The sequence below is a fragment of the Drosophila eugracilis genome, unplaced genomic scaffold (assembly GCF_018153835.1).
Source record: "Drosophila eugracilis isolate 14026-0451.02 unplaced genomic scaffold, ASM1815383v1 contig_1828, whole genome shotgun sequence".
NCBI lineage: Eukaryota > Metazoa > Arthropoda > Insecta > Diptera > Drosophilidae > Drosophila > Drosophila eugracilis.
Window position 1 is genome coordinate 314095 of NW_024572675.1, and position 57562 is coordinate 371656.

General features: G+C 41.8%; 3 protein-coding genes and 1 long non-coding RNA gene across 8 annotated transcripts; 1 reads left to right on the top strand and 3 right to left on the bottom strand.

Annotated features, from left to right (window-relative positions):
* Positions 1–21568: 21568 nt before the first annotated feature.
* Positions 21569–22591, bottom strand: LOC108113421. 5 transcript variants are annotated; one of them, XM_017223976.1, is made up of 2 exons: positions 21834–22591; positions 21569–21752 (listed from the first exon to the last, which is right to left on the bottom strand). In XM_017223976.1, the coding sequence occupies exons 1-2, from the start codon at positions 22391–22393 to the stop codon at positions 21737–21739; spliced, it is 576 nt and encodes a 191-aa protein (XP_017079465.1). In that variant the 5' UTR covers positions 22394–22591; the 3' UTR covers positions 21569–21736. The 5 variants fall into 5 exon arrangements, with proteins under 5 accessions (XP_017079465.1, XP_017079464.1, XP_017079467.1 ...); XM_017223975.1 differs by having other exon boundaries at positions 21569–21771; XM_017223978.1 differs by having other exon boundaries at positions 21569–21781.
* An 8293-nt stretch (positions 22592–30884) lies between these two features.
* LOC108113414 lies at positions 30885–32167 on the top strand. The gene is made up of 3 exons (XR_001772705.2): positions 30885–31069; positions 31127–31383; positions 32036–32167. It is a non-coding gene; the product is annotated as an uncharacterized LOC108113414 (long non-coding RNA).
* Positions 32168–32867: 700 nt separating this feature from the next.
* Positions 32868–35066, bottom strand: LOC108113413 (mucin-5AC). Its single transcript, XM_017223967.2, is given in 5 exon segments — positions 32868–33439; positions 33442–33816; positions 33819–33917; positions 33920–34912; positions 34980–35066. Coding segments are annotated over 5 exon segments (1932 nt in total). The 5' UTR covers positions 34996–35066; the 3' UTR covers positions 32868–32990.
* An 8417-nt stretch (positions 35067–43483) lies between these two features.
* On the bottom strand, positions 43484–49018 carry LOC108113406. The gene is made up of 2 exons (XM_017223961.2): positions 47132–49018; positions 43484–46994 (listed from the first exon to the last, which is right to left on the bottom strand). Exons 1-2 carry the CDS (start codon positions 49013–49015, stop codon positions 43641–43643), a joined length of 5238 nt encoding a protein of 1745 aa, XP_017079450.2. The 5' UTR covers positions 49016–49018; the 3' UTR covers positions 43484–43640.
* Between the last annotated feature and the right edge of the window lie 8544 nt (positions 49019–57562).

Here is a 57562-nt window from a genome sequence, read left to right on the forward strand (position 1 = left end):
GGACTCAACATTTATATAACTCCTGAATGATTTGAACATATGAGCTGTTGTGTTTTGCTTCTATTTGGTTTTCCCGAAATATGTAGTCCCCACATAGTGTTTCCGAATGATATCCCGCCTATACCTAACGAATTTTCCAGCTCTCTTCCTCTTTGCTTGTCACTTTTACCTGATTTTACCTTCCCAGGCACTGGCTCTCCACCTGTGCTCTCTCAATCCATTCTAACACAGCAGATGAGAGCACACACTTCGTGCTCTCTTCCGATTCGTATAAGAGTATAAGAGTACTCATTGCCACTCGTTCCGCTGGACATGATTGTGGAACCTGAGCGGAAAAAAACCAGAGCGAATTTGAACTGTTGATTTGTTTTTACACTCCCCGACTTTTCCTTTCGCCCGGTTTTCCCGGCGAATCCGTTTTGCAGTCGATATTGGAAATGGCGGACGCCCGCCAATCGCGGACTGTGATGGAATTCCAATAATTGTGCCCGTCGTTTCAATACCGCACATACAACTCACTTCAGCGTGGCCTTATGGTCGGGCTAAGTCCTATTAAGACTAAGATTTCATCGCGACAAACTTAGATCTGGCCAGATACATACATTACCGCATGCTATATATCATATTCTACGGGCGTATATATATGATTTACGGACCCTTGGCTTGTTGAAGCAATGGTGCGAGGGGCATGGGGCAGGGCACTTTTAGATTGTATCGCAAAAGTTGTGAGCTCGTGGTTCCGCGGCTCACATTTGATTGATTGGTCGCACCGCTTGATCTGGCCCTTTGTTCTCTGCCACTTTCGAATGTTTGACTCGGTGACACAATTTCGAGGGTCTACATCGAATTGCCCGAGTTGTTCGGTGATTCCGGCTAATCAACTAATATCGCTCCGAGCCAGATCGCCTATCAAGAAAGGTTTTGATAAAACGAACAGCAGGTGGCTGTAGTGTTGGGCAATATATATTCTGTTCTGGAAGAACTTTCCGTGCTTTTTAATTCAAAAACAGTTTTTGAACAAATGGATTATGAAAATCTGCAGATTTGCTTTCATTCATGAAACGTTTCTGTATCTGTTTAACGAGAATTAGTTTCGATTTTCCAAATAATTTGTATAAAATGCATTTAGGCGACGTTACATTTCTAGTCTGCAAACGAAATCTGAATTATTAAACTTGCAACACAGTGCAGAAGAAGTCTTTTCCGATCCTACATTGTTGATCATTATCACTAAGTCTGATCAGGAGACTAAAAAATATAATAACAAAAAAAACTGCCCTTTATGGTTAGACTTGTAAGCTCGCTACTTGAGCACATTAGGAGCTGTTCCCATGTAGCATCTGCAGTTATATTGGTTCACGAGCCTTCAGGGATCCCCAATACATTCTTAATAATCAGGTAACTAGCTTACTTTGTTCCCTGAAAACGCAATTAAATGTTTAAGCTGTTGCTGGTCCAATACCTACCAATGCTAATGCTAATGCGTAACCAAAAGCGGAACTTAAAGAAATAAATATGAAAAGTTTATTATCAACAAACCAAAATCAATTATCATAAGTTGCAGCCCTGAACAAGTTAATTAAATAGATATTGATAGGATTTCGTTGTGGTTTTATAAATATTCTCTTACGGTTAATAACAAAACATCCTTTTATAACTTAAAAACAACAACATTTTCCCAGCGTAGTAATTTGACTCGATTTGTTTAAATGGATTTAAATTGAATGCACGATCTACCTAGGTCACTTCTGTAAGGTTAGCACTAAGACAACAAATGTTCTGACCTCTGTCCTTTTTTTTATCTGAGTGAAAGGCAGCGTTATCTCAGTATTAGCCTGATAATTTCCTTGGGTTCTCGCAAACGCAATGTAAATATTTACTTGCGATAACGAGGCAGTTGAAGGCGACAGACCCTTAGCATTCTGCTCAGAGATCTTCGCCAGATATTTAGAAAATTTATCTGTCGAGCTGATAGCAGTTTTGTGTAAATTCTTGTCCGTGACCATTTGGCAGACAGTCGAACACGACAGACAAACAGACGTACGGCGCATGCCCAACGGCTTGGAGAAGAGTGAGTTATGGCTTGAAGGCGGTAATGCTCCGGCTGTCGGCCGTTTGTTTGCATACTCGGAAATGACTAATTGGGAAAAAGTGCACGGACTGCAAATACTGACTACACTAGGCTACAAAATCAAACAAAACTAGTAACAAACTAGTTTCGACCATCGCGCAATCTAGAGTTCTTGTGTTCATTTTCGATTCATTTTCTCCCTCTACTCATGTCGCACCGACTCATTTTTCCATAAAAAATATGTGTTCTTAAACAGGATAATCTAGCCATAGTGTGAATATATTTACTGATCCTGTATAAATAACACAATACTTTAGGAATGTATCCATCTTTAATATATTTTTAACACAGATCATATATTCAGAAGTATAATTTCTTACTTTAGAAATTCAACAAGAATATTTCGAGTTTTAACACTATTAATGCGGCTTAACGATCGTTGTCAATTTGGAAACCATATAGGCGCAGGATAATATAAGTATAGAGGTATATAAATATGGTCTATGTTATATAAAGTATAAATTACGCAACGTATCAAGTTTAAGGTAAACATTTTGACAAAGCTGATAAATATAAGATTCTGTTACCGAACTTCAAAATATGCCATGTTAACAAGTATAAACCGGGTTGGAACTCTCCTCCAAATGTATTAAACTGGTCTCGAATCTATCGTGAAAAATTCCTTTAATAAGAACTTCTGAGAAATGTCACACAAAAGGCATCATACTTGTCTTAAATAATAATTCCCTTACAATAACAAGTCTTGTATTTCGATTTTGCTAAAAATTTAAAATTAGTTCATTGCTTGGCTTTTTTAAGATACCTGGTACCGGCAATCTCAGGACGCTGATGGCATGATCATTTGCCACCCAGGTCAAGAGTAACCAACTCCGACGTGACCGCTGAGCTACTAAGCGCGAATAAACGTTTTTGAGGAGTATTTCAAAAACTCATTGAGTCCTCCTACGGAAAATGTAAATATTTGATCATCAGCGCCAGATGTAGCCGACAGGTTCTTAGCATTACACGCCGTGTTCCCCGCCAGAAATTAGTAAAGTTATCTGGTTAGCCGATTGCATTTTTTTATAAGTGCATGTCCATGACCACTCTGCCCTCCGCACCTCCCCCAATCGTCTGACATACAGACAGCGCATGACCAGCGGCTTGAAGCGGACTGAGTTATGGAATGAAGTTGGCAATGCTCCGGCTGTCGGCCGTTTGTTTGCATATTCGGATACGACAAATGGCTAATTGATAAGAATAGACATGGGCGACACATTTGGCGTTTCCTGCAGGAAATCGTGCCCACGCCCCCACCTTGCACTCTAGAAGTGCCATCAGCAGAAGTTTTCCATTCTGCCTGATACACTTTAAGGCTCACATCTCGAGCTCGCCAACTTCCAAAGTTTGTACTGACTTGGCCTGCAAGTTTGCCTCAATCTCTCCCGCTCGTCCCCCTCCCTCACCCTCTTCCACGCCCCGAGCATCTGCCGCCTTCCGCTTACATCAAATCAATTGCCCCTCCGTCGAGGGAGCTCGGCATTCAGCTCACGTACACGCATATCAATTGTTACTGCTTCGAGGCTTTGGCAAATGATGGGCCGGGAATGGGTGAATGAGTGAATGGGTGAATGAGTGAATAAGCGAATGGTGGGTGAGTGACGGGTTGCCTGTTACAGCTATTGGCCCCAACTCCGGCATCCGATGCCAGCCATGTACAGATTCTATATTCAAACTGTATACACTTACAAATAATCAAAATAATTCAAATTAATATATTTAATGATTATAAAGTTGGTGGTGCGAAGTAAATGTGAGATAGATAAGCGCCAATGATAGGTTAATATCAAGACGAAAAAAAGTATCAATTTACCTTGCGAGTATCTAGATTCTTCCATGCGAATCTGGCCAGGCCAACTTGCTTCTCACTTGCAAGAGTACTAAATCGATTTCATTGAGGAAGGTAAACATTCTTACAATATTACTCCAAGATACTCTACCTCTGAGCATTTGGTTCATGAATGTGGTTAAAAGACAGTCCAGAAAGGGACTCCTCGCTGAAAAGCCCTTCTTTAAGGTTCTGCAACACAAGGTTATCCAAGCACTTTCCAGGAGGTATCTCAAAAATTAGAAATAAATTCTGAGAGCATGAAGTATACTTAGTTACTGGCATGAAGGTAACTCCAGGCTGAGTTATTCTGGTTGCCTTTTTCTGGTGTTGGGCACATCCCAAATGGCCGAAATCAAAAGGAGTTTCAGATTCAACCAATAACTGACCACTGCTCAATATGCATGCACTGACAGTCTTTAAACGATTCCCAAAGTACGCTGCTGAACAGATTTTAATAACTTACTTTGCTCTCATCTGGTGAGGAGAACGCCGCACCCCTGGACTAGATGGCGCCCAGCCATCTCCTCCTTTCATGACGGAGTTCTTCCGACTACTCCCTAATCCCTGAAGCGGATCAACAGCAGCAATTGCAAAGGCAACGACTACGGCAAAATGTTCTGACTGGTAAGTGGAACTCCCCATTTCATTGGCTAGTTCCCGGTTCTGTTCTGACTGGGCCGGACTTTTGCTCCTAACTCGTTGATGTGTTAATTGACCAAAAGTTCGTACACACTAGCTGCAGGCGAGTGGAGGAAGAGCGAGCTGTAATGGAATCTGCAGATAGTCGATATTAAATCCCTGTAAAACTTAATTAGAAATTCCATTTTTGGCTTTTGAGAGCATTACACGTGACGCGTTACCAATTATCGACTATACCGGGGCTGGTCCGCTTTGGATATTCTCGGCCGGCCCCGTTTCGATTCGATGGGGAAACTATTGCTACATGGCGTCGGCCCGCCCTCTGCTCCGAGGAATGCGGACTGAGGACTGTGGACTGTGGACTGCGACTGGTATCGATTGCGTTAAGCTGCCCTATACATCTCCAATTAAAAATGCCTTTGAATGGCCGATGGCAAAAATGATAGCAGCAGCAAAAATAGAGCACTTATAACATCTGGCCAACTCCTGCCGAAACAGAGTTGGTTCATGGCGTGGATGCACCCGTGAGTCACGCGAATGGAAACCCATTCGTTGCCGTTTTGCCTCTCCTTAGATCAGTAGATAATTGTTTGATTTAGCAGGTTTTTAGTATTTTAATGGGAAATATAGGAGATTTGTGGTCCTCAGAGCAGGCATCTGATTAGTTCTTCATAGAAATTTGTCAATTCCGAATTTGGGTTTGGCCATCTCCAGTCCGGATTCCTAAGGGTAAGAGGCGTTTGAGCCGCACGTGCGGCTGCACCGGAAATGCGTTCGCAAAATGGCGCCGACGTGCGTGCTAATGAACGCCATCACGTCAGCCGGCAGGTAAGCAACAAACAAAATGAAAGCTTTGCCCGGCACGGCATCAATGTTAATTCGACAAAGGAGATGCCGATACCAATGCCGGATGACCCAAACCGCCCGAATCCAGAGAGGTCAGCAGCGCCCAGTTGTCTATTGAAAAATCACAGGCCTGAAATTGAACACATTTTGTCCATTTTGCGGTTTGTGCTGCAGCAACAGAGCAGCGGAGAAACGGAGCAGCTGATGCAGTGGCAACAGTTTAAGCTACCCAGCACGGCTCTGGCCGGGATTGGAGGGTTCGTTTAGTATGCAAGGCAGAGAAATGTTAACGTAAAACGCAAACGCATTGCGAAATTTCACTAGATTGCGATGGCCGGACAAGGATTTGGTTTTTAGCTTGGGTTGGAGTAATGACAGTCAACTGTCAAAACTTCAAATGCATGAGCAGCATGATGAACAGCAGAGCAGCGGCATTCGGCGCTCAGTTTGAAATTTTGAACAGAATTAGCAACATCAGAGGGCTGATGGCGTCCCAATTTAAGGGGACGTGTGAGGGAAGGCAATGCAAGGGGAGCTGGCTTACTAGTTCACAAGCCCCCTACAGATTATCTTTTCGAAAGTCATGATTCCGCTGACCAAAGAGTCGGCTTCTTCTGGAAAGCGGAAACTTCCGAATTTAAATATTATTACAGTAAAGCCAGTAATGTTACGACTTGGCTGACACTTTGCGCAACAACTTTAGTCCAAATGGTCGACAGCTGTCATAAAAGGCCGTGGATCCCGGCTTGGAGCACTAATGCTTACTTCTGCAATTAAATAAAAAAGCCGTAAAACGGTTCAAGTCTTTACGACTTGTCGTGGTCTTACCCCTTCGAGAGGTGTCAGAAATGTCTGTTGGAAATTGTCTAATTAGGAATTCATAAACAAAAACGGAAGAGCAGAAGCGGCATGGAAACCGGCCAGTCCTCCTAGCTTCGGACGTGACTCAGTAAAACTCAAATAAAATGATTAAAATATTTAGCCATAATCTATAATCGAAGGCGTAAACTGTTGCTGCACGTCTTGATCGTAACACGATATTTACGAATGACGACGCTCCGTGGTTGAAATCGTCAATCTTGCGTCGATTAATGGAAGGATCTTGTCTGCATCTTGTTCATGTTTTACTGCATTAAAATGTCTCATTTATTTATTGAAACTTGGAACCAAAACCAAATACGTGTTCAACGCGGTAAGTAATTTGAATATAATATAATTCCGACAAATTTAGTCACCAGCTATGACTGTTTATCTCGCCGACATCTAGAGTTGAGCCTGTTAAATCCAATTTCTTCAGGCGAAGTTATCTTTAAAGTTGCAAAAGAGTCTCCGGTGTCAAGGGCAACTCAGCATATTCTAAATTTGACCGATCTAAGGTATGTTGTCAAACTAAGCCGCGTCTTAACGAGATAGGAAACTAGAAAGCACAGGCTCTTCTGCATGCAACATTTCTGACACCTAAATAACTTTCTAAGTTTCCACGGCCTAGTCAACACGTCATAAGAATGGGTACATGCGAATGTATGGTGTTCCCTCTATCTATTACCAAAGTAATAAAATGTTGCTGTTGTCCGAGGGTTAAAGTCAGGTTGCGCTTGAAATATTATCGTCGTATAATTCTATATGCAACTATTGCAAATAAAAGCATGGCGAAGTTACGCTCCCTTTGGGCGTGGGCCTTTGTGTCAGCAAATATGTGCACCATCAGCGTTTTTCATCGCCAGCATTTCCTATTGTAAACTGCTCTCAGTGGCGTGTCGAATAAATTTCATTTAAATAAATAAATTTTCCATTAACCGCAAACATGGATTTTGGTGCAATTGCATAAATGGAATGTAATAAATGAAGTACAGTTCGCCGGGGATGGAGGACTGGGGCAGGCTCCAATCCTTTATTGTTGTTTTCTGCGGTCGATGGCGTGTCGACGTGGTCGCTTTTCGGATTCTGATTTCCAGGTGGCACGGTCCGGAACCGTTTCTACACCCACTTCTCGAGACCCAAAAGGGTATGTTCTACTAATTGAAAGGTTCATAGAGCATTGTCTAAAATGTATGTATTACTTTGTTAAATTTTTGTTTAAACTTAAACATTTTTCATGCTCTTGTAAAACTGTCAGTTTCGCCTTCGTTTAATTCCATTTTTCCCTTATTTCAAATGTACTTTCACATCTAATTAGAAATGGTTTTTGTGTTTCTTATAAAAGCTGTAGGCAGCCTGCATTAGTGGCAGGATAATGGCTAATAGAGTAACGGGTACCTGTAAGTCGAAGTATACGACCGTAGCTTTCCGCCCCTTTAGTTCTGGTGACCTACGATCCATTTTATCTCGAACTGGAATTAGTATGTAATTTGTTTAGTTTACATTGAAAATCGCCGCACAATGCATTTACATTCGGGCTATTATGTTTTGCGGTTGCATTGTGTTCGTCGCTCTAAAAGTCGTCCGCGTGGCAGCTGGCTCTGCTGCGAGTTTTAGCCAAACAGATTGGTAGCAGTGTGCCGAAAGCGATCAGGTATTAACAGTGCCTTTTGTGAAAGCTTTTGTGTTGGCCACATCTTATGCGGGGCTGCTGTATGGCTTAAACAACTCATCTTTAAAAACCATTTAAGTCCGATACTTCTTAAAATTTTTGGTTTGTTAACGTAGAGTGAAACCCTTAAGGCATTCATTAAAAAGTACGTAACAGGCAGAAGGAAGCGCTTCCGTGACAGTTTTATATTCGCTGGAACGAAAGTTGGGAACTAGGGTGCAAGAGGAGCTCAAAGTTGTTTTCTTATAAGGGCACGTCAAACGACTAAAAAACTTCATAAAGAGTAAGCTATTTCCCCGCTAACTCGCTTTTTGCCCAAATGGCCAAAATGGGCCACGCCCGAAACATGCACGTGCTTGGTGTCGGTGAGCCTCTTTACTGTACTGCTTATAGTCCATCGACGTTCAACAATAAACTTGGTTATTTGAAATAAATAAGTGGGATCATTCGGTGAAAAGTATATTTGCCTTGATCAACAGCTAAGTCAGTCCAGACATTTTAAAAACAGACTTTTAGTTCACAATTTCTAGCAATAAATCGTTTTTAGGGTGCATATTTGCAAATATTCGATCGGCGAAGAACTACCGATAAAAAGTTTAATATGCTGGAATATAACACATGAAAGGCATAAACGGAGTATAAAAACATAAAGCTTATAAGGAATAAAAGTGGCAAATCAAGTTAGCATGAGCAATTATTTATTGTTGTTAAATATCTTTGACTTAAATATAAAATATCGGCTGGATATTAGATTTTCGGCTGGTTGATGCTTACATATTCCGGCCACAACTCCAGTTAACGTAGTTTTCACTCTGATACTTAAACCGAAATCTATTTAAGCAAATAATTAAAGTGTTTTTTATTGTTATTAGTTAAAGAAGATGAGATACAGTAAATCATTTTCTTAATCCACAACACCAAAGGACATTTTAGAGTCCGAATGGAGTGATAGCTTAGATTTAATCAAGTTTCCTTTCCTTCCACCACAAACGAACAGCTTCCTTTCCAATTTGTACTTACATCTCCACATAACAAAATTTAAATAGGGCGGGAGAGGCACAACAAAGTTCAACGTGCCACAAGGCACCCGGTACGTAGTCAACGCCTCAAAATGCGGCCCGAAAAAGGAATATCAAGCAGGATGGTAAGTCACAGAGCATCAGGTCCGGATCAGGCCTCGGAGCGCAATGGTATATCCGTTCATTGGCATTGGCCTCTGTTTATTTGCATATTTTTTAGGAATTTGAATTGGTGCATTCGAGAAATGGAAGCCGATATGCCAACCTGTTTAGCTATGTGCAAAAATTGCAGTAAAGAAGGTTCAACTTTGGATTTTATTCAAATAACTCTGCTCTGAATAACGAATTCAGCTTAGCTTTAGCCGTAATTAAATTATTTGTAACTTTCCTGGACTCAAGCTCATCGGTATACTTTATTGGCTTTTACATTTGGAATTGCAAATGAATGAACAGTGATCCGGAGTAGGAGAATGCGTGATGTTAATGACGTTGAGTCATCCCCACAATATTGCCAGCTGATGTCAGGATCAAGTGTTAAAGCGGCTTCCCTCTGGCGACGGGACAACAATTTACTCCTATCGCGCGGACCGTGCATCCACACAAAAGCAGACGTTTGCGCATAAATATTTAAGCCCAATGCGTTTTCATTCCACAGTCGGCAAATAAAACAAGCTGCCAATGAATATTCCTCCAAGGAAAGTCCTCTCAGGTGAAACTGTGTATGTGCAAAACTGAAAAAATGCGACGAAGCGTCTGTTGCCATTTTCGCTCGGCACACGTTGCGTATGAATAATTTATTTAATGAACTTGTAGCTGGAGCTCGCAATGACTTCTGCTGCTGGCTATTGTACCGAACTGCCAGATACCTGCCTGGTCGGGTGTGTGTCCTTGTCTCTGCTGCAGACATGTTGTACGGTTCCTTTTGTTTTTCTTTTGTTTCCGGCGATTTGTTGCCTGCGAACGTTATGTACCGCCTCGCTCTGTTTCGATAGTTTTCTTTCCCATCCCCAGCCCATCCGCCCTCTTTGTTTTCTTTTTCTGACATCCCGAAAAATAAGAGTACTTTTTTGGAAGCGTGTGGGGACGGAGGGTAGCTTAGAAAGTTTGGCTTGGGATTTGAATATTTACGATGCTTTAAACTGACATTCGAAAAACTCATTTCTATACTTCGGGAAGGCGGAAGAGGTCCTTGCAACTCTGTTTTTTCTACAAAATAAAGTGAAATCTTCGATGCAGAGGCTGAATCTTTCGAGCCAACCCTCGGCCTCCTTGTTCCCAATGACCCCTGAACCCCGACGTTCGTCCGTCTTGCGAGTGAAATTATTTATTTATAGTTCATTTGCGAGTTGGCATTCAAAGTTGTAATGTGCAACGAGAGCTGAGCCCAGGAGTACGTGGGGCAGGAGCGGATGGCGTCGAGTCAGTACTCCGGCCAGGACCTGGGGAATTTATGTGTGCGGCTAAGGACAACGACAAATTGACTTTGGGAGAGGGTCAAGTTATCGGCAGACGGGCAAGACGAACAGGGCACAGTTCCCTTATCTAAAGATTCCCTTATTTTAGGAGGGCAGCCTAGGTGGGGCGGAGGAATCTCTCAATTAGCACGGCCATTTAGGGGGCAACCGAGCATTAAACAATAAGCCTTAACAAATTGGTAAATTGCGGAGCTGCTCTTGCTCCCGGGCTGCCGGGTTCAGCGGGCATTAAAATTGCATTCCCCTGACAAGAGCGATTATGCAAGTAAACCGCAGGATGCAAAAGGACCTAGCTCAAAGCAGGCTACTTAATTTAAAATTTTAAAATCCTCTTAGGCAAATTCCATTGACCACACTAAAACACACAGAAGCCGCAAGAGTCTGCCGGCATCGCCGAAATGTCTAAGGCAAGGAAGGCCAGGCACTTGATGTGACATCCAAGGATACATTTGTTTCCTATTCCTATTCCTATACTCACACACATCGACAGCGCCAGCTTGTTGTCACATTTACAATATCCTTCAGAGTTTATTCAAGCACACACAGAGTCGACAGGAGCTATTAGATTTCTAATGTCTTTTGTCCCAGCTTATTTGTTTTCAAGTTTTCTCCTGTCAAATGTTTCTGTATCCACAGCTGCAGCACTTCATTATCCGCACACGCACAGATGAGAGCTAGAGCTGCCCTGCCCTGCCCTGGTCCTGACAGCCTCAAGTGAACTGGCCATATATTAGCATATTGAATTTGCTTTCCAGCCGCACGAAGTCAAGTATCTATCAGAAACTTTGAAGCCCGCACAATTAATCAAGTGTATATATTTCCTCTTTCGTGCAAGTCAATGAACCCGGCCAGCTATCGGGCAACCTGGATGGGGACAGCTTTGAAGAGCACAACTCTGTATAGATCACTGGCTCCGGTTGGCTCTGACTCAAAGGAGCTCACTACCCGAGATACTTTTGCTATGACTATTCTCTGTTCATTCTAGTGCTTTGGCTTGGCCAATGCAACAAATGCGATAATCATTACCTACTCACAGAATACAGTTTTCCTCGTTCGGCAGGTCAATGAACTGCGTCCATCCGAAATCCAGTATTTCTGGCCAGCTCAAAGCACCAAGCTCAGCAGCAAATCATTAAAAATGTATTTTCAATTTTGTCGCAACTGTGAGTGGCAACGCTGGAGGTTCGGGAACAGCAAACCAAAAACAAAAGCCGGGAACTGCTGGCTGCAAAAGCAGTTTCGGTTGCATCCCTATATCCCCATATGCTCGCTGCTGGCTGGCGCTGTCTTCAGCTAAGCAAAAAATTGTGACAAACAACTCCCACCTTCCGGATACTATCACAGAATGATGGACTTCGGATTGGAGTGGGACCGGGAACCTAGAAAAGGTCACTTTGAAAACTCGAAGGAAAGGCTTACCTCCTCCATCGTGTTACATGATTACCACGAAAACCCAGATTTCAACTGAGGACCCACGCCCACCTGCCAGCGAAACTCCGGCAAGTGCAGTTAATTAACCGCTGTAGTAGAGCGCATCATCAACAAGTCGAGGCCGAGTGTCTTTCGCTATGCAATCTTGATGAGGATCTCTCTGCCCCTCCGCGGAGTAAATTGCGTGCACGCCTTTTTAACCCAAATACGACGACCCCTCCTCCGTTCAGCCGATTGCCGCTGGTTGATAAGCAAAGTCGCGTGCTTTTATTATGAAGCAGGCTGCAGCCGGTAGAGAAGGGACCGTGAACACTTTGCGACTAACGACGAATGGAGGAATGCACGTACTGACGGAACTTGGTATTCTTCCTTAGATTCAAGGACGGCCTTATGTCCGTTTTAAGCAAGATGAAGTTGAACTATGTTTAGTATCGATTTCCATTGTGTGAAAATAAAACATTGAAAGCCTATACTTGACTGGCTGCTGTCTACACTGAGTCTCCTATATATCAAAGCTCTTCAACTTTTTAAGCCATTCGGATGACGACACGATCTGGCCGCACTGCCATCACTGTGGAGTCAACGATTCGCCAGCGTCCGCTTGGATTAATGAGTCGCGATCAGCGATCTGAGAGAACGGCGGCTGGAAAGCCTTACGTGACTGAATTTTCAATTATTTTTTATTGCACTTGAGTGCGGAGGAGATCGGACCAGGAGAACGGCGGGGCAGCAGTCGGTCCACTTGGCCTTTAATTGCAGGAAGTTGCATTTTGAGTGTGCAATTTATTATGAAATTATTTATTGTAAAGCAAAATTGATTTTGAAAGTCGTGTGACTGCCTCAGAGTGAGTACTCGGTGTGTGGCAGGGTTTCCGCGTAATTAGGATACGATTCTAACACCTTGCCCCAGTGTTCCGCTCGCCGCCGAGCAACAGCTGGGCTCGATTTGCACGATCTGCTCTTTGATTTCCTGCCACACCCACCCAGCGGAGTGCTTCTGCAATTAATTTGAACTGCAGGAGGGACACGGGGAGCTCTTCCCGATGCGGCTCTCTAGCTCATTGCCAACTTTGGAGGAGTGCATGGCAAGCTGGCGTTGAGTAATTGGACTTGCTTTGATCTCCTATAAATAGCAGTTGGCACTTTGAAGTACATTGGAGTCAGTTTAATTAAAAACTGCGCCTATGAAAATAAACAGACGACCAAGTGCAATAGCACTCCATTCTCCTTTACCTCTCCAGGTTTCTACAAATTTAGGAAAGTCTGTGCACGGTGCTTCCTCAGATGTTTTGTTTCGTCTTGTTTCGTTCTTGCCCAGCTTGACTCCCGGGGAGCCATTAAAGTTCAATTCGATTTTAAGAGCATGCCTGTCGCCTCGTCGCCTGTCGATATCTCGCCCATTGCGCCTCATTAAGCAAATTAAATTGTCTTTGGGTCAGTGGCATGCCGATTGCCAGAGTCGATGGCGGTATGTGCCACCATGAGACCTTAAGGGTGGCGCAGCAATCCAATCCAGTCAGCCGCAAAGATTTCCTCGTGACAAGCATAGTATTTGGGGAGCTTCGGTTGTTATACCTGACACATTGATACTCCTCCTCCGCTCCTTCTGGCACATATTAGGTATTACTTTTCCCTGTGATAAACAAAGAGTTGCGAAATTATGCAATTATAGAATTCTAAAGTCTAGAGATTTCTAGAATCAGGAATTCCAAGCCAATCGTGGATTCATGCTCTTATCATCAGAGTTCACTGGGCGTTTCGGAGACAAGTCTGAACCTAACATAACCCATTATTGCACAAGCGATGCAGCACAGCCTATTATTAATGCAATCAATTTGAAGCGCCGCGCAAACTTGAGACAGCAGGAGCCAGAACGGCTGACAGGTGGCGCCAGTAGCTCACATATTGTCCTGACTTTTTCGCTCAATTACGCGGCGTAGTACACTTTTCTCGCGCCCTCGCCATCAACTCGATTGTCTTTTGCGTGGCGTACTGACGGCGTGTGGTTTCCTGCACCACCTTGGCGGTTTCAAGAGCTGCTCAGCCACCAGCTCTTAAGACACGCGCGCCCCGCATCGATTACGCAGACTGCCAGCATCCCGGCATCTTGCCACCTTGGCATCTTGTTGTGCTTTCCATGTAAATACTTGTAATTTGTCATTTAACGCAACCTGTCATGCCCCTCTTATGCTGAACCTCCAGACCGCTCCTCTTAAACGCGTTGGCAATCTTCTTCGCAATGGGTCATTGAGTTAGACCGATGGAAGGACTGAGTACGCTGAGCCAATATTTTCCATTAATCTTCCAAAAGTAATTATTATCTCCGAGAAAAGCTAACGTGAAATTGGGTGAGCAGTTCGTTATTAAGTCGATTAATTTAAAATAGGAAATATGAAAATTAAAATGTATTCGGTCTTAGGATCACTACGATCCCTAATGGGCTGCAGACACACATTGCGTTTTGGACATGCCGGAATCATTGGGACCTGTCTGGTGAGTACAATACTCACTCACGCCAACCTTTGACGCCACGCAACGCCACCATCTCACGAAAGGCTCTAAACTCCCGACCAAGACCCATTCACGACATTGGCATCTGAAGATCGCACGCCGTTGAGTGTGAACAGCAGGGACTCCCCTTATTCCGTCTTGGCCTGCAGTGTCAAAACATGCCAAAAAGATGGTGGGGGAGACACTGGAAGGGATCTGAAACCACATGCTGACAATCGCATGAGCCCCATAAATTGCCCGTATCTTGGGGCATTGTATCTGTTTCGCATTGCTTTTGTATCTCGGCAGCAAAATATGCTGCTAATTGAATTGAATTTAACTTTCGGCTTTTTCGGCTGGGGCGGATGGGGCGAATGCTCTTTCTACTTGAGCAGACAATGACGGAGGCAGCGTAGAATGACCCTTCTTGCGAATCCCCCAAATCGGATCCACGCCTCTTTCAGTTCTCAGCTAATTACATACTTCCGTCAAAGTGTGGAATTCTTACCAAAAAATTAAATTGAAAGGAAGGGGAACAAGAAGATTACGACACCACAACTTATAAACAAAGAAGATACAATAAATTATTTGGCTGGCAGAAATCGACGCTGTGAACCATTTTTAAAGAGCCTCTTACTGCCAGAACCATAAGAAGAGTTTTTATTCACAGGTCATGTGGGGAATATATTGCAAAATTATGTTCCGATTTGGAAATTTGTTGGTAAATCGATAGGTTTAGACAGGAAAGTTAGGAACGCCAAAGTTATTCCAGGCGTCCCAAATCGCTTCCCTTATTTTGTCACATTTTTGACTTTTCAACGAATACATTACCCCAAGAACAGTAGGTAAGAATATTCGAGAATGGTAAGCAGCAGGTGTAACTACGTCGTTTGTTAATCAAAACCACTTCTACTGTATACATAAAAATCTAAAAGTAAACTATAATCTGGACTACTCTGCCCTGCTGCCATAGGAGGATGAAAACAAAAGCATTAAAATATACAAGGCCTGCCTCACGGATTAGAAATGATACAAAATATTGTTGCTCGGCAGCTGTTTTTGTGCAAGTTATAAACTAAAGTTAATAAAAATGTGTATTTAATCGCCTTTGGCGTTTATGAAGGTCGCATTGTTGAATGAGAAAGCCTGTGGCCTTTATATATGTTGAGAGTTTAAGGTCATAAACTGGAGCTCTAAGGCGAGACTTCACATCTGCGCGAAACATTCAACTTACTGAGAATTTAAGTGAATAATTGAAATTTATTGCAATTGGAGCCGGGATCTCTTATAAAATGGATCCAATGGAATTTTATCAGTGATTTTAGGAAGTGGCGGGTCAGGAAGGGGAAATTTTCAGATTTCGGAGCTACGACTTAAGATAATGTGAATTTATTAATGCTTGCATTAAAAGGGGGTTGGGTTTCTCCCAATGTACACCTGGTGTCTGCAGCTGATACAAGAAATAAGCCAATAAACCATTGTCAAAGAGTTATAAAGGTTTATATGGCAAAAGGTCTCTATCTCGGGTGTGCGCTTGTATCTTCTTCTGGCAGAGCTTTTAATCTCACGCGGGACGGCTTAAGCATGCAAGACTGCTGGATGGGCGGCGATGCATGTGATAGGAAAATGTGCTCGCATCAAGTGCAGATTTTTGTGTGTGGACCTAAACTAATCAGGAGTTTTGGAGCTCAGCCCACAGGCGGTGAATGCGGCTCCGGGAACCTTACTTTCCGCCCGGCCAATTATCATGCGCCCAAATTAGCAGACCGCCCCACCGGGTATCAAAGCAAAGTTTTCTTATGCGAAAAAACATCGAAACTTAACAGAAGCAAATTACGCACACGAATTGCCCTGAACAATAAAAAAACCAAAAAAGAATAGCGAATAAATTATGAACAAGGGGAGCACGAGTTCGGGGTGGTTTAACATCTACTTGCGCGTCTAATTTGTTGGAAAATTAGTTTTGTATGTTTTGTGCGTGTAATTTTCATGCAAGCCGAACTCAGCCCTGATGGAGATCTGCACTTGATTTTGATTGAAATACGCCGAGAACGGAGCGGCGAAGGAATACTTAATGAGGGGTAAGTCGCTACTTGGCTACCTTTCCCTGCCGGCCGTTTTGATATAAAATGCTCGGAGACTGGTTATCAATGTGTAACTTTGTTACTGTTGCTTCACAGGACCGTTAGAAAATCGATAACCGCAATGTTTTCGCCTTACGCTTATTATCACATTTTTTTAGAAAAAATCCTTAAATTCTGTAGTTGGGGTTAGGATGACCTTCTGATGACTTCTAGAGTAACAGGGGATGCCCGCGCAACGCAAGTTTGCTTTATTTTGTCAATACCCACACACCTACCAAAGATTTTTTAAATCAGACAATTCAGTAGATAGATCGACAACCGAAAGTTTTCGTTAGTTTCGGAAAACTGTTTCCTATTGCTATCTAGTTGCTAATTCGAAGTTGGTTCATGAAAACATTTCTTGTTGTGGGCATTATGGCTGATTTGGATTTCATCTTCTTTGTGGCAAGCCATTTAGACGTCGCTCGTAGATTCGCTTTTGTCTGTCGTCTGCTCTGCGCTGTCTGCCCTTAAGTAGACATTCGCACGTTTTCTTTTTCATTTCATTTAAGTGCCTCTGCCATTGCCGCGTTTTTCATCCTCGATTTCAGTTTCCAGTTGATGGAGATGACTGCGAGTGCGCAGGCGACTTGTCTTGAGATTCTTGCGGGGTCGAGGTAGTGTTCTTGATTAAGAAGGCGTCACTGATGGAAGCGGCGCGGCTTGCATTCTGCCATTCGAATACCCTTTAAGTTGTGAAGTAAAAGTGTTCCAATATTAAAAGTCATTAGGTCATAGCGGTTAGCGTTTGTAGAACTTTACATACATACATTAATAATTACATTACATTGTACGCAGACCTCTGCAATCAACATATTCATTTTACAATTAATGTTCTGAGTAACTCGACTTTACCGTTCAAAATTAAGCCCCTCTTTATACAAAGATTCCAGAAACATTCTTGGTTGCTATCAGGGTCCGATTCCAATTATGTACGCTGAGACCTCGGGAACTATAAGAGATAGAATAGAGCTTGCATATTCTAGAGATGTCAGAGAGATGTTGATTCGCCCACTAACCGCCAAAAACTGGGGCGTCAAGAAAACATATTTAGATTTACGTTTCACCTTCTATAATATGTATCAGTAAAATTATTCCGATTACAAAAAAACACAATTGGGCGATTGCCCTGACAATAAGTGGTGCAAGTAAAATTTAAAACAGCATACACTTTTTCTAGAAATGATTGTTTTGAATGCAAATGGAATGGGGGTTTTTTTCTTGAATTTTTTTTAACGGCTTAAGATAAAACACTGAAATTTTTTTCTGAATACGAACATATATTTATTCAGTGATTACAATTTTAATACCCGTTACTCGTAGAGTAATAGGGTATACTAGATTCATTGAAAAGTATGACACAGATGGAAGGAACCGTTTCCGACCCTATACAGTATATATATTCCTGATTAGGATCAATAGCGAAGTCGATTAAGCCATATCCGTCTTTCCGTCGGTCCATCTGTCCGTCTGTCCGTATGAACGCTGAGATCTCAGGAACTATAAGGGATACAGGGCTGAGATAACGCAAGCTGATTCTTGAGGCCCCTAAGCAGCGCAGCCACACCCACACTTACGCCCACCAAGATCGAAAGAAGGCTTTCACTTTTTGTAGAAACTTAACTATGAATGATAGAAAGTTTGTATTAAGCATGTGGTTTTTTATGATGCCCCCAAAACAAATTGTTTTTTCCCATCTAGCCACGCCCACTCTAAAGCCCACAAAACCCGGAAAACCAAAAATCCGAAAATCTCGGGAACTATAAGAGTTAGAAAATTAGGCTTAAAAGTACGAATTTTAGAGAGGCCACGGCAGCTCTACGCGAGTTTTCATTCAGCCACGCCTACTGCAACGCCCACAAACGCCCATCGTATATGTTTTCGATTTGCAAAAGATTTTTTAAATCGAAACAATATGTCGCTATTTATGAAGAAATTCATATCCCGCTACCGGAAGGGCTTGAACCGGAACCCGTGGTCTGATGTACAACAATTCAATTACTTTCGTAAGTTCCAAAAACGTGGTTCTGGAAAAACGCGTTGACAGTGCTATATGTAACGGCCTGTAACTTTCGTAATTTTTCAGATTTTGATCTGACATTTGCTGAGCATTTTTGAAACATATATCTACACGATAAGGCAAGAAAATTGATTTGTTTCCACAAGGTGGGGGGACCTGCCTTAAGCTTGTTTCTAAAGGTACACATTATTAGAGGTTGATTCCATACTTAGTTGAAATACCTGAGTTGGCAAGGTTGATAAAGTAGTTAAATTTGCTCTATCTAAAAAGAAGAAGAAGGAGAAAAGAAGAAGAAGAAATGGCTGGGTGGACTTGTTTGCTGAATGGAGTCGAAATACCAATGCAATCTGTAAAATACAGAGGAACAAAAGTATCCCCCATTCAAAAATGAAATTTAAAGAAATTGTTGAATTTTTGAAATAAACCGTAAAGTACCGCAGCAAGTTCATAGGATAGCACAGACGCAAACTGTGAGTTTGTTCATTAGTATCCCCACACGAGTGCGCCGCCTAACTCAGGTTGGGGCCCGAACGGCAGAACCTTCATTGCCCAAGCTACCCCTCGGCCGTGCAGTGTTCATGTTTAGTCCATTGCTCTTTTTCCCGTTTTTCGGGCACGGACCGCCTGCTGCGAACAGTTGGAGCTTTTCCGATGCTGCCAGTGCTCGAGTGTGTGCGTAGCCCCCATTAGCCAAAGGATTTATATTACAAGCGCACACATAAAAAGCACCGCAGGATATTGGGTTTTATTTGAATTTAATTGTAGTTTCAATCCGAAAGGACGAGGGTAGCCATAGCCCACAAAGTTCCCACTCTGCTTTTAATGATGCTGCGTTCACGTCTCTCGGCGTGTGCTAATTTAAATGAATGGGAGTGCATTTTTAATAATTGCAGAGCTCACAAGTCGGTTACTTGAATTGGTATTGTGGACCATACTCCCAAAACTCAGGAGTGCGGAAAACTCGGTCAAGCACAAAAACCCCAAGGAGGAAAACTCAACCGTGGGGAGTCTCTGCACGAAACATCAATAAGGAGCGAGATCAAAGCATTATAATGTACACCGAGCGGTCGTTGTTGGTTGAAGTTGTAGGAAATATTTGAAAAATGCAAACATTTTGCCAAAAGTATTTAAGAACGAGACCAAGAGCTGTAGAAATAATCACTCTGCTTTAAAACATGAACTATCTAAACCTAGCGATCAAATAAGAATTACAAAGGTGCTACAAGCTATCCACACAGACAGAAGTATCAGGAACAACATAGAACTTGAGTTAAGCTCTCATCGGATGTTTGGCAAAATGGGGTGTCCTCGCTCTTGATCCTGCGACTTACTTACAAAACGCTCCCACATATTAGGGACATTAAGGACAATTTGATTAAGAGTAAGCAAGTTTGCGAGCAATTCATTCAACGGAGGGAGAAAAACAAAGTACAGTGCAGGAATGTTTGGCACAAAGTTGAGCGACAAAAGTTGAAAATATTCGTTTCCGCTGGGATATATACAATATTCATAAACACACGAATTTATTCAGATATAGCAACAAAAACAAATGGCAAACAAACAACTAAGATAAAGTTCAAAGGAAACGTGGCCCAGGGAAAGACAAGAGAGGGCATTATCGCAAGATGAAAAGCGAAACAAAATAAAAACAAAGTTATGTGGGCAAAATAAAAACTTGTTCTGCGGCTTTGGCTTTTCCTTTTTTCGTAGTTAATAAAACAGCCTTGGGTGCCCAGGCAGCTGACTAAAGGCCGAATTTAAAGTCTGGTATTTGTGTATCCCGACATCATATTGGCCGCTCGAAAATCCCTTTCATTTTGACTCCCGGAGGACTCTATATATTTCCATATCTGCGTTATGTTTGGGCCATATCTCTACACTGATTAACAAAAATCAAGGCTCCAAAATGGATATTAAAGCAAACTGTTCTGCACGGCCCAAATTGGTATTACAAGAGCATTTTGTGCTGTCTGGCTCTGACTGGCTGGGAAGGGGGAGGCGCATGGGAGAATTGTGCCACGGCTGTTGTTGTTATTGCTGCTGCTGCGTCGTTGTTTTCCTCACATTTCGTTCTGTTTCAGTCGCTGGGGCGTGTTCCACTCATTTCCTGTTGCGCCTTAAGTTATGCAAGGCATATGCCAAAGTGAGCAAGAACACGGAGGGGATGCAGGATGCGAATGCGGATCCGGATGCGGATGTGGGTGGAGATGTGGATGTGGATGGGGTGGATGGCTAAATGGACGATAGGGCGGTAAAATAAGCTTGATGAGAAGGGTGATGAAAAGGGAAAATATTGTGGAATGCTGCTGAGAGAAGTGTTCGACTGCATAAAATCAGATCTGAAAACATTTTTTAACTTTGAAATCCCTTTTTGGTATATCTTTTTAATATAACGAATGAGACCAAGCAATTATAGTTATTTTGTAAGTCTTATTTCCTTCTAACTCGACAAGTTGTCTTGTTAGTTAATTAGATACCCAATACTGTAATGGGTAACAGCAATTTAATACCTGAACTTGACACCGCTCTTCATATAGCCTACATTTCTACTTAATTACTAAAAAAAATAATAGAATTTTTTGGGTAAATCGATTGGAAATAACAAGTAAAAACTTTGCTGAAGGTCAAGTCAGATCTGTTTCGTGCCCTGTGGATGTTATAGCGGACATGACAGGATAATTAAACAATAATAAGAATAGAATAGCTCAATCCCAGTATTCTCGTCCGTGATCTCAGCGTCCATATGAACACGCGGATGGCCACGGTTAAATCGAAACGGCTCTTGATCCCGATCAAGAAAACCCGTCTTTTACGTGTTGCATACTTTTCAGCTAATACGTTAATACCTTTTGTTCCAAGACCAAAGCTTTGCAAAGTTTAAAAACAAAAAAGTAAACTTTTTGCCTATTAGAGCTTCACAAATTCGATTAATGGATTTACTTAAAAATTGATAAAATAAAGATTTTGGTATGAAGCCAGTGTTAGTTGAATTAAACTGTCGATGGAAGGAAGGAGTGAACAACACAATTTTTAAAAGTACAAGCCATTTTATTCTTTATATTTAACCAGCTAGGCTCCCTCGCAGAGCATCCCGTTGTTAAGGCTGCTGTTTAACCCTCCGTTGAAATGTGTGAGACAGAAGAAAAGCCAACTCCGCGGTGACCCCAAACTCGATCTGGTTGATTCAATCGTGGTCTATCCCTAGCTGCATGAGGTGCTGCATCAAGTGGACGTTACTTATAGTAACTTAGTAAATTAGTTCGAATAAGATGGCAGCTGAGTGCAGAAACCTACTTACAACAGATCCATATTATGGAAAACGCGGCGCGCCATTCCTCGACCGCGTTCGTCGGATTTCATGTCATCACTGCCTAGTTCCCGGCAGTGGTGGCAGTTACCCGTGTAGGGGGGCTCATCCGTTTGCCGGGGAGCAGCCAAACCCCGTCTGATCCTCTGTTTCTGTGCAATCGATTGGGTTTTGGCGTGGTCCTCTGACCGCTCCTCCTCTTCTGAGAAAGACATGTTCTCGTCGCGACTAAAACGTGGCATAAAAATGTCAACTGCCCGACGAAATCCTTGCGGCGTGGAGCGAAGATATATCCTGGCCGGTGGCACATTTGCGTCCAAAGCCGCTTGGGCCGCTCGCCTTTCCGCCTCGTATGTGCTTCGGTGACCTCTCTTTAAGCGAGAGTTCATATCTGCGATTGCCGCGCTGCCCAGAGCAGACACCAGCCTATCCGCCTTGATGCCAATCTCGTCAGTCAAACTAGGGAAACGATCCCGCTGACAGGATCGACTAAAGTAGGGGCCGTTCGGCCCGAAAGGGTGGTTCATGGAAATAAATGAAAAAAGGTGCATTCAAAATTACACACAAATACTAAACTTCCAAATTTGTTACAGCCTCAGGTCGAATTACATTCTTCGATTTACACTTCTTTCAGATGCCTTCTTTACTTAGTAAGTTAGAAATGTAAATCGATGGTTCCTATTCTAATAGAATAGGAATAAAGTAAATGTATTCTTGACCAGGATTAAACGACCTGATAGCCTAGTCAAGTAAGCCAAGTAAGTCCCTCCTCCTATCCCCATGAACGCTGAGATCTTGAGAAGCTTAGCAGAAAGATTGATGGGATTAAGCATACAGATTCCGGAGATGCCTCCGCAGTTCAAGTTTGTTTTCAGAATAAAAGGATTACGTTTTTTAAGTTGTTAACGTTATTTTTTAACAACTTTTTCGATGCCTTGACTTTATACGAACATGAACTTCGTTTTTATAAGTTTGTTTTCCACCTTACGAACCGAATATAAATTATAATAGCGTCATATTCTGGAGACTAGTCTAATGTAAATAATCTATTAGTTTTATTTTTATCGTCTATCTATATTGGTTAAATTATGATGATTTGTCCAGAGAGCTTTAAATTTACATAAAACCTAAAAATGTCAAAATAGTTGACGATGACTAATCTATAGTTAAGATTAAGAATCCAATATTATTATATCTCGTGTTAATTTGATGAATTTTTGAAAGAAACGTTTTAACACAAAATAGATTACATTGTCTCCCGAATAAGGCCTTTTCGGTAATTACAAAATGCAAATTAATTTTAATGGTTTTTGACCGAATTTTGATATAAGATAAAAGTCATTAATACACGCCATAAAAATAAATCAGGGGCAGAAAAATACTTGACACACCATTCCGATCCCGTTGATTACCATACGGAAAAATCGCAATAAAAGTAATTATTTAGATTACATTTCTAACGGACGTCGTGCCAGGCTGATGGTAGAAAGTTGACTTTTGTGAGGGGGTTGCGGTGGCGAGATGAGGGATCGGGAACGACAAACGCCAGAGAGCGGGAGTCGGGAACAGACAGACACATATATAAATAATAAACACGGCGGGAAAATGGTACATAAAGAAGAAATGTTTCCGAGGCGGAAAAGGGGCGGACACGCTCACATCAACATTAAAAATGTATTTTAATGTGTCGCCTGTTTTGCCCATTTGGCTGCTTGTTGTCGCTTTTAATGTCTTTCATTTGGCAGGCAAATATTCCTGCGATGGCGTATATGGGTGCGCATGACCCATGACCCGCACCACCGACCACCCACCAAACTCTACCAACCACCCACTACCCACCTGTCAAGCAGAAACAAAAGACCATTAGGCAAAAAATATACGTTGCGTTTGTAAATCATAAAATGCTGTCAAATTCCCAAGCCCGCCCCTTTGTGTGTTTGCCATGTTTGTCTTTGACTTTCAGCTAATTACTTGTGATTTAATTTGAAATTGTAATTAGCTGGCAAAATGTAATTTTTGTGACGGCTCTGACAGGCGGAGAAGCTTTCGGGACTTGTACCATGTGTTGCTGGATTAACGCCTTTAAGTCCTAACAGTGCGGAGAAGATCTAGAAAAAGTTTCAAAAATATCAGTATCAAAAACTCATTGATTTCTCCCAAAAATCGCTCAGAATGTAATCAGCGGACGGACATGCTGTATCGTTTTTACTCAAAAGGAACGTCTTTCGTCTACCTGTTAGATACTATTCGGCCAAGGCTATGTTCTCTAGGGATAGGGAAATAGAGGAAACGAATAATTAAAAGGAATTTTAAAATGATAGTGCCCATTTCCCTGGTCTTGATAAAAGTTGAAGTAACTTTTTTGTAGGGTAGTACAAATTGATAATGTTTATTTCGGATATGTATATAAAAGTAAATTAAAGAAACAAAGGTGTTGGTATTAAACTTCACGACTTCCGCACTCTATGGATGACACTTGCTCTCTTCAATATTCGCAATCGACTGACTTCAACTTAAATTAGTAAGGCGCAATTTCAATTAGGAAGAGGGTGATGGGTATAGACATACTTTGATGAAACGAGACAGTTCTATATGCCGTTTTGGCTGATGGAAAAAAGCTACGAGGTTGTGGAACTCCGAACAGTGTGTCCCCATATGAAATTAAATAGGCTGCTTAATACCTTAATATACCCATATCCCACATTTTGTTCTATAAGAACAGAATCTGCTTAGAAAAACCTTGACTTCATTTCCGAAATAGCTAGCGGAATACGGATTACATTTGCTTGGACTCCAATTTAATGACCTTAAGGGTTCATTAGTTTTGACAAAGCTCGGTTAATCAAAATTGACTCCGCAGTTGGAATTTTGATTGAAATTCCATACAGTTGATAAATTTCCTAAATATAAGGACCTAAAGTAAGCTTAAATATTATTCAATTTGCTTGCTTATTTTTTAATTGCCTAACCTTTTTTTTTACACCAAAAAATATTTAGTTCATGTTGAAGAATAGATCGGCCATTTATCATAATTGTATTATTGTCAAACCGCACCTAGTTAAATGCCCATCATTGTATTGTTGTTCTAATCGTAGCTAGTTAAATGCACATCATTGTTTTCCTTTTCGTCTCAAATCTTGAAGCTCACACGCATAGACGAAATTGCAGTAAATTTGCATTGGTATTGCAGTATCACGCGTTTTTCTGCATTATCTTTTCTGCACGTTTTTTCGGCAGCTATTATACATACATACATGTATGTATATGTAGATTTTGACTCGATCGCAACCGCTTGTAACTTTCCCCGCTTAATATTTTGTAAGCCAACTTATAATTAAAAAATAAACTCCAATTCTAGAAAAAAGAAATACAGTCCACTTAATTCGCCAACAGTTCTAATAAGCTGATTACAAAAACAAAGCAACTAATGCCAAATTCGAGGAATTTTGCTTGTGGTATTCATTTGGTATGATAGATATACACTCGTCGCAAGAGTAAAGGAAAACAGGCAACATCGCAACATGGACAAAGAGACCTGTCAACTGCAGACAAAACTCAATCGAAATAAATTTGACTTCCACAATGTGAATTCCCTGTCGAGGACTTGGCGTCCCTCGCCCGAGGTAACAAAAGCGCAGCCCCACTTGGCCACCTGCTCGCCAACCCAAAGCACTCAGCCTCCATTCGATGCTGAAAGGTAGACGTACGTCCGAGCAGTCCAGCGGACGCGCTCCTATCTAAAGCTGTTAATAAAGCGCACATTAAAATATATACGTAATACGTATCTAAGTATCTCTAAGGTACAGCCCCTCGCTCCTCGAACAGTCCCTTATGCGCTGCTCGGGATGGGACATTCAAATCAAAAAGCGTGAGAATCAAGGAACGGACAAGTGGAGTGGAAAGCTTCACTGCGTAGATATTGGAGGAACGCTGTAGTAAGATGGAGCAGAGGAGGAGACGAGAATGCCCGAACCAAAAACTGTTGGGGGCACTGAATCACTGCCACGATTGTCCTGCAAACAAGTCCCGTCTCCTGCTGTTGAGTTTCATTTTTTTTTACCTCACGTTTCATTTATTTCGCCAGAGCTTTCCTTTCGTTCTTTTTGTAAATTAAGAATTTTCCTTCAGATTTTTACAGCTTTTCAATGACTGACTCCGCTCATCCTCCACTGGCCGCTCTTTCTGGAGTTTCTCAGCTGCCTGCTGGCGTTATAAAAGCCCAACGCTTCATTGCACAAACATAGTGGAGGACCGGAAGGCAGTCAGGCAGGCACCGCCTATTCTAAAGGGCTAAAGGGACAGGGAACGGAATCGGCAGAGGGAGCGGCAACTGGAGCCGGAGTGGCATCGGAAAGCGTTCTCCACTTAACAGTGCACACAACTTGGCTTGCGGTGAATACACGGCTCAAGAGCTGAGGCTTTTGAGGACGAGGGACGTTATCATTTGTGCATACGTTGGCATAAAATACTTACGGGTGTCTTCATAGGGAGTCTGTGGCAGAAATAAAAATCCAAAAATAAATTAATTAATACCGTACAAACAATACGCGAGGAACATGTAATCAAGCTAAAAAAACAGAAGAGTTTTGTGGAAAGTCTTGAGTCTTCCTTTCCTTCCACTTAAATAGGAAATCCCTAATTCTGATAAAAAAAAAATCTAGTGGCAAATAATTTTGATATACTTTTTGTCTATAACCAAACTGTCAGAATAACCTGTGAAAAATGTAAGGCTAAACAAAAGTAACCATGATACGAAATGGAGAATCGAATTACAAAGAAAAGCACGAGAGAAAATGAACCTTTTCCGCGCTCTCCCTCATTATACACGTTACTCGTAGAGTAAAAGGGTATATTTGATTCGTTGAAAAGTATGTAACAGGTAAAGCGAAACGTTTCCGACCCTATATATTTTTAATTAGTATCAATAGCGAAGTCTTTTAAGCCATGTCCGTCTGTCCGTATGAACGCTGTGATCTCAGGAACTATAAGACATAGAGAGTTTTGATAAAGCAAGCAGATTCTTGAGGTTCATAAGCAGCGCAACGTTATTTCAGCATCCTGCTGACCTTCGTTTGACCCTATACAACATTTTTTGTCCAAATCTATCGATTTAGCAAAGATTTTTCAAATCGGAACATTATTTCGCTATTTATGACGTCAGCATCAGTTAGTAAACCTTTTTTTTTTTGAAAAAAGGTGGCGTTTTGTCCATTTCCTCTAGCAAAATGAATATTTTAAAATTGTGTAAAAGTGTAACGGGTATATTATAGTCGCGGCACTCGACTACAGCGCTTAAGAATATGGGCGCATTGTTTTTACCGGCTTCTGAAATGGAAATGCTAAACAAATTAAATGAAATGAAATTTCCCTATTTCAACAGCCAGTTACAAGGAGCTTGTACAGCCAATTAAATATTCTTTAAAAAAATCTTAATTAAATAATTAAACGCAAACACTGGAATATTTTATATCAATAAGCGCTCTCAGAAATTAATCTTATTTCTCAGTTCTCTTCAATTATTTTCAGCATCCGCAAAGTATGCTAAGGAAAAATTCAATCAGCCCTGCAAACGTTCACCGGATCCTGCCAGCTTCGGCGTTGGCAGGAGAGCAGTGCCTTCATGACCCATGCCTCCCCATAAATTTGGTAGAGGCGAACAGACCAGAGTTTTCCCTGTAGGCTCTTTCCTTTCATTGACCCACAAATAATAATACCCACACGTACTTTGTCGTGCGCATTACCAGACGTGCCTTTGGGCTGACTGACTCACTGGAAACTTACTGTTTTGCGATGACAGTTATAAATAATATTACATATGCGAAACAATATTAGGTTAATTCCTAAAATTCACATTTGCCTAAAACATTTCTATGATTCTATAGCCTGCCTCGTTTCACAGCGGCATTGTGGTTGCACGCTGAAAGGATGTGTGGAAGGGGACTGGAGCGCTGTGAATGATGGGGAAATAAAAAATGGCAAAGGATAGCTATAACTTTTAATCGCTCGCATTACGGCGCAAAATAATCGGAGAAGAAGATTGAGAACTCATTTAAAAGCGTAAAAAACTGTTTATAATTTGTTATGAGGGACGACAAAAATGACATTGGTACCATTGAGTGCAGAAAAATGTACCTATATGGTAGGCATATAGGATAGGTAGATGTTAGGATAGTCTGCCAAGTGATAACTGATTAGTTATCGATCGGCGTAAAAATTGATTTGGTCTTTAAGTGCCTTACCTAGGAACTATAAAATAAAGAGTTTGGTCTGAAAAAAGTCAAAAATATATCAACGGCGGGTATAGACAATATTATTAGGAGAGAAGAAAGGGTAACTCGACCCTATGAATCCTATAAATTCAGAATTAGGATCCATAAAATATAGAAAGAAATGCTTATTCTTGAGAAGCTCACTCTAACGCCCACAATTCGCGAGCAACAGTGACTCCACTAAGTTTCAGGGTATGTATTGGTTAGGCATTTCCTGTTTTAATCATTTTTTACATTATTATATCGAATATTTCATTAGAAATTTCTTAAAAAATAATTAGGTGACCTAAAATACAGTTATTAATCATGCTTTTTATGATCTTTATGATAAGTGGTGCTAATATAATTCAGTTTCTGTAAGCAAAATTATATTAAAATTTGGTATAACAGTTGTGGGCATCTGGGAGTCGCGGTCTATTTCCTGTTTCGAATGATTTAGACAATTCAATGATTAATTTTCGTTATACCTCCATCGGCATACACTTGCTCCTGCCTTTTGGTTAGCTGGAGTTTTAGTCAGGTGTTCGGTCCATTGACATAAGATTTGTTCAGATAAGCAGTAAAAGTAAGCAGCGCCATTAAAAAAAGGGCACCCAGCTGTGTGGGTGGCTCAAGAGCTTCTCAGATGCGGCAGATGCGGGCTATTATCAATGTTGCCACTTCATTCAAATTAGGGCTGGAACCCTCCGCTAGCGTGACGGGTACCACAAAAGCGGCTTTTTCCTTTCACCTCAGTGTTCAAATTTTAATCGCATTTCTTGGTCATTCATTTCTTGGTGGCTGAGTCCTTTTTACTTGCCTGCCCTTTGGCTCCGACATCTGTATGTGGGAGCGGAGCTCCTTGGCAAAGAAGGTGGCGCAGCAGGAAAAGGGTTTCTCCGTTTCTGCCCTGTGCTTTGTGCCTTGGCCAGCACGTCAGTTACTCATTTGTTTTCGTCTCCTCCGTTTGCTGCGTAGCCCGCAAAATGAAAATGAAAATGAAAATGAAAATTGGTTTTCTCTCGGTTACTTACTGTCCTTACCAGAAGCGCCACCACGACCACCAGCAACAACAACGACAGCATTCATTTAAAATGTAAATAATGTGACAAATTACCTGAATTAGTGACACAGCGTTCGGCGAGTTTACGTTGGTCGTCGTTTCGAATGAATCTCTCTTCCCACCTTGTTTTTCCTCTAAACGTGTTTGTCTTTGTTTTTATTTTTCAGTGCCCAATTTAGCTGTTGACTTTGGTCAGGCAAATGCTTATGGTAATTTAATTAATGCACTGAAGCAGCTAATCAAAACGAAAGAGCTAATCGAGACAAGGGAAAATTATTACAGGCTTTTCCACAAACTTATTTTTGAAACGAAAGCCCAAGGAATCCACGGGCCGTCTATTAAATTCAATTATGGCTCAAGCAAAATATTGAATCACCGGGCCAAACGAAGGGAGGAAACGCCATGTATTCTTGTATAAGCCCCAGTATGGAGACCTAGCAGGCTTAAGACCTTCGCACAGCTGTCGTGTAAATATTTAATTTACGAAATTCCATAATAAAATTTTCCCTTAGTCCGACGTCCTTCTGTTCCTTTCGGTTGCTCCGTCGAGGCAGCTGGGTTTTCATTTCGCATGCCAATTGTTTGGCAAGTGTCAAAATAATAACAAGCCACCCCGGCAAGCTTTCGGCAAGCACAGTCGCAGCCTCGAAGCCCCAGAAGTGGTGCATCCGAATGCCAAGTGTCAAAATATTTCGAACATTTTTATGTTAATTTTGAATTAATAAAATAAATATTAAATCAGTGCGGAAAGCAAATGGCGCCGAGGGTGTCAAGGGAAAATGACAAATGGCAGGGGCATTCGAGCAGACGACTATATTAGAGACCAAAACCACTAATTTATCCCCAGGGAAAGGGGAGATCCTGGCAGCTGTTGCCCTTACCCCATCCTCCCGCCTCATCGAATCTGGACTCGTTACACCCACCACCGAGCTGGAGTTAGCTTTGATTGGAGTCTTGCTGCTCTAATTGCTATTTTCAAAATTTAAAGACCGCTGAGCCAATTTGGTTATTGTTCTATTTAATTTAACTCTGTCGGCTCGTTGATTTTTATGGCTGTACCGACTTCTTACTTTTAATGGTTACAGAAATTAAATTGGCAAAAAAACCGACTCGCACGTTTTTAAGGGACGTATAAAGTTTCTGATTTGGTGCAAAGGGGAAACGACCTTATTTGATATTTATTGGACACAAATGTTATCCCGCCAAGTGGAAATAGGATGTTAGTTTAGGGTAAATTCTTGCCGATGTGTCTTAAGACAAGAACCCTAAATGATTGTGGAGCCTTAAACGATTTAAGGTTTAAGGTTAAATATGAGATTTTTCCCCTTGGAAAATATATAAAGAACTGCGCGAGTTGAGTTTAAGTTAGCTTCGAGCTAAAACTTGGTTCGTCTATGTGTGGATTGCAATTTTGGGTTACAACAGAATCTGCGAATACCGTAGCCCTGTTTTTAACGAATAAAACAGCTGACATCAATTAACAGCTGACTCGTTAAAAACAAAACAAGCCCATCAGATGGTTACCCTTTCATCATTTTTTTAAAACATTCATCAACGTTTTTGCTGCCCATAAGTTAGTTAAGGTAGTTAAATTTTACACAGCTTCAGATTCTGCTTCTGCATTATTTTACAATTGGTAAGCACAGTAACGGGTATCTGTGTCGGGGCACTCGGCTATAGCGATACTCCGTGTTAATACAATCGTCAACGTAGTACGGATAACGTATTTAGTCGGCTATGAACGGAACTTCAAGCACAGACTGATGACATCAGGCTTTCCTACGCCAAAGGGTCAGTTGTAGTTTTTATCTGGAGCTCTCTAGTCACACGGGGCCACACGGGGCTGAAAATCTCTGAATAAAAATTCAATATCAAAATTTCAGTTTTCCAACTAATTCTCTACCCGTGAAGTTTGCGTGAGTGTCTAAAAACTACTCGGGTGGCTATTCCTAAAACGTATCCCTTTCTTATAGCACCAACGAAAAAAATATGTGCGGCTTTGGTTGTGGTCCTTACGGCTACGGACCCTCGGGGCCCTGCGGACCCTGGTGCGGACCTTGGTGTGGCCCTTGCGCCTTGTCACTGGGACCCTGCAGCTACTCCTGCTGCGGCGGACCCAAAGGCTGCGGACCGTGTGGACCCGCCTGTTGGCCGTACGGCCTGTACACCTGCTAGGCTTCAGACGGATTTTGGGAACGTGTGAGATATTCCCCCGACAAATGTAGTTCAGGTGAGTCCTCTGTTCGTATGTGGGGGGGGTGGAGGTAGGGCGAATTGAAATTTTCTTAAGAGCCAAAACAAAGTACAGAGCGCTGGCAATAAAAATTTCACCGACTTTCCGCGGAGATGGGAGGCGAGGGCTGGGCAGAAAAGTTCAATAAATCTTTTGCACAAAGAGGGTTGCGAGGCCGTTCGATTGTAAACAATGCTCTAATTTGAATTCTTCAGCTGGAGCGGAGAGTTGCATCAGTTGGAAAAGGGTAACGCGGATTTTATTCTAGAGAGCGTGTATGAGTTTCCGGTGCCAAAAAAAGCACTAAAAAGTGACGACGGAGAGTGCAGAGTGCTGGCTTTTATTGCAAAATTTTTCGGGCCCTTTCGATGTTTATCGAAACTGATTTTTGGCAACCTACAGTATAAGCTTGGTTTCCAATTTCGAAAGCCCCATTATTAAGAGCTCTCTGGGGGATGACGGAATTCTGAAAAGTAATCATCAATTATAATGGCCTACATCCCAAATGCCAAATCCCTCTTACTATTTCCTCAATTCTTATAAAAGTATTGTATTTGTCTACTAATCAAACCTGGGGAAACCAAAGCCACCGACTCCTTATTTTATCTTTTACTACATATCCTAATGATTTTTTTAATTTTAATTTCAGGGTGGCCTATGAAAAAACCTTGGCTTTACTGAAATTCGAGCAAAAAGTAAACGTTGTATTCATTAAAAAATGCTGCATTCATATACCAAGAAAATTTAATAAAGCTTTTTAGGGTGGTTTATAAAGTAAAAATTTAATAAGGATATGTGAACTCAATTATTGTGGTCGGCTTTTTAACGGGGGCAGGAAGTTGGCACTAGGAACTTATGTGCCATTAGCCATTTAATTAATATCAATATTTCGAATGAATTTCAGTACTCTCCTTCGTAGTACTCTGACCGATTTATCGATTTCTACAGCAGGGAGCAGTTGCAAATTATTTTCCATTTCCGCCATCCTTCCATTTAACTAATGGTTCCCTTTGCTTCTTGTGCCCTTAATCCGTTACACAATTCTGAACGAAACCCAGTAAGAGGACACCTCAATCCGTCAAAAATCAAGGCATTATTAACGCTGACCCCCAAATGGAAACAGTGTCTTTATAAGCTAGTATAAAAGTTGGATTCTCTAGTGTTTTTGGCAGTTACTTCCATTCAGTGCTAGTAGAGTTGCCAGAGGCTGGTTTGATACCCGATCACCAGGCACCAGTTCCACTTCAAGCGCCACTATGGGACCTCAAAGCAATGCACCTTAAACGACGAACGTCAAGTATGCCATTGATCGGGTATGGCACCATAGTCTCCTCCCGATGCTGAATGCCGTCCGCCGCAGCCATGCTGTAAATTCAAATGTAGAGAAGCCTGCTAAGCACTATCTTCTACATACCACAGCTTAACCCAACCCATTCTCCATAAAAACTTGAGCAAAAAGACCAATTTTTTAAGCTTATTTTAGCTTTTGCATTTGGTATATTATTTAACCTGAAAAAGATGTAGGATCAATCGAGCACAAATCAAGGTGGGGTCAGGTGGTGCTCCAAGAGGCCACTTCACAAGTTACCTTATTCTTGTCATTTTTAGGCTTGGGGCTGCACACAACGCGTGTTCTCGGGAAGATCGCAAATGCCCTTGAGACCATTAAAGTACTTGTCGCCACAGCTAACCAGCAGGGGTTTTCCATATCGGCAGATGTAGTAGTCGGAGCAGCTCTTCAGTGAAGCTAGCATGAATCCGTCGGGCTTATTGCGGCACACGTACTTCGTGTAAGTGGAAATGCTTAGGTCATGGCTTTTGGTGACCGACAGCTTCTCAGTTTCCAATACGGGTCGCACGGCAGGACGCAGGGGCTTTGCTGGTCGCACTTTTACAGAGGCTGGCTTGGCCTTTGATGCCACCGAGGTCTCACAGGTTGTTGTGGTCGTCGGCCCGCAAGTTGTTGTTGTTGTTGGCACACAAGTTGTTGTTGTTGTTGGCCCACAAGTTGTTGTAGTTGTTGGCTCACAGGTTGTTGTAGTGTTGGCCCGCAGGTTGTTGTAGTTGTAGGCCCGCAGGTTGTTGTAGTTGTTGGCTTGCAGGTTGTTGTAGTTGTTGGCTCGCAGGTTGTTGTAGTTGTAGGCTCGCAGGTTGTTGTAGTTGTTGGCTCGCAGGTTGTTGTAGTCGTTGGTTTGCAGGTTGTTGTAGTTTTTGGCTCACAAGTTGTTGTAGTTGTTGGCTTGCAGGTTGTTGTAGTTGTTGTCTCACAGGTTGTTGTAGTTGTTGGCCCGCTGGTTGTTGTAGTTGTTGGCTCGCAAGTTGTTGTAGTTGTTGGCTTGCAGGTTGTTGTAGTCGTTGGCTCGCAGGTTGTCGTAGTTGTTGGCCCACTGGTTGTTGTAGTTGTAGGCTCGCAGGTTGTTTCAGTTGTTTAGTTGGCTCGCAGGTTGTTGTAGTTGTTGGCCCGCTGGTTGTTGTAGTTGTTGGCTCACAAGTTGTTGTAGTTGTTGGCTTGCAGGTTGTTGTAGTCGTTGGCTCACAGTTGTTGTAGTCGTTGGCTCGCAGGTTGTTGTAGTTGTTGGCCCGCTGGTTGTTGTAGTTGTTGGCTCACAAGTTGTTGTAGTTGTTGGCTTGCAGGTTGTTGTAGTTGTTGGCTCACAAGTTGTTGTAGTTGTTGGCTCGCAGGTTGTTGTAGTCGTTGGCTCGCAGGTTGTTGTAGTTGTTGGCCCGCTGGTTGTTGTAGTTGTTGGCTCACAAGTTGTTGTAGTCGTTGGCTCACAAGTTGTTGTAGTCGTTGGCTCGCAGGTTGTTGTAGTCGTTGGCTCGCAGGTTGTTGTAGTTGTTGGCTCACAAGTTGTTGTAGTTGTTGGCTTGCAGGTTGTTGTAGTTGTTGGCTCACAGGTTGTTGTAGTTGTTGGCTCACAAGTTGTTGTAGTCGTTGGCTCACAGGTTGTTGTAGTTGTTGGCTCACAAGTTGTTGTAGTCGTTGGCTCGCAGGTTGTTGTAGTTGTTGGCCCGCTGGTTGTTGTAGTTGTTGGCTCACAAGTTGTTGTAGTTGTTGGCTTGCAGGTTGTTGTAGTTGTTGGCTCACAGGTTGTTGTAGTTGTTGGCTCACAAGTTGTTGTAGTCGTTGGCTCACAGGTTGTTGTGGCTGGTGTTGGTTCTATTGCACAAAGGGTGGTAGTAGTTGGGGCGCACGCTGTGGTCGTTTCAGCACATGGTACCACGGCGGAAGAGCCTCCAACAGGCGCACTGCCCAATGTTGAAGGCTGAACCTCAATGCAACCAGTGTTGTAGTTGACACATCCCTGGACCTTAGCGTCGAAAAAGCGAGAGCACGTGCTGACGAGAGCCACTCCTGACTGACACTCGTAGTATTGCGAGCAACTGCCAGGAACCAGAGCGCGGAATCCATCCGACTTGTGGGCACAAACGTAACGCCGATAGAGCTGATTATTGATCGATTTCACGGCTGGCTGCACACTAGCGGCACTGATGCTAGCCACGAAAAGGGCGGCACAGGCAATTACTGGAAGGAAAAGATGGTTTAGTCCTTAGTGTCGTCTTCAGACTCCTTAACTGTATCCCTTTCATACCAAAGGCAACTTTCATTTTGTCGGCAGCTATTCCTGTTTAGAGTTCCTTTGTATTATTTAAGCTTGCACAATAAGTCTCGTGCTGACGAACACGCTTTAATGACTGTTTTGCAAGTGCACAGTCTTTTATATGAAGCCCTTTGTCTCAAGATGAGTATCTCCCCTTATCGAGTTTTTGATAGACAGGCCACACACTATTGCGTCTTGGGCGGCAACCGTGATCATATGAGATGGTAATTTAATGGCTTCCGTTATCTGTTGGATACGGGCGTTTTCCCTATATGTTTTAATTTCTTTAATTGTTCTCACAAGACGGAACTGGAAACACGACGACACGATTTTCATTTCCGTTCTTTGATCATTTAATTGATATATTTTCAAGCTCATTCTTCTTTCACTTCCTCTTTCAATCACTCTGACGTTTTCTTGAGGAATTTTATCTGCAGAACTTAACCTTTTTTATAATAGCATATAAAAATATCTGGAGTGATACTCTGACCTTATGGTTACTTATTAGCATCACCAGATCCTGACTTTATGAAAAGAGCTTTGTCAATGGTGTTCTGAGAAGACTCAGTCCTATCTATGGGGCAATTAGGGTTTCTAACAGCTTCACTGAAAGTAAGAAACTAAAAGCAACTGAAGAATGACCAAAGTTTGATAAAGACCCACCAATTAAGACTGATTGTCGTAGTGCTAATATTTAGTGTAGAGCAATCTACTTTGTTTTTCGTATATCAAAATCAATCAATATTTCTTGAATTCGTAGAATCTCAGACAGTGCTGTACAATAATAAAAATATAGCAAGAATTTAATATTACTCAGAACATATTTTATAATTGGCTTGCCAGATCCTATCCTTTTATATCCGTCTCAAAATATTTAAAATGAAGATAATATCAACTTTTTTCAGTCGCGAAGGTCTGATATTAGTAAATTATTATTTTTATGACATTTAAAGCATTTAATATTATGTTTTCCCAAAACGACGACTTCTCCCCTTACAGGATTGCTTCATTTAAAATTATGGTTGCATTTTTGTAAAGTGAATTCATAATCATTTTTTTTATGAGCATTAAATATAAATGGTATGGGCCATTACGCATTTGGGTTTCGACTGATCAGCGATAGCAAAATAAAGGTACTTACTCTTGATTTCTTATCAAATGAAATGGAACTGCTATCAAGCTATCAATACTTTTACCGATGTAAACATGTTTTGGCCAACGAACTTCAAGTTTCGTCAATGTTTTGGTAGTTGAAAACATTTTATACCTACTACTTAGCACTACTCCAAGGGTAAAAGGAATGTAAATGTAACCGTTGAAAAGAAAAACAGGCAGAAGGAATCGTTTTCGAACTAATAAGGTTCTTCTTAGAGATCAGATGTCCCTTTTTCCTGTAAGCGCTGTAATCCTTGGGATAGCATGAACTACATATTAGACCAGGAAGTGTATTCTCTTATACTCGGCACTTGATTAGAGCGATCCGCATCCAAAAAGTAATTATAAGTCGTAAGAAAGTGAAACCTTTTAAAAAATATAACTTATGTACGCAAAGTGATTTTACTTTATTATTTTTTAAATATATAATTCTTTAAGCCTTACAGTGCCAAAGATATAAGTAAACTTCATGCGGAATTCGGATACACTACCGTTAGTCTGTTAATCAGTATTAAGACAAGCATTATAACGCCATCTGTTGTTTGAATCGTATAAGGCTTCTTGATTAACTGGCGGTGACATACTTAATAGCCTTCTTTACTCGACTGTAATCATCATCGACTATATCATTTTGCTTCAAGATGGAAAAAATATACCAAGCCTATAACCCATAAAGATACAAATATATATATTATATATTATGTATTACTAATATTTTTTACGCTAGAGGTCATAATGTCCGCTGGTGTACAGATCTGTGTAGTCTATTTTTCAAACGCCAATATATTGGGGGCTTAAGGTATAGGGGTATTTCGATCTGAACTGTGAATTTCTTTCAACACATTCTTTCAGATATTCAGTTACTTAGGATGTTAAGTTGCTTTATAAATTTCATTCTTAAACCTTAAAATTTAACATTAAACCCTTCTCGTGACTTTAACATTAACATCAAATTTGTGCACATTTTAAAATTAGCTAAAAAATACTGAAACGCAGGCAAGCACTGAGGCAATTTGCGTTTGCGACCTCAGCGCTGATTATGACGACGACCAGGGCACATTAATGCTGATGAGATGTTGCTGCTAAGTAGCATTCCCAGAACCCATTTTGTTCTCATTTACGGTCCCATGCCAGCTCCCAGGGAACCAGGAGATCAGGTACACCGACCCCCGAGGTTGTGGAAAATTGGTGACCCCTCTGAACAAAGAGAATCTTAGCGGTTTCTAGGCCAGCACCACATTATCATACCTCTTCTCCCATTCCAGCTGTCTTTTTCTCTTGACTTTGCAATTAAATATGCACATTCTCATTAAAAGTTTGCGCCATTAATAAACGCCAACAGGGATGTAATTTAATACGGTTAAAAAGCACAACACTGCCAGGGTAAGGTGAGCCAGGAGCGAGTCCTGAGGAGGGTGAGAATCAGGTGGGCGTGGTGGGCGTGGTGGGGCACACACTGCATTACATTAAACATGCAGACATGTGAGAGCCAGCCCCGCCCATCTGCCAAGCCCGATCCTCCTTGGATGGAACAAAGCTCATAAAATTTGCAAATGTAAATAATTTTCTTAACGAAATTTCCACGATTCCATTTCCGCAGCCTGACTGTTTCCGGGCCACAGGTCCTCGTGCCCTGCCCCGCATTAAAGCTCGTCAGGTTTTGGCTGCAAATTTGTCAACTGACGGGCCACCAAGAACAGGACACGACACATATGGCCGGTGCTGGAGTCGGCTCCCCCTCCTGACATAAATAATAAATAATTGAAAATGTCTCCCGGGAATGCCGTTCCATCGCCTTCGCGTGAACTTTGCCAGCCAACAACTTGGCCCTAATATTAGAGCAGGTCGACATAAAGCCGTGAGAGGCGGGCACCCCGTGTGTACTAGTTGGACGGGTATACACATTTGGAAAGTTCTTGTGGTGTTGGATATTCGTCATCAGAGTTTCCGCTCTGCCCATGAATCAATGGCAATTCCAAAAGAATTGGTTAGCGCCTAAATTTCAAAACTACAATTTTTGGTCATAATGAAAATTGGATTCGATAAGATAGACGCCGTTTTTTCTCACATGAACAATTAGCTAATATGGAAACCTGGTCTTACAACTTGCTGGTTACATTGGCAGTACAAATTCTTTGAACTTCAACACGTTTGACTTTCAAAAAGTAGTTCCCTAAAACCACCCTCAGGTCGAGCACATTAAGTGCAAACATCTAGGCGAATTGTCGACAGCTCGCTTTCCCGGCCCGACTTAGTGTGGACTCGCTTATTGCCTCGGTTTCTTGGGCCAATTCCAGCGGGAAATTAAAGTAAAAGTTTATGATTTTCAGCCCCACGCACTTTGGCCACTGCCACGCCCTGTCCCCTCATCAATTCGCCCACATGTGGGTCGAAATTGTGGCTCATTATGTATTTATGTCAATTTCTGACTCTCCACTATGCTTGTGTGCGTCGGGCCGCAATGACATGTAAAACCTTTTTGGGGAAGCCTACGGGTCTGTCTTAGAGGAGAATGTCGGGCATGGATCTGGGACTCCCCCACCTGGCCGACAAGCATTTAATGACTTTGGCTTGCTCTCTTTCGGGCGGCGTTTAGCGTGCAAACTCACTCTACATTCCCGAGCCGTTACAATTTTTACTCCTTCAGGAATCGTTAGGGCGTGTGTATGGTTTTGTGAGCATATTTCAGGTATTTTTATTTCAGCATTACTTTTTATGCACTCACTAACGCACCCATACTGACACGTTTTTACCGCAGTTATGTTTTGAGCAATTTATACTCTCCGTGACGAGAAGCCGGCCAAAAAAGACGGCGTTCCTTACTCTGGTCTTTAGAATGCGGCCCTCAATATTGTGAGGGATTTTCTTTGTGTGCTGAAAAATTCTGATGCTGTGAGTAAGGAGCTACTAAACATGGGGTTTTATTTGGATTTAGCTGACATAAAACATATATTTTCATGATGGTCCACTGCCTACGCAGTCACTGGTGCTAAATATAGGTTTAGTTCGGAATTGGTTAGTCTTCCAACTTTCCTAATCGTCAGCAAACAAGGCAGTCTATCATAAAGTCCATATATTAATTACACTAATTTAAATTCAAACAGATTTCTTTAGACTTTGATTAGTCTGTAAATAAATGGAATTTCCTTCTGAGACGAAGTAGTCTTCAAAGTACTTATGAGTAAACGCTGTAGTTTTCATAAGGTATTTCTTCTACATTGAGCCCGTTGTCGAATTTTACCCTAACTCGTAGAGTGAAAGGCTATAATGTACTTGTTGAAGTGTTCGTAATTCGAAGAAGGATGTGTAGCAGTCTATCAGAAATCGACTCGACTTAGCCATATCCGTCTCCCTGATATTCCATATAAATTTGTTCTAGCGATAGCATATTTATCATAAAATGAAGAGATGAAACTAGATGTAGAGATATTTATAAAGATGAAGATACATTCACACTTGACTTCTTGCTGTTCGCTCCTTTAGGCTTATAAGTAAAGTAGCGAAGTAGAAGCGTTTTGATCAATTTAAGAATGTCGATAAGTTTAGCATTGCTTATCACGGTTCTGCTCAAATACCATAATTACATAACTTCTTTGAGATGCTCCAACACTCCTTGCTTACTGTTGCAGCCCAGAAAGCAGTTTGAATTAGACATTTTTCAAACTGATTTCAAAAGTCCATTTAAAGCCAAAGAGTAACCCAAATCGCAGTCTCCCTTCGCTTTTTGCGATGGAAGAGAAATCATTAAACTGATTTATATTCTGTTTGACTCCAGTTCCGCACTGAATTTGAGTTCAAGTTGGATAAAAGGGTCGCCGCCCCACCCAAGTCAATATCGCATGTGTCGGGGTTGCCCAAGGGTTAAGTGATTTCTTTTCCTTTTCATTCTTTTTCGGTTTTATTTCTGCGCCCCTTTTGCCATAAAATTAAGTCAACTGTAACATAAAGTGGTGTAAGCTTTCCGCATTTTAGTGCGAGTTTATATTATAATACTTTACATTTGAAACGATATTGAAATTGGTAGTGGCACAGTGGCAGTTGAAAGTTTTTAGCAGCGTTAACTGAATATAATTATGGATTTTGAAGAACCCGATTACTGGTGGTAAGAACTATAAACATATATTGACACCGTGTAAACACTTACTAGCGCCACCTATTGCTAGATCCGTATAAAGCATGTCAAACAACTTCACGGCGCCGCCTACGTTTTTAATAAGCTAATACCAAATATTCTTGTTAGAAAATTGAAATGCTATATGGGGCTAACGAGTACATAAATCGAAAATGATGTCAAGTCCGTTAATCATAAATTAGAAGAGGGTACTCGTAGAAGAAAAGTATCCCACAGCTTATACTTCGTGTTGAAGCAGGCGGCCTTTTTTGTTTGAGACAAAGTTTTTGGCTGGCCTAAATATTCTAGTCATTCGTTTCTCTGATGATCAAATCAGGTCCCGTCTTGTGGCTCAAAAAGAAAGACAACATTCACATTCTTACAGAAATGTGCTGGTAATTAATTTAAATTGTTTAATGCCTGATCCTTCTTAGTTGAACTTACAGAACCAAAAATAAAATGAAAAATATTTGGCGCTTGATGTATTTAGAAACTTTACAGAGATATGTACGATGTAACAGAAGTTGGACTGGCGGTGCTCTTGTGTAACATACGGCGCGGCGTGTGAAAGGCTGTGTATGTGTATATGCGGGAGCGTAGTGCGCTTGTGTGAGCATCCTGTGCGTTTGTTATTAAATAAATTGACTGGCACATACACATACACACGCACACGAAGCCACAATGGTCTAGTCAGTCACAGCTGAGAGGAAAGTCGAGCTGAGTCCCGGCGCTGGATCTGCTCCTGGCCCTAGGTAGTTCATCATGTCATGAAAATTGTATGGAAATTTAATTGAAAACATAAGCCAAGGATAACAGGCCAAAAAGGACAGGCAATCACACAGCCACTCACACACTCGAGCGGAATGGTGGCCACAGCAAGGGCGAGCTTAACAAATATGGACGCCCTCTGCCCCGACCCCTCCATTTCCTCGGTCCTGCTCATTGTTTCCTGCCGTGCACAGAAAGTGAACGAAATGATATAAATAAATAAACAAACTACAAGATAAAGCTATTTGCAATTTGATTGTCAATTTCCATGAGACCTAGAGCGGCAGGCGGGGGGTCGTGGGGTCCTTTCGGCTTTTCGAAAAGTTGGGTTGTGATTGTCAGGACGTTTCCGCAGCAAAAACGAACTTCTTCCCTGGGAGCTTCGGTTCATCTGTCAGTGGTTAAAGTCACTTACTCATTGATGCAGTCAATCAAATTTCATGAGTGATTTTTGTTATGCCAAGAAAACGTTGTTGCTTTTCTGTCAGTTTTCATTTACATTTTCGGCTTGATTGCCCCGAATGCCATTTTCTGTCGTTTCCATTTCGTTATTACCTTGCCATTTCATCCTCCTAAAGTTTAATTGCATTTCTTCCATTTTATTTCCAAGCATTACATTTTACTCAGAGTTATGAAGTGCTGCGCCGCCACCCAATCCACTGCCTTTTCCGTTCACCTCAACTCTCATTTCAAATGACCACTTCAAAGGCCGCCGAAACCCTAATTAAAAAGCGCTTAATACTGGATGAACTTACTGGGCGTGTGCTAATTTCATAATCCAAATAAAGTTTCAATTCATTTGGCCGGGAAAAGTGTGTATATAATTTTTCCCTTTTGAGTTCATTTTATTTTTGAGAATAATCGATGCTCCTGCTGAGAGGCTAACTAATTGAACACTTTGCGAAAATGGAAAATAGTATCCGACTGTCAGATATCCGTTACTATGTAAACTAGAGCAGTATGTTGTTACCTTACTGCCCATTGCGAATATATGCGCAGTAAGGGGGACGTGGTTGGATGCTAATATAAGCTTGCCCTCTCGCCCTCTTAATATCTGTTAAACTTAATGAGGTCTCTCCGCGTATACAGACAGGCAAACGGGTTTAAACGACAATTTCAAAGGTAAAGAATGTGTTATCAGACATGATGTCTTGAGATAATGAGGAAACCGGTTGTTACCAAGTTTATATCTACATATGCCTTTGTATGATTTCATTATTTAATCGAATTAAAGATACGTGTCCTATCCATACTATTTACGGTTTTAGGGTTTTCAATTTTCCGTCAATTAAAGAGGCCAACTGTATAAGTGAATTTCCAAGGCAAGCTCAACGTCCAGAAAGCAATCAAAGAAGTGCGGACGGACAATCATACCGATGGTTAGAGTGTATTCCGGATTTAGCGTGCATCAATGGCTGGCTCTGCGCGTTTATTGAATGAAGTCGGACGAGCGTTGGATAAAGAAGCGATTCAATGAGAGTTCCGCCGCCTGGTCAGCCTGCCATAAGCCTAATGTAAATCCTCCCCAGCTCTCTGAGCCGACCAATGTCGTCGCAGTCTACACTGAAAACGTCCATTAGCTAAGCAGATTAATTGCTAAAAGGTATTTAATTCGTGATGCTTTTATATTTCGCCGAGTTCCCTTTATTCTCCACTCTGCCATCTATTAGGATTTGGGCTATCAGCCCGGCCAGCCATTCCACCATCCAGTCGAATATTTCGCAATGCTTTCTTTTATTCTATTCAGGTTTTTATTTTTCTTTACTGACTCACTCCGCACTCCAACGCTGTGCTTTTTGAGGTCCTTGGAAATATGGCGTTAAGTACTTTCGAGCTGGCTTCTTTCCTCTTGGATTTTTGTCGCTTTTTAATGCTTCATTAGCTGCTAATGGAAATTGTGTAACGCCCTGTGAGGGCAACTAAAGAATCTGGTGTAGACTTTGATTTTGATTTGTCTGTGAAAAATTCGAACAAAGAAAAGTTGACAGCCACAGAGCAACATATCGATGATTTAATGTTGAATATATATTTATGTATATATCTCCTCCCTCTGAAGTTATCGCGCAGATGAAAACTCTTCGAAAGGTTGTCTCGCGCTTCCACCAAAGGAAAAAGTAGTCCCACGAAACTGGTGTGATTTATGTGCTAGTAAAGTACAAAAGCAATGCAAGTTTTATAGGAAGGAAAGGAAAAAGTCTGCGCAAGGGGCATTCAAGTAAGACGTCAGGTAAAAAATTAAAATAACCGTTGCAGCTGTTGCCTAGCCAAACAAACGGATGACGAGAGGACAAGCCAGCAAAACCTAAATAAGGATGTGACAGAGGAAGTGCAGGAGAAGTCGGTAAGTTGGAAGCAAAAAGAAAAATGTCAGCTGCATCAGTAGTGAATGCTGCTCCAAAAAGTTCCATATCGAGCAAGAACGGCAATGAACATACACGCGGAATATATATTTTATAACTCCGCCAGGCTTAGGTACTTTATTTTGAAATATACAATTTTTAGAATTTGTATTTCTACGTCTCCAGCTTAAAGCATCGAGTGGCGAAAGATTTGGAGAATAAAACTTAAAATTTAAATGGTAAAGGGATTGAACACCAACCAAACTAGAACGGCGCTTGCTAGATGACGTTCTCGTACATCTTTGGGTTTCTCTGTATATTTTCCTCCATGATCTTCTTGTGCATCGTCTCCCAAGTCTCCAGCCTAGCCAGCACATCAGGCAGGACTTCGCGCACTTTCAGGCGATTGAACTCGGGCCCGTCGCGCATGTCCACGTTGGTCCTGAAGTTGTAATTGGGCGTATAGCCATTGATTTTCAGGAAGTGGTCAAAGTAGAAAGGCACAATCTGCTCCTGCATGTTGTCTACAGTCAACAGGGAGGTGTGGGTAATCTGGTCGCCGGTGTAACCATCCTCCCTAAAGGCCCGCACAAAGTTCTTTGTGTTTTCAGAGATCACTAGCACCTCTTTCTCCTCCGGAATGACCCTCTTCTTGAGGTAGAGCCTTGGCAGGCGCCCCTCCCGTTTCGGCTTCGAGTAGGGCGGCTCTAAGTTGCGGCGCACCTTCTTCATTTCAATGTCAATGCGCCGCTCCACCTGATAGGCCTGGTAGGAGAGCTTCTCCCTGTAGCGCCGGCGTTTGCGTAACGTGGCTTCCACGGAACGGACCTTTTCAATGTCCATGTACTCGAACTTTGAAAGGATTTCCATGACGACGTCGCTAATGGCGGCCACCATGTCGGCAGTACTGGGCAGGACATCGCTGGTTCCGCGAACAGTGTCTGGGACTACGCGGCGCCACACTTCAGCCAGTACTGCGCGATGTTTGTTGAAGTCCTCGTCCGCAATAGTCTCCTCGATGGGCTTGCCGAGGTAGTGGTGAACCCTTTCCTCCATCTCTCTGGCACGGTCCTCCATAAAAAACTTCTTTGCGGACTTGCGAGCAACGTACTCCTGTTTTTCTTTAAGGTCTTTGGTACACCAATCGACAAAGGTCTCTAGTCGACCTTGCAGTTCAGTGTGAATGGACAAAGTGAAGTGCATTTCCAGAAGCAACATGAAGGTCTTGTTCTTAAGGCTTTCCAGGCCCTGCAAGAAGGACTCTGCGTCTGAAAAGACCTGCAGGATTGGGTGGACCTTTTGCATGTATACATCATAGTAGAAGGCGCGAATGGCCCAGGCATCGTCTTTGTCGCGAACGCGAATATTGACTATGGCTCGCTTTGCGATCGACACGTCATAAGGCTCCAGTTCCATATCCTCCTCGTCCAAGTCCTCTGCCGTTTGCTCCTCGTCGTCTTCGCCTTCAGTACTGCCGCGGCGCTTGTTTTTGGGAACCAGGTGTATCCAGTCGTTCTCTGCTCGCCAGTCCTGGTCACCCATTAGGTAGTGGAAGTTCTGAAGCATAATGCAACGAATCCAATGGCCCTCGATAAACACAATGTCCATATTGAGCATCATCAACTCGCGCTCAAGATCCCGAAACTCCTGCTTGAGCTTGTCTGTGGTCTCGTAATACGACTTCACTTGATACACCATCGTCATGGCCGCGTTGTACTCCTTCTTCTTCCATTTGGCGAACAATGCCTCATACAAGTTCTTTGTATTCTTCATGTCCACCCAGTGCCGCTCGTTCATGCGGTCGTAGATCTTGGTGCGCACCATTTGGCCCTGGATCAGCAGAGACTCGTACTTCAGCCGCATGGCGTCTTTGAGCAGCTGTATGCTGGTCTTGAACTTAAATGACTTAATGGTAGCGCGGCTCTTTAGCTCCTCAATGTAGTTCTCGTCAAGGTCAGTTATCACCGCCCCGTAGTACTTGCGGGTACCGGGACCAAGCAGCGTCTTGCGGACGTCCGGCACTTCGACCTCCAGTCGCAGGCGAAGGCTGTTTCGTAGTCGAGTGCTGAAAGTAAAAAACGTATCCTTGGGCCCTAGCATATCGGCCTGCTCCTTGTGCTGACCTGAAAACGGCAGCATGCGGTAGGGATCCTCATCCTCGGCGTTTACGTCAATAACCGCGGCGTGGAAGCGCGCGCGCCTCATCTCCTCGAACGGGACGAGAGGCTTGCGTATGTAGTCGAGGGGCAACTTGGTCTTATCCTCAATCACCATGTAGCTGCCACTGTCGTTCGAAAGGTCAGTGCATTCAGAGCTACTCAGCGAGCTGAGGCAGTTCTCAATGCTCTTAAGATCCTCCTCAAGGTCCGCGACCACCGCCCGGCGGTCCACTAAGAGACGCTCCTCGCCAGGCTCAATGTCCTTGGTCTCGTAAATGGCTTCGCGGGTCTCACGCAGCAGATCCAGGTACTGCCTCCGGCCGGGAAATTCGAGCTTGGCCAGCTCCTCGGGATCACGCGAGTGGAAAACGAAGTCGTAAGGCCGACAAAGGTTCTGCACTATTTCGCCTGCAGCCTCTTTGTTGTCGGTCCGGGTCGCGGCCAGATGTTCAGAAATCATGTGGTCAAAGTCATAGCTGGGCATGGTCAAGTCTTTGTCCACATACTTGCTGCTGGGCGGGTTGGCCTTCTCAAACTTCACCACCGGCTCCCGAACCTTTTTTGCTACTTTCGTAATCTCGGGAACCACGGTCTTTGGCTGATACTGGACGTGTACATTTTTCACTTGAGTCGGCGCCCAGTGGTCATGGTGATGTCGGGCCTCAAATATTTCTGTATATGGCCGCTTTTTGGTTCTCACATTGGCAAAACGAAGCTTTTCTGGTTCCGGTTGCTCCAGGAGCGGCAGAGGAGAATTCTGCAGCACCTCGTTAAAAATAGCCGATGGAATACGTTCGGCGGCATAGTCCCGCTTTCGTCGCGGGTGTATCGTCAGGGTCTTTTCTCTCTCCTTGGGTGCCGGCATATTTCCACGCCAACGTGCCGGCTGGGAATCTTTACCCCCCGATAACCGTTTCCGGATGATGTCACGTTGGCCTATTCCTAGCCCTTTTGACCCTCGATCGCAACCACCTTCTTCACGCTGGGAAACTTCATCCTCATTGTACGGAGGCTCTGGAGTCGGCACCCAGTCTACGTCCTTTTCTTCCTCAACTTCCAGACAAGGATCTGCCGCCCTCAGCTGCTCCTTCTCAATGCAGGGCAGGCCAAGCAGCTGCATACGAGCAAGTTTCTTTTTGTGGCGCTTCGATTTGGCCAGCTGCTGTTTCAGATCGAGATACTCCAGAGTCGTATTCACCTTGGTGGCGTCCAGAACCTCCATTTCCTCCACCGGGACGCGATCGTCGGGGACAAGCACTTTCTCTGGGAAAACGTAGCGGATAAGATTGAACTTCTTCACATTGTAAGTCGGCTTCGGCTTCACAATTTTTAAGTTTTTGCGAAGCCGGCGGTGGTAGTGCAGTCCGAGCCGCTGATCCACGAACTCCCTGACTGCGCTTTGTCGTTCTCGTCTTCTAACCAGCAACGGCTCTGGCGGGAAAAGGTCCAAGTTCGGGTCGTCGGGGTCAAGAACCTAAAATAAAAATTTCAAACTTACTTTACCTCAAATAAATAAACTTTTCACTTAAAAAATATTTATCGATAACTCTTCTCCTGGTTAATGTTGCTCCTGGGACTTACTTTTACCCTCCGAAAGCCTTGAATACCCACCTTGATAATACCGCGCTCCACGTCCAGCTTGATGGGCTCCTTGTGCGGCACAAGCTGATTGAGCCACTCCTCGCGCGTGAGAGCACCCTTGACCGTGCGCTGACCCTGCATGATTTGGTGCCGGTGCAGCTTGCCGCGCAGCCCGTCGCCATGCTTGAAGTGAAAGCCCCGCAGCTGGAACTTGTCGCCTATCTTGCCAACCTGGAGGTAGTCCTCGTCATCGCTACTCTGCTCACTAGGCGTGGAGCCCACGCTCCCCTCAATGCTCTCACCGCAACGGAGCTGCTGCTCAGCGTCCGGCAGGTGCTTCAGTTTGCCGGTGCGCTCCAGGAAGAATTGCTGGGTCACACGCGCCTTGTCGCGTCGCACACAGTCCTCGCGATGCATAATAGCCTTCAGCCTCTCTGTTTCGGTGAGGGTCTTGGGGAAAACCTTGCGCTTTCGGATGATGGGCTTGAGCTCCACGTGCTTGCGGAAGCTGCGCTCAATAGCGTCGTCAATGACCGCCACGTCAGCGCGCAGGTCGTCCTCGGCCACAGTGCGCGCCTCAATCTCTTTAACGGCGGCCTGCTGCTTCCGCCGCTCCTTCTCCTGCTCTTCCTGGCGCTGTTTATTCCGCAAGTAGATGTCCTTGTAACGGGCAGCCCGGCGCCTGTGCTCCTCCTCGATCTTAAGCTTGTTAGCCGGCTTATCTGGACTTCGGTACAGGTGCACGAGTCGTGGCGATCGAGGCGGAGCCACCTCCTCCTCCGGCGTATCCTTGATTTTCGTGTTGAAGCGTTGTGGAACTGCCAGTCTCTCCGCCTTCAGCTCGGCCTCGACGTTAACTTTGGTGTTCTTCTTCGCCTTCCGCCGCGCCATGTAGCGCTGGACGCGCCAAAAGGTCAAAGCGTTCTGCTGCTCGATCTCGTCTTGCTCGTACGTCGTCTTGTAGTCCATGCCATGGAAGTCCAGTTTCATAGGATTCTGCAGATCAATCACCTCGCAGATATGCGAGTCGGAAGTCTCTGACCCCGTGCTGGCACATAGGTTGTCCCCGTGCTTGACCAGCTTGCTGATCAAACTAAACTCCTGTTCCTTGGTAAGCGGGGTGTGGCGCAGCGCCACGGGATTGACCAGGCAATGTGACTTTCGTGGGTCCTGGGTGAGGAAGAACTTCTGTCGCGCAGGCGTCAGCTTAGCAAGCTGCTCATAGTTTTTGGGACACTTTCCAATGCGGGGCCGTGGAGCCCCGGCTACGAAGCTGGCTGGGCACGGACGTTTCCACTCCTCGCCCTTAAAGTTGGGAGGACGAGTAGACGGCGAGTGCATCGAGTCAACCAGTTCCTCCGAATCAGGCTCACCTTCAGACTCCTCCATGATCCATTCGTTGTTTCGACCATTGTCTTCAAGGGACTTCTGCGCTGTACTGCTGGTGGAACAAGCGTTCTTGCGCATCTTGACCGTCTCGACTCCGTCCCTGAAGTGGGAGTTGCTCGAGCTGGCAAAGTCCCGCCCTTTGCCTCGGATTACGCTTTTGCCGCATTCATCGCGCTTGTGCAGCTCAGTACGCTTGATATTGGCATCGGGAAACTCCAAATTCTGGACGGTCAGTATGTTCTTAGAGTCGCGCTGCCCAAAGAAGTCTATGTTCCGGAACTTTTCAATGGTTCTCTCCTCACGCGTCTTCCTTTCCGGGTGCTTTCTTGGAGGGCATTGGCGCTTGCCTGTGACTTCGACTTTCTGCCTGGGAGAGAAAATATTTCCAGCAGCTTCGTTAAACGCAGGGTAACCAGCGGTTCCCTGTTCCGACTTGTTATTGGTTCGCGCATGCATTTTCAGCGTCCTCCCCACGGACTCCATCCGATAGTTTTTGGCTTGCAAATTAGTGTTTGGCATCGACATCGTTAAGTTGAGCTGCTTGGACAATATTCGATTCAAAATATATGTATTCAAAGATATATTTTTGGCATGCAGAAATGTTTTTGAAACCGCAGACCTGTTCTTAGTTCTTACAGTTGCACAGGAACTGTAATTTTTACAATGAAACTTACAGCCATGCCTACTAAGTCGTTCTACCTCGATATATCCACTGTGTAAGACCGAATGAAGGATTTCCGATCTTATCAAATATTTAAATTCTTCTATAATTCTAATAAACTAAAGAATACATATTCTTAATCAGGATCAATAGACAAATCGATTAAATCAGTCTGTATGAACGCTGAGATCTCTGGCGCAATGCCCACTCTAGCCGTTGGAGACCTCCAGAATAAGAAGGTTTGAGTTTTTGATTTGACCTTTACTATTTCTGTATGAGTAGGGCGCAAGATTCAATAACTTCTTATATGGGCAGCACTATTTGGCTTTGCCACCGTTAAAAGGTGGTCTAAAAAACGTAGCTAAGGTAAAACTAATGGCTGTTTTCAGACTTTACTGAATTTTGAGAGCACTTAGAGTTTTATTTTATTTTTCTCAGTTTCGTTAGTATTGAGTACATTTTGTTGGAAAAATTCGGAGGGGTTGCCTATTTTGGCAAGACGGCCTAGAGCTTTTCGCATCTTCAAGCTCCCACCCTCGAAACGAATTTTAATTTCGGCAGAAGTCTGTGAAACTTAATGCTGAGCAGAATGGGAATCCACGAACCAAAGCCGTTGCCATCGTATTGGATGTCCCTTTCAGCCTCATCTCCATCTCGCCCTGTTTCCCTCCCTTTTTCGACCGACTCCGGATGGGAGATGCACGCGGCACAGGTTTTAAATTACTCAAAGAATATGACAGGGAAAATGTAACACAAAAAAAGTTAATTCTTGCTGACAATTTGAAAAAAAGCAGAAACCCAAAGTAATTTCACATGCCTTGGCTGCAGCTGATTGTATAGAGCATTTGTGCTTACATGTTTTCCTCTGAAACAAAAGACAGTTAATTTGATTTGTCGGCAGACAGAGTAGGCTTAGTTTTCAGCCGAGTGCAGAGGGGCTAATATTGTCATTGCCACCCATGTTCGAGGTGGGTGCTTTCACAGTGAAAAGAATTGCGGAGGCTTGGAAACCAATTAATAAATTAACCGAGAGAGAGAGATATGTTTTCAAATATTCAGATCTACACTTACTATAACTATATTTGCCAACTAAAATCAAAGGCCTAAATAAAATCTGTGTAAACAACATCAGCCAGTCCTTAATGGCTTAACCCTTCTTATTAGTTCATATAGGCTTATAACTTTTTGTCATTGCAAAACCAGCAACGAACAGAAAAGTAAATTGCAAGTGAGAAGAAACTCCTTAGGAAATACTAAACAGGAAGTAACACGCCCATTCATAAATATTATAAACTGATGTCAGAGTTTGGAGAGGCAAAGACTCTTCAGATACAAAAGGTCTTAAGTTTACGGCTTGTCCCAGTGTGCCGGAAGCTGAAAGCTGGGAGCGATCAGCTGATTGGAGCTTATAGCAGTGCAGTTAGATTTCCACTCTGAACTATAGTATTGCTTCGTATTGACAGAACTTACCTACCCGAATTCTTCGAGCAGTTAGTTCACGATATAAAATCGTGTATGTAGAATATAATTCTGATAGATTCCGATACCGATAATGCAAACATCCTTTGCAAGAGCATTTTATCGAACCGAATACCAACAATAAACAACTCCCCTCTCGGGCAGTTTTGGGGAAACACCGCCCCTACAAGACGTTCTCATGCTCTTTATTATAATTCCTTCTGCAAATTATGCATTGCAATTTTAGATTCTACAAAGTACTTATGCTGTGTGTATGCTTTTGTGTACTTGAAAATACCAGTGTGTGGCAGTTTGCGAACTTAATTTAATTTGAACCGAAAACGCATTTACACGTTAAAAATCAAGGCAAAACTTACAAGTTAAGTCCCAACTGGAAATTTTCAAATTTGCTGATTAACTGGTTTAGGAGGAACTATAAAATAAATACGCCACTTAAACTTCACTATTTTTTAGTTTTTCTTTTTTAAGTTCAGATTACATTTACATTAGCTGCTTATTTCTTTGTGTGCATCAGTCATTCGGGTTAACACTGTACTTGAAGCTTAAAATCAATTAATACACAATTGAAATTTGCGATACTTTCTGTCGAATATCGAGTGCTGTTATAAACTAGTCAGAGACAAAACTCTAATTGAATTAAGCGGATTTGTAAATTATTTGAGCATGATTAATTGATAAAACGAGTCCAATGTACACTCGGCGATAAAATCCTGAAATCATTTAAAGAATGACATCCTTTATTTAAGAACGATTCGTCTTGCCATTTTCAAAATGTAGCATGAAGTGATATGCTCCAGAATGACAAGGTCTATTAATGGTCTATTACGGGGGAGTATGCCCTTTCGGCCTTTTTAAGATCTCGGGCAAAAGTCAACGTTAACGGACCCACACAGATATTTATCTTTTTGCAGGATTTATTTAGTTTACAATTTTTTTTTCTTAGTTTAATATTTATCCTAAAACATATCATTGGAATATTATATCCTTTAATAAAGACATAACTGATGTAGGAAGCTTTTTCAACAATGGATGGAACACATATTCCTATATAGGATTAAAATCCTTTTTTTTTCCTTGGGTAGCTGCAGTGTAGCGCTTATAGTTTTTGAGATTATAGTTATAGCCCACCGAGCTAAAGTAGGCGTGGCCATATTCGAATCTATCACTAATAGTTACCGACAACTCGGATTATGCGTTGGCATCTAAAAAATATATAAGATTAAGACCAACTTTCCAGCTCTTATAGTTCCTGAGACAGACAGTCAGGCGGACTTGGCTAAATCGACCTCAGTGTTGATCCTGATCAGGAATATATATACTCTACGAACGGGTATAAAAATACAGTTCACAATTTATGTAAAAGGGTAACTCGAATTTTTTATATAATATAATAATTAACAAGAAGAGAATTTTAGCTTACATCCGACCAAAAACCAGATTCAAATCGAAGGGAGTGCATCCAGATTTGTATTGCCACAATAGTTTTAAGTGTTTTAAAATTAAATTAAGTGTCTGCCCGCATTAGTATTAAACGTTTTAAAATAACTCAATATTTTACAAAACACCAAAACCACAACATCTTTTTCCCCTCGAAGTAATCCATTTCGCTATCTTACCAAATGGCAATTAAACGAAATTAAAAACGAATGGAATGGAAACGAGGAAACCTTTTTTTCAGAAAATCACACCACGGGAACTCCTTTTCAGTCTCGGACACAGAAAAAACCTCCACTGCTGCAATTCTGGCAGAAGGTAATGGGTATATCGCCCTGATACAGAAGCTTTGGATCTCCAGAATCATGGGGATCGGATGGGGAACTGTGGATGGGTAACATAGGAAATATATTTCAGAACGGCCCTACCCTACCTACAAGAGTCTGCACCCGATTCCCGAGGAGGAGAGTTTCTCATTTAAATATTTCGGTTTTTGTCACAATCTTATAATTACGTTTATAGTGCGTCAAGATGTGTTAAGAATATATATTCATGGTCAGAATCAATTATCGCTTAAAGCACGGCCCCTCCTCTATCTGTATAATTGCTGAGGCCGAGGGAACCAAATACTCCGAAGAAGCCACCGCGGCCGGGATGAAGTCTATAATATAAGAGTGAAGATAAGAGTTATTGGGTTTGCCCCAGAATATTATCTTGTTGTCGATACTTATCGGTTTAAAATCTTATCAACAAATGCAGGTTATAAGAAGACAGTCGGCGCTGATTAAAAATTGGTTTACAGGTATATCAGGTATCTGATAATTTACACATCAATCAATATCAGTCATAATTGAGATCCAAAAATAATAAAAAAATAACAAATATTATATTGCCACCTCCATGTTTGATCGTCCTTTTGGTGTATTTGGGATCGAATGCTGTGTTTTTTGGGCATGTAACATGGAGCATACAGACAATTTAAACATAATGATGGACGTTATGTTGACATATGCCGAAGATGAAATGCCTTTGAAGTTGGATATTATTAAGGATAACGATCCCAAAGACACATCGTAGCTTGCTAAAAAGGGGATCCTGGACAATAAAGTCGGCGTTATGGATTGGTCAGCTTAGTCACCCGACTTAAACCCTATTGAGCATTTGAAGGGCATTCTTAAAAAGCGTTTAAGTGGTTTTAGGCCAAAAAATAAGGAGCATTTGTGGGAGAAAGTCCAGGAGGAGTGGTACTCCATTAAGCCAGCAATATGCTCCAATCCTGTGGAGTCTATGCCTCGTAGGTGTGCCAGAATTTTTGAAAAATCATGGTAATGCAACAAAATATTAAACCTGAAAACATTTCATGGTTAATTTTGCTAAGCTAGTCAATTTGGATGACGATAAGTCACTTCGTTTCTATTTTTATTTCCAAGTCAAAAACATAAAATTTGACTTAAATTTTTGTTTTTTAGTATGTAAGATAGATGTATATAGATAAAAAAAAATTAAAAATATCCACTCATCACCACGTTCCTTATTGAAAATGCGTATTCAAACCCAAAGTGAAAAATCGTTTCTATTATTTTTTCCATCACTGTATGTAAGTATTTTATAAAATATTTAATATACTTAAAAAGAAGAAACATCTTCTGTATCAAAACGGTCATGCGTTCTTTTCGGATGCATTTCATGCTCAACCAGCTGAAGTTGTTGTAATCTCAGGGAAGTAGCCTTAATGTTAACCTTTATTGAAGTCCTGTACAAGGTGTAAGACACTAACTGAAATGGTTAAATATATTAATACGCTACAGTTTTTAAAATAAACTCGGATTTGGGAGAAGCGACGAGCGGATCGAGGAGTTTGAGAGAAGAGTTGACGACGATAAGAGGAGCAAATAAGACTCGACGAAAATTCAGTTTAAGTAATGTAACATAAACATAATGTAACTAAAAGGTACTTAACCATTATTTTCCGTCTTCTTAACAACTAAAAATGAATAAATATGACTCCACTTTCGGTTCTCAGTTGTATCGGCTTATATATCTATATAGAAATATTTTTTTTTTTTTAATTACTATACTTTATTATTTGCCATCTGTTTTATAAAACGAAAACAATAAGCAAATTTGTTAATTACTTATAAGCTAGCAGGATGGTTTAGACTCCAGTGAGCCTAATCCATATATACAAGTACAAATATACATATTTGCAAATCTTTACATATTTTACATGTTTCTGTGAGGCATAATGTAACATAATGTACTTAACCATTCTTTTTTTAAAAACTAAAAATAAATAAATATGACTCCACTTTCGGTTCTCAGTTATATCGGCTTATATATCCATATAGAAATATATATGAGGATATCTCCACCGTCTGTTTAATTTAATTCAACAAAAATTATGTCACTCCCTTAAAATTCAGCATGACAAGAATTACAAGGGAGCGTATGCTCAGAGGAAGAAGGTTGGCGGTGAGTCTGATGGAGATGATGATGACTTCGGGGCGGATGAGGGATGGCTTGTCCTGTTGTCTGAATTTAAACTGTTCAACATTTCCGTTTAATTCGGTTGCACTTCCGTTCAAATTTAATTAAAAACTGGAATTCTCTCTTTGCGTGTGCATATACAACCGCCGACTTCATCGCGTTTGTTCACGTACATTCTGAAAACAATTTCAAAAATAATTTCATATGTCCTTATCCATAAAATAAATTCAAAAGTCAGAGCCGCCCTTTTTATTGTTGTTGAACTTTATTTCTTCGTTCGGATTACTCATATTCTGGCGTTCTCTTGCTACTTGCTTTGGCTTAGGCTCTTGTGGTATTTATTTTGCCTCACTAACCAATAACACAAGCCAAATTATAAGGTAATATATATACATATTAAAAGGTAAACTATTCCAATGTTAATTGCCTTATCAATACCCTTGTCGAGTTTGTTCCAATCGTGTACTGATTGTTCTTTGGGCGGTATTCATCCTTTCCTGTTATTGGAATTCAGATGACGTAATTCGCCAAATAGCAAGGCCTTCTTCCTTAGTTCTTCTTTCGATTGAGCTATATCCGTGCGTCCTTCTGTCCGTATGAATGCTGAGATCTCAGGAACTATGATATTCAGACAGTTGGGACTCAGCATGCAGATTCTGGGGAACTAGGAAATATTAGATAACTACAACAGCAACTACTACCAAAGGGTATTCAATTATTAAATATTTAATTGTATTTTCTCGACGTAAAAGGATGCCAATCGAAAAGCCTTAAAAGAGCATAATTCTGTCTCACTTTGCCTTCATTTCATTAAACGTACGTGGCCTCTATGTGCAGTCAAGTCCTCCTTCGACCGCCAGACCAAGTTGCTTCCTTTGTTTCTACATTCTCGGCCAAATTTCATTAGACTCTTTCTCACTGCTCTGACCAGGCAATTTATTTTAACTTTATTTCAAGCCGCGACGACGCCCTGCGTCTGGAGTCAATCATATGATCACGACATTTGGATATGATTTTTGATTACCCCATTAGTGGATTTGAAAAATCTTTGATTTGAAATCAAAATTTGAAAGTAAGCTAGCTTTAGAACTTGACTGCTTCGTTTTTCTCGAAATAAGTGATCATCCTAGACAATGTAGTCGGACACAGAAGTCTTGACTCGAAAGGCAACGATCAACCTCTCTGTCTTACTATGTACATTCATATGTACTCATATTCTTAAGTCGTATTTTCATGTCACAATTTGAAAACCATTCTTATTACACCACGGTTCGTCGTGTGGCGGTCATATTGGATGTGTTTTTCTGTTAATGAGAATGGTAGAAGTAGTGGAGTTCTTCTAAGCAATGACTGGATTGCAGGAGTAGACTAGTGGCGATTTGTGTGGAAATTACGCAGTTAAGATGCACTATAGGAAATTTAGCCACTTTTTCTGGCCAAAAACCATTTTTTGAAAGTGAAAAAATTAAAATAATTTTAACTGAATTGTATTCACATTAGATTAATTTTAAGTGTTGCATAACAGAAATTTTAATAGATGGCGCCACTGCGAAGAAATCAGCTGATGAAAACAGCTGTTGCTATTTATCTATACAAGCAGTGGCAATATTGGGATTCGAGCGCATTTTTAAAATCGTGAAAATTAAAAAATTAGAGCATATAATTTAAAAATTTAAATTGGGTTCTTATCAGTGTGATTTGTATTATGTTTTTTTGTATGTCAAATGTTGAAAAAACTTTTGGTTTTTTAATAATAGGGTGAAAATGTAAGTAGTCTAAGAAACGTATTTTTAGATTTAAGTCTCATTTTTAAATTGACATTAAAAGTGAGTCCAGCCGAGTCCATCAATGAAATAAAGACTATGTTTTAGAGTATTTCATTCTTATTCGAATGAATGTAACCAAAAAGTGCACTTTTATGAACTTTTCGAGATATTTAAGTTTTTAGGACGCAACCTCAAATGAGACAATGCTGGATTGTTACTTAAATTATGGGTGCAGCGCCTTCTTATATCAAAAAAAAAATCAAAATTATTATTACAAACATTGTTTTTGTGTTTCAAAACGGCTAACAAACATATTCGCAAAGTAATTTGGGTTTTATATAAAAGTCGGTGCAATTTTGCTTAGTTTTTTAGTTAATATCTGATATTGAGGTTATGGGCAGTGCCTCACCCATAATTTGTTCACATCTGAAATCTATTGACCATATGAACTCAAATCAAAAAACAGAATTTAAATATCTTTTTTAGTATAGCATTAGCATATGATCTTGAGGTTGTGGGCGGTGCCACGCCCCCATATTTTTATATCTCAAATCTATTGACCATATGAACTCAAATCAAAAAGCAGATCCTAAATATCTTGCCTTGTTCTTGAGATTTTAATTTTGGCCAGAAAAAGTGGTAAAATTTCCTATAGTGAGATGTAAGGAAATGTAGAACCATATCAAAGTTTCAGTTTAGCTGGAAACTCCCACTTTTAGTGGGATCTTAAAAATTTTGGGATACAAGCTCTCGCAGAATTTCCTTTTTGTTTATGACGTATAAGGAAAAGTACCTAATAAACTGAATTGGCTTTAGAGGTCACAAATAAACCCATACATACAGTCAGCAAATAATTTATTCGTAGACCCATGAGTTGCAATCATAAATATGTAATGGAACTTGAAACATATATAATATCTAAACTGAAAGATATACAAAGGCATAAAAACAAACAAAATTAAACTTAAGTTTTAGATAATTTTACGTATATGCTCGCTCAGATGTCACTCTCCAGCCTAAGTGCTGTTGGTATGTCCTTGTCTATATCCTCTTCGTTTAAAAACTAGTCAGGGAATTATTCACAAACTTCTATAAAACCTAAGAGAATATATTGGTAAAATAAAATACCTTATATTTTACAAGATAAAGTTGGTTTAAGGTCTCCATAAAGATTGGTAGCCATGACCCTCTATACATCATGCCTGCTTAAAGATTTCGAGTAGGCTGCTTCTTTCCATTTGTTGT

Coding starts and splice junctions, on each gene's coding strand:
- LOC108113421 (XM_017223975.1), bottom strand. CDS start 22,393: ATGCACCTTTTTTCATTTATTTCCATGAACCACCCTTTCGGGCCGAAC. Junction 21,772..21,833: donor TTCCATAATATGGATCTGTT/GTAAGTAGGTTT, acceptor AGTTACTATAAG/TAACGTCCACTTGATGCAGC.
- LOC108113406 (XM_017223961.2), bottom strand. CDS start 49,015: ATGTCGATGCCAAACACTAATTTGCAAGCCAAAAACTATCGGATGGAG. Junction 46,995..47,131: donor TGGAGCGCGGTATTATCAAG/GTGGGTATTCAA, acceptor TTTTTATTTTAG/GTTCTTGACCCCGACGACCC.